The 72,089-nt window shown below is 39.8% G+C and overlaps 1 long non-coding RNA gene across 1 annotated transcript; it reads left to right on the forward strand.

Annotated features, from left to right (window-relative positions):
- The first annotated feature begins 34,275 nt into the window (after positions 1-34,275).
- LOC138110308 (uncharacterized) lies at positions 34,276-45,194 on the forward strand. Its single transcript, XR_011150875.1, has 2 exons — positions 34,276-34,423; positions 44,098-45,194. It is a non-coding gene; the product is annotated as an uncharacterized lncRNA (long non-coding RNA).
- Positions 45,195-72,089: the final 26,895 nt, after the last annotated feature.

The following is a 72,089-nucleotide window of genomic DNA, read 5'->3' on the forward strand; positions in this document are numbered from 1 at the left end:
ACAGAATTTACACTTTAATAGCATCTCCCTTCAACTAATACAAGCTTTTATATGGACTAAGTACAAAGCTTTCCTTAGTTCTCTTCCTTTGTCCCACTTCGACAGTAGGGATGGTTGTAGAATTGACTCTTCCAATGGAGAAATAAGAGAAAGACTGGGGTTCCTTTGATTTGAAGCCTTTTGCTGCCAAGCTAAATGTGCATGAAGCAGAGGGAAAAGAACAAAGCAGATGAGAGTAGTTTCTGTGTTAAATCCACTTCCCACACCCACTGCTGAGGTGGGAAAGATGGAACACATGGTCCTTTCAGGCTCACACAACGACCTCGTCTCAGGTAATTGTCTATAAGGCCGTTCTCGTCAGGAGTTCACAGAGGTCTTGTGAGAGCTGCTTTGCTGAGCCTCTAGAACTGAACTGAGAAGAGGGAGGAGTAGAAAATGATGGAAGAAAAATATGGTGTAAAGGGAAGAGACTGGAGGGAGACGGTGAGAAAACTGACACAAGGCATTTTTCATCAGTTGTTTAGAAAGACTGAGTAGGCTGCACTGCTGCTTGGGCATCTCTTTACCTCTGTGAAAGCATTTCTAAAAATCCCATGAGAAATACAGCAATAAATTCCAGACTCACAAAACGATCACGTGTTCTGTTAGCCCATTCCTTCCTCCCTTCCTGGATGGAACGCTGAGGAGGAGCAGCAGAATATCTTTATGTGTTTGTGACTCGCACATTTTGGGTCACTGAAATCCAGCTCCTCATTCCTTGTTTTTACAAGTTGCAATTTTAAGTCCTCTGATGGCCATGGCAGATGGATTTGTGTCTGTTATCTAGGACAAACTATCTAGGACAATTTAGAAAACAGACTTGCACTAAAAAACCCTGACTATTTCACTGGAAACAGATGTCATTAGTCTTTTACCCAGTCAATTAAAATTTCCCCTAAAATGATCACATTACATCGATGAACCCCTTCTATGGAAATCTAGATTTCTGAACATATTTCTGTGTTCCAAACCCTGTTTTACAGGTGTGTATGTGTCCATTAAAATTAAATTTTTAACATTGAAAATGCGTTAAGTAAAGCTAAACAAGATTTTGTCTCTGTGTGATATACATATATTTGTAGCAAAGGTGAAGAGGGTTATGGAAATGGATTGGCTGGATTAAATGTCAGTTTTTACGAAATCATTTACAAATATGATAGAAAAATCCCAAAGCAGAAGGAAAACAAACCAAACGTCCAGTTGTTAAATGCTGTCATGAACCAAAATTGTAAGAACCATCAGGGACAACAACGTTCATCCCCTTATCAGTATTCTGCAAACAGATTAGGAATTCTCACTTGGAAAAAGGAAAGTAAAGATGATTCCCAACTTGGAAATTTAAACTCCTGTTGGCAGTGGAGAATGTGCTGTGAGCAAGAACTTGAGGTCACTCACACACTGCAAAGTGCAGCTTCAGCTGAAATCCTGCAGAAATCCTGGAGAATCTCTGCAGTGCCGTGGAAACAACAGCAGAGCAGAGGGCAGAATGTGTATGATAAAAACTTCTTTGTTTAAAATTCTGCCATCACGAGGGATGAATGGGTTTTGGACTGGAGAAGCAAAGAGTCCAGTGATTTGTATCATCTTTGCAATGTGTACGGTGCAGCTTCGAACATTCCTAATGTGCCACAGATGGTCTGGTTGGGCAGCAGGACTGCCAAAAGTGAATGTATGAAATTAATCTCTTTTTCACTCTATCACACCATCTGTTGCCAGTTCACTGCGTCTGTTAATAATAACAAGTAATTAATAATAATTTCAATAATTTAATTAATAAGTTCCCGGTTGGTTTGAAACCACTTTTATTGTGTTTTACTGGTTTAGTCTCTTTTTTTTTCATCTATGCGGGTTACAAAAAGAAAGTTTGACCTGTTTTCTAAGTGACCAAACATATAAGTTAATTTTGTGTCTACTCCTAATGCTGATATATAAGCTTGAATGAAGTAGAAACTCACTTGTCACTGAGGTTGAGGAACAGATTTAGATCTTTGCTGGATTTGGATTGTTGAGAGTGCACTTATGTTAATATCAGATACAATCTGGCCTCAGGAAGGTGATGGTCTCTAGCTATTGTTATGCTATTCTTTCAGAGAACAAAAATTATATTTAGCTTGGAAAAGATAAAACTTTCCTTCAGTTTATTCTCTTTCCGAAGTATTTTTCTCCCACAAATATGTGTTTCTCATTGTATGTTTTGTATGTTTCTCATATATGTTTTATTGTATGCATTATGCCCTTTACAATGTTTTTTGATTATTGCTATATAACTTCACTTTCTGTTTGCAAGTCATTGCTCAAAAATTTCTGATACCATAATTTTGTATTGGTCCTACAGGCTTTTTAGGCATCTAAAATAATTTATTATGGGTGATAACTGCAGTTTTTTCATCTTCTCCTTATAAGTGTGCTTTCAAACTTAATTAAGCATAGCCATATTTATAATAGGATGAAAGGTTCCAAAAATAAGCAAAAACACAGTTACTCATGATTTGAATTCTTTATATATGTATGTTAATTCAATAATTTTCCCCAGGCAGATTGAGTTACTTATTTTATTTCCTTTTTCATCAGATTTTTATTTTTCCTCTATGATGTTTTATGTCTACCTGGTTTTCTAATATCAAAGTGTTCACAGTTTTGTCAAAGCCACAGGCTGGGGGAGCGAGGCAAAAAGAAGAGTAGTGCCCCAGCCCCCACTACACTCATACAAGGGAGTATATCAATTATTCCTGGTGTTTTGTTCCTTTCCAAAGGCATGCAGGAAAGGCCAGCACCAAACCTTTCCTTCATAGTTTATCATCTTTTACACATTCACCGTGCACTCCCCTGGTGTCAGCTTGTAATGTATGAGCACTGGTTACTTTGGGCATGTTTAAAAAAGTGCTTTGATTGATGTCACCTGAAACAGCCAAATTATTCTTTTTTGATGGCAGCATCTGCTGGGGTTTTTTTGTTTGTTTGGTTTGGGTTTTTTTGTTTGCTTGGGTTTTTTTAACAGCTATTTACATCCAGGAATCATAATCCCATAAACCCTATTTTTTTAGAGATCAGCTATTAATTCCATAGCACATTCAGTTCAGATAACTTTATCATTATCAAACTCATCTGTTTCAGATGAAGGAAATGCTGGAGTTATGTATCAGGTACTACATTTGAAGAGAAAATTCCCTTTCCTCTCCTCCCCACACTTGAATTTAGCTCATCACTTGGAAAGCAACATTCATGTTTACACCTGGGTGCAAGTTCTTGCATCAGGAAGCTCAGTAAGAGCTTCAGGTTTTGAATTTAGAAGTTCCCAAAGAAAACATTCCTGGAATTATTCTTTCTAACTTTCAGCATCACGCCTGCCTTCAGTGTAAATGTTTGCTTTTAAAATCCACTTACCATGTGGCCTAGAACACTGCAGCAGTGGATCCCACAAATTAATGAATAAAATGCACACACAAAAAGGTTGTGTGTGTTTTAGGTGGGGTTTGGATTGGTTTTTGCCTCTTTCTGCAGTAGTATATAAAGTTTTGATGAGGTTTCCAAGGAATGATACTTCAGAAAAATAAGATGGGAGAAGGGCACTGGCCAGAAGAAGGCTCAGGAATTCCTGATTTTCCTTTTTTAACCATGTGGTCTCATTAAATTTTGTGAATAGTCAATCTACCTACTGTCTTCAAAAAGGAATCTAGGAGACTATGGAGGTCTCACCACATGGGAACACAAAGAAATCTCTTTTTTTTTTTTTTTTTGCTCAGTAAGTGTTTCTACATCCCAAAAGCAGAGCACACGGGAAAAATGGCTTTTCTGTCTTTTTGCTTTTGGAAGCCTTAAAAGCAGATATGATGCAGTAATCTCATTCAGAATAATGTAAGGGCTATATTAAAAATGAAATGCGATATTAAAGAATCATATTCAAGTCTTGGGAAATAGGTTTCTGGTCTCATCATTTTCTTAGGTTTCATTAATATTGGTCACATACAATCCTTATTTTGTCTTCCAAGCCAACTGAATTTTTATCTGTACGTGTTCACAAGGACTGCAGAGAGGGGAATATCAGAGTTGAGGAGCAACATGAATTGGATGTCATTTTCTCTGCCACTTGTGTAATCTCTAATAACACAGGCATCTAATAACCTCCATTTCTTACTGACAGCTCACTGAGCTGGGAATGCAGCTTTCTGCTGCTCGCCAGGAGCTGTTTTATTGACTGAACTCTGGAGAAGTTGTCTCAGATTTAAGGGTGTGCTGAATTATAGCCAATTGCACTGAGCAGAAATCCTCAAAATCCGTTTTAAATATAGGTTTTACCAATACATGAATGCAGAGAGAAAATCCCACTCTCCATTTGCTCCCAGGAAGGAAATATAAGCAAGATTAAGGCACAGCTGATTCTTCCGACTCTGGGCTCTTTCTCGGGAGGCAGTGAGGGGATTCCAGAATTCCACAGCCTGCTCTGAAGGAGTGTGCCACTGTGCCAGCTCAGGAAAATGTGCCTTATTCACTCCATCATACTGGTTTAGTGGTTTTGGTTGTGTTTTCTGCTTTGAGCTTTAATAGAGGAAAGTTGGAATTTGATTCCAAAGCTTGCTGGCAAGACCAGACAGAAGAGCCATGGACTAAAGTCCCTCCTTGCACCTGTGCCTGTGTTTGGTAGGGTGGCATTGCATCCCGTCCAGGAAAGCCAATGGGAATGCTATTTAAGAGGGGTTTTTTTTTAACTTTGAGACTGAGAGAATATAATTCATAGAGATGTTTTCATGACAAAACATTTTTAATCAGGAAAAAATATCAAGCAATAGACTGTGACCTGTAAATATAAACACAGCTTAATGAAGCCACCAACAGACCTCCAGCACAGCACTCTTCTGGCAGCTTCAGCTTCTGTGGAGGCATCTGAAACCAGATTATTTTCTCTGAAACTGTGCGTGGTTTGTTGCACATATGAATTGATTCAGAGACAAAACTCATCATTTTGTCTGTTCCACTGACATGGATGAAGAGTTTGCTGCGTTCTGAGGCTGTGCTGCCTTGGTAAGGCCAAGTGCTGCCTGTCCCCTCTCTGCTCCTTCCAGCACGGGGGACTAAACCTTGTACAGCTCTGCCTGGCTGAACCCAGGGACCTGGTGATGGAGTCAGAGCTGTGACTGTACCATAACCACTGCCCCTGCACTCAATTTTTGCTTTTTCTCCACACAGTCTTATTTGTTGTTTAATAGCTGAGGTGTTTCCTATTTGTTTTTCCTCTGAAAAATGAGTAGCTGATTATTAGTGCACTTCTCACTTTTAACTGCACTATATTTTAATCTATTTTAGTCTTTCTACAAATATGAATCCTACCTCTGGCTTCCTAAAGCATGATATTTAATTTGTCATTCCCAGCTCCTACTGAGGCCATGTCCTGCACAGAACTATCCTTTCAAGGTTACAGCCAGCAGGATTGCAGGAGAGTAATACAAGTACTAATAGCATATATTCCACAATTTCTTGCTGGATAGGAAGTAGAATTGGCATCAAACTGAATAACTAAAATAACTGATTTATCATTCTAGAATAATAAAGCTGTTGAGTTTTAAATTGAATTTTAAATGAAAAATACAAGTTAATCTTGAGTTTAATCAGAAGATACATGTTAATTTTAGAATGATATTGGGGGTAACAGCTTTGGCTTTCATTTCAGCTGGGTTCTTAGCCCATCTCAAGGTGAGGTGTCTGTCTGAGTTAATCATCTGGACTTCCCCATGGCACCACATGAACTCCACCTGCCTCCTGGGGGGTTCATTTTACCTCAGACATTATTTCCAGGTGCTTTTTTCTCTCCTCAGATCAAGACTAACTCAGAGCAGATTCTTAACATCCAGATAGCTCCAGTCAGATGTCGGCACTCATAGCTGCTCTTCCCAGTGTTAATTCAGATTTATAGATGCATTTTGTGCTTATACATGTATGTAGGCATGTATGTATGTAAAGAGAGCTGTGGGAAATGGGAGCTCCTTGTCATCCTGCCCACAGGGGTTTTTCAGGTGGGGCTCAAACACTCTTTGAAGGGTTCTTGCCAGAGGCAAAGCTCTTCCCCTCCAAAGCGAGGCAACTCAGCACTAAAGCATGGTCAGCTGTCAAGGGGAAAGAGCTCTGTTTCTGGGATATGAAAGAGCAAACAGAAAGAATTAATCAATATTTCAGAAGTTTTCGATAGGAACAGAAGTGCTGATGAATTTGAATGGATATTGCTGTGCGTTTTTTCCTAGGAGTTTGCTCGTTGTTGGTTTTGGTGCTCAGTCCAGTGTTGTACTGATGTCCATTACCATTGAAATGCTCTTGAAATGTGTGAAAAAAAGGAATATTGACTCAGGCAGAATGCAGAAAAGGTTTTGTGCTTTTCCAGCTTCCTAGACATGTTTTATGTGGAAATAATCATCCTGTTACGAATTCATAACTTGGTTCTTTCTACAGCCCATGGAAATAATAGATAAATATTAGCCAGAAGTCAAATAGCTTTGTGTGGTGCAGAGATTTTTCCCTAGAGTTTCATTGTTCTTATTTTAAATGTTGTTTCTTTTGTAGCATTTTATCCTATTAAATATTTGCTGTCCTAAAATACCATTTTAAAAGGATTTGGCAACAAAAGGAATACAAGATCCACTGTGTTTAAATCCATGCTGAGGCGTGTATTGCTCTCATGTTAATGCAGGATTTAATTTCACATGCTTCACTTTATGCCAAGTCAGAGCAAATAAATATCTTGTTCCATTATAATCTGTCCTGGGATTTTTGTTTCTGATGCATCAAAACGCCTCATTCTAAGGCAAAAGAAAAAAAAAAAAGGCAAACAAAAAAACAAAGGTGTGAGGGGGGACACAAGTATTTGATTCAAACAATATGAGGACCTTGCACAGATATAATATAAAAAAAGGGGGGGAAAAAGAGAAAAACCTACATTTGAGAGAGACAAAAATGTCTGTAAATAGGCCATACTTGCTGAACCTTGGATACCAGAAAACTGACTCAAATCTTGCACTTCCACGCTTCTTTCACATAACATGAAAATGAACAAATTATTTTGCAGTTGTTGATTTAAGAGTTCTATTTCCTCCCCTCACTTTGATCCTAGTTTAGATGCTTGCTGAGAGGCTTTTTAAGTAAATATAACGGTTCCTTGTTAATAATTAACTGTTGTTCACAAATAACTTCTTAAATAGAAGGAAAACACAAAATTCTTTGAATTAGGACCTTTATGAAAGATATAGGGCAGCATAATTATTTTACCTATAAATTAATTTGCAGAGTGATTGCTCTCTGTTTGATAGGGTAAATAGGACTGTGGATCTGGAAACCCATATCTTATGATTTAGGTCAATATTTATTTTCAGTTAAAATGGCTATTCTTGGCACATTGAAAGTATGAAGTTAAAAATATTAATATGAAAATAAATGCTTTAATGGGCAAGTTCTCCGAAGAGCTTCACACCTAAAATCTTTATTTTCAGACCAGATTGAAATGTCACAAAAGAGGCAGTTCTGGTCTGCTCAGTTTCCACTTCCATATAAACCTTCATTACTTACAAGCTACAAAATTAATGAAAAGTTAGGGGTTTTTTCCAGTTTGACCTAAAGACATAGAAAAATAGCAAATCAGGAAGATATGAGGAAATATTTTTTTTCCATTTCAGGTGACACTCAAATTAGCAGCCATAATCTGTTCTTCAGGATTATTTCTCACAATAAAACTCTAACCTGTAACCTGCTGAATGATATTATGAAAATATTATTCCAAAATATAACTAATAATTACACTATTGTTACCTCTTTAATAATTTTAGACCCAGTGTGTAATGCCAAAACTCACAGTGGGACTGGATTTGTTTTGAATTCTTTATTTTGTACTCAGTATAAAAAGTGACAAGTTTCCAAGGTGCATTTTCAATATTCAAGGGAAAAATCCAAACAAACAGGGAAATAAAATTAGGTTGAATGTGCAAAGTAAGTTTGTTTTGACATGTAATATTGAAGCTCTTTGTTATTACTCTGAATGAGAATGGTAATTTGATCCCTTACTGAGGAAATTATAATTTTTAGATTTTGCAGAAAATATCTCACATATTTTACTAAGCCCATAATACTGTTTTCTGAGCATTTGTTGCATCTCCTCGAAATTACACTTTTGAAATGAGTTATTGTCTTGTTTTGATGAAAGTAGAACATTTGGTTTCCTTCCTCTCGAGGCATTCTTTGAATGCTCTGCCAGTTTTGCATAGTTACATTGAAATATTGTTGATATATTTAATGTTTGTTTCTGACATTTCAGAAAACACTCTGAATATTGTCATCGTGGAAGGTTTTTCCTGCCTATTTGAGCATTCTGCACCAACACCAAATTAAAATATCTGTGAGGTTTTGCAGATCGTCCTGCTCCTTCTTATTTGTACGTGAGGAAGCTTTGCCTTCTCGAGCATCTCTGCTTCCTGGAGACATCTGGGGGGATAATTTCCATGTGCAACCCCAGACTGATTAATATTTAGGCAGGGAGTATGGTTTATAACCTCTCTTGTACAAGAAGAAACAGTTTGTTTAGTACTTCATGACATAATGCAATTTCTGCTGTGGTATAAATTCCCTCAGTCTCTTACAGATACATCTGAAGAGGCCAAGGCTGAACCTTGTGTGCGGTGCTGAGTGTAACTTTCTCTCTTCACTTGAAGTTTCTCGGCTCTGAGTGATCCATGTGAGCAGGGTAAATGTTTGCAGATGCAAAATTTCAACAAAAGTAATTTCCATCTGTCCCAGTTTGAGACAAACTCGGAGGAATGTCCGAAATGAACTTCCTCTGATAGAAGGCAGATTTCAGCCATCCCTCCCCCACCAGGTTCGGAAAGAATTTTTCCTTGGAAGAAAGTGAAAAAGAAAAGTTATTTATTTAACAAGCAGAGTGCATGCAGGCACGGGGGAAAAAAAAAAAAAAAAAGAATAATGTTAAATAATAAAACCTCTTGCTGTGGAGGGAACCTGGTAAAATTCAAAGCCCTTGTGGACGTGGCTCTCTCCTCTCCAGAGCTGGGGTTCGGTGTGGGCCCCTCCAGGGGAAGGTGTAGGGCCTCCCAGTGATGTTCTGGTGGTGCTGAACAGTCCAGAAGAGAAGAAAAACAAGCCAAAGTCACAGGAAAAAAACTTTCTTGCCTCAGCTCATGGACTAGCTGAAAAGCAAAGGAGTTGAACTCTCCGTCTCTCTCCTGAGAAAAGGAACTGAGAGCTGGGAGAAGCAGGAAGGTGCTTTCCTCTGCTCTGCAGCAGCCAGGAACACAGGGCAGTGTGTGTGCCCTTGAGCACAAACCACTCAGCTTTGTTTTTCTCCCTTTCTCTCAGACCCAGCCTAACGACACAGAAAGGCACAGGATTCATATCTGGCACAGGGCAGATGATGGGGGGTACAGTATCCTACAGTCACCCCAGGACACCATTACACAGAACTGAAGCATTGAGTAAATTACAGGCAAAAACGTGACCCCAAAGGTACATCTGAATAGTCAATAGAAAATAAAAGCTTTTATTTGTCTTATATTTGCACTGCTGCCATTCCTGTATTTTAATTTAAGACACACTTTAGTGGCACAAACAATGTGTGGTGGATTGAAGGTGATGGAGAGGAGTGTTCTCTTTTCCATGAAGAGCTATGAATACCAGGATTTTCACCTGTTCTTAGAGCTAGTGAGAGCTTTCAGGTGGATGTCCACAAAGAATTGAGAATAACAGTGATGATCATTTTCTCCCATTTAACTTCTACTTACCTTAAGCTCTTTCTTTTTTCCAGTATCCTTCATTTGTCATCAACATAAGAACTGTCTCTTGAACAAGAGGCAACAGAATTATCTTTAAACTTATACTCATGCATTTGCTGATTCTCCTTTCATTTCAGTCTCTTCTGTAAGTCTTGATTTTAATTCTTTTCAACTTCATGAAACATTTATCTTGTAAAGGCAGCAATAAATAAGAACACCGAGGAAAGAAAGGGATCTGCTGTGTTTTAATCATCTAAGTCTGCAAACTGTAGCAGTATGAATTTTAACTTCCCCTTGGAGAAAAGAATCAGGAATTGTTTAAGAGTTATGTTTTAGTGATTATTTCAAGCCTTTATCTGTTTTCTATTTGGCTGTTGCCGTATCTGGATTTAACCATAATATTTATTAAAAATCCAAAGTATTTTCAACCTAAATAGGGCACCTCTCAAAAACTGACAAGGTCATTGAAGTCCACACTGGCTCTTAATTCTGCAGGGAAGGAATACCCTCATTTTAGATATGTGCTAATTGTATCTGGAGATACTCTAAATATTCTCTACTGAAACTTTAAAAAAAATTTAGTACTGAAAGGACCTTACAGTGTCTTTTTAGAGGAAATATTTCTGTTCACTAACACTAATATAGAGTCAGCTAAGGAGGACTCACAAAGGATGAAGCTATGGATTCTATGCAGAAGGGGATCACTAATGTTAGGACTAAGAGAACCTGATGCAAGTAAATATTATAAGAAGCCCTGTATTTTGTTAATTTCAACAAAGCAATCTCTTGGTGAATCGAGTATGAAGATTTAGAGCTGAAGAGTTCAATCTCACCTCACTTCAAGCACTTATAAATATGCAGTGTGCCACAAAGACTGGAACTGTAGTGAGGAGGTGATAAAATGTATTTTGCACTGTTTGGCCTCATGTTATTGCACCTTGCCCAGCAGATAATTATTATGCTGGCTCTTAATAAATAATTGATGGAGAACTGATAGCACAAAATTTACAGAATATGTGGAGTGTTTTATTAGAACATTGATATGCTACAGGTGTGTTTTATTGGTCAATTAACACACGCCTCGAGGTGTGGGGTGATGGATGAGGCTGCTGTGGGAGGTTTGGATGAGCAGGATGGTAAAACACATCCTGGAGGGTCTTAATGGTGCTGGAAAGTGAGGAAAGAATCCATCTATAGAAATTGCAGTGTGGTTTGGAGGTGCAGGCTAACTTTAAACAAGGAAGCAGGAGCTCTGGAAGTAGGCTAACAATAGCAGTTGGGGCTTTTATGTAAATTGATTTTCTCTGTTATTTGGGAGAAACTATCTTAGGGCTAAGGCGGTTTCCATTAATTTCCCAGCTTTCCCAGAAAAGTTGTAAAAGTTCGTTTATCTCCCTCATACTTTATTTACAAGGCCATGTACAACACAAGCCTGCTTGTTATCCTTAAGTGCTGCTCTTAATCAAGGAATGGTGGAAATACAGCCCAGACTTAGGCTGCTTTTAAAATCCTTCTTTAAGAAATAGGTTTCTTTATACCCAACAGATAAGCGTTTTGGGGAAAGGCTAGCTTGTTTTTTGGTTGGTTGGATGGAGGGTTTGTTCTTTTGTTCGTTTTATGGCTTCAGGTCTTTATTTTCTTTATTTATGTGATGCTTGTTGCTTTTTCTCTACCTTTGGAAAGGCTTACACAGTATCCCTCGACTATCATTAGATTCTCCTTTCTTCTCTCTTGTCTGATTTTCATTCCATGCACAACAGAAGATCAGTAGCTTTAGGGTCCCTCTTTGAGTAGAGTGGCTGCAAGGTGTTACAGCGGGGATACTGCAACACGCATATATCAAACCAGGAGTCCCGTGGAAAAGAAATATATACACGGACGGATTCTTGCTAGATGTTTCAGAGATGTTTATTTCCCCAGCCGCATGGCCGGGCTCTGCTGAGGGACTCTTACAGTCGGGGCCCGAGCTGCTTTGCCCGCGCAGGGGAACACAAACCAACCAATGGGGAACGAGGCTGAGCAGGGGCAGGGAAACCCCGTGCCTCCCTCAGGGCTACATGGCAGGGGAGGGACCCCAACATCTCACCCGTTTTATTTTAATAAAAGGAGAATGAAGACAATTGGATAAACATAACAAGAACAGTTTCAAAACAAAACAAGCCACCCTCCTGAGTCTTTAAATGTCCAAACAAATTCTGTGGAACATCTCAGGGCTGACAGAAGGGAGACAGAACTCTCTGGACATGCCTGTGGGGAAACTGAGGCAGGAGAGGGTTTAATTTCTTTCCTCCCCCTTTTCATCCCCCCATCGGCATCGGAAAGGGATTTTTGGGGAAACAATTGGCAAAGGCAGGGGTTTGTGAGGGAAACCATGGATGAAAAAACGGATTGGGAATAAACTGGGGATAGGGTAAACTTAGGAAAGGGTTCATATTGGGTATAGGGTAAAAGGGGAAATTAGGCTGTGGGTAGGGAAATTGCTGGAATGGATATTGTTTATAATTTTGTGCATAACGGCTGCCTTTGACGGGAATACCTCCAGGCCCAGTAACATTCGCTGCTTGTAAACCCTTCTTTCCTTGCACTATATCAAATTGAACAACTTCCCCACCTCCTACACTTTGCAGGTAATTTTTAGGGTTATTCCTTTTAATGGCAGTTCTATGGATGAATAAATCTTCCCCTGTATCATCTCGTGTTATAAATCCATAGTTGTTTTTCACATTGTACCATTTCACAGTTCCTGTGATTTTCGTTGCTAGAACGTCTCCTATCACGTGCTTGCGTGTTTGTCGTGGCTGCTGGTCCCGCGTGGCCGCCGCCTCGCCGACTCCGACGTCTCGGTCAGGCCCCCGCGCCGCGGCCGCTCTGCGCTCTCTGCACGGCCCCGCTCCAGCGCCTGTCTGGGCTCTGCACGGCTCCGCTCCGCAAACTCCACGCTGCTTCGAGAGCGGCCCCGTTCCGGCTCGGCGCTGCACTGCACAGCTTCTCGTGTCGCTGTGGAAACCGCCGCTTCTCCCTGCATAGGGCTCTCTGAGCCGTATGCACAGAGCGGGCTTCCACGCTGACCTCCGCTTCCTGGCTGCTCGTGGCCCACGGCACCCATGGCGCCTGCGGCATCGCTCCCTCACTCGCGGCCGCGTAGCCGGGGACCCCGAGACAGGGATGGGGTCCGCGGTAAGGCGCGCGCTCCCGAGGGGGCCGGGCGCATCCAGCGCAGGCACCTCCGCTGGCACAGCTGCAGTCATACACTCCTGGGGTGGCCGCCACGCGGTCTCGGCCACGGGAGAAGTATGATCTTCTGCTTTAGGGGTAATGGGATCATACAGATGCTCCTGAAGAGCGTCACTGATTATAAAGGATCCACGGAGAGCTTCTATCGCTAGTCCATCCCTTAGCTTATCACAGATCTCGTTCCAGAAACACTCCTGAGAATATCCAGGAGGTTTGATATCAAAAAGTAAGTCTCGAGAAATATAGGGGAACTCTTTGAAAAGCCAGATAAAAAAGTGTTCAAGATCTCCCGGTTCCAATACTTTTTTGTTTTGTTGTTCAAGGATCCCTTTTACTTCTAGATACATTTTTTTCTGTGGCTCAGAGAGCCCCATTTCCCACGATTCTTCCATAGTCCAGATATGCAATAGCAAAACAAAACCAAGAAGAGGAATCCAAAGTTTCCAGGGTTTACTCACACAAATCAGTCACGGGGATCGTTCTGCTCGCAATCTTCCACCATATGTTACAGCGGGGATACTGCAACACGCATATATCAAACCAGGAGTCCCGTGGAAAAGAAATATATACACGGACGGATTCTTGCTAGATGTTTCAGAGATGTTTATTTCCCCAGCCGCATGGCCGGGCTCTGCTGAGGGACTCTTACAGTCGGGGCCCGAGCTGCTTTGCCCGCGCAGGGGAACACAAACCAACCAATGGGGAACGAGGCTGAGCAGGGGCAGGGAAACCCCGTGCCTCCCTCAGGGCTACATGGCAGGGGAGGGACCCCAACAGCAAGGGAAGATGGAAAAGTGCTCCGTTCGACGTCTGTGTGTTCCAAGGTGAAACTCTTTTAACTGCATGCACAGGGCAGAGGGCTCTGAGACCAAAGGGCTGTCTGCAGCAGCTCAGTCCAAGAGTCCAGATGACCCTGGAGAAATCAACAGACACAACAGGCAGTAGCAAATGCTTGCAGAAAAAAGTGTTAGAGCAGAGCAAACATAGAGATATTTCTCTAGGTATGGCTCTTCATATTTCTGTCTGTGGTATTCTTCACCAGAATATTATATTCACACCATTTTGCTTAATAGCACTTGAGGGAGTTCTCTTCCATTTGTCTAAGAGGTTTTTAATCTCTCTGCATATTAACATCCAACCTGTCCTTTTGGAAGGTATTCCATCATTTTAATTCTGAATTTTGAAGGACAAGTTTGATTTACATCTTTGCTCTTTATGTTCAAGCTGCTGCCACATGCTCTCATCCCTATGGATCTTATGCTGCAAGGCATGGTGAATTATCAGTCTATAGTCAGTCATCCTATGTCCCCTCAACTCTGTTCTTACCCATGCTGAAGAAGTCTCAGCTGTTTTCTGCTTTAAGCAAATTTTGTCACCTTATTCTTCATTCTTTTCAAGTAGCTTATGAATTTATCAAATACCAGGGGCTCCTGTGGAATGTTACAGAGTTTCTCCGTCAATTTTTAATCCCCCTAATTGGTTTGTCCTTTCTTTTTACCAGTTTAGTGGCACACAAGGGAAGCTTCTCTTTTACCTCGTGCTAAACCTGTATTTATAGTCTAATATAAAGTAGTTATTTTGGGAATTCAGATGTTGTCATGTGCACAAACCTTATTTAAGGTTTTTGAAAAATTCTTTTAGGTTTTAAAGGCCCTCCGTCTGGCTGCAAAAATCCAGAATGATTTTTTTGCCTGTTTTGTTTAGGTTGCCTTTGCTGTGATACCAAGTGATTCCAAGTTGCCATGTTCAGCTGAAGATGAGAAAGGGCTGTACAGAGTCACCAAACGTTCTCAGTCTGCATTGGACATTGGTGCTTGCTGGAACAAAAGAATGGAAACATAAAGAAAGGTGGGGTTTTTAATCTGTTACTCAGGATGTAGCCCCCAAATTCCTCTCTGATCTATAACAGAACAGGTAGCAGAGGGGGAAGGTTTATTTTGAAATTAATCTCTCCCCTCAAGTCCCATTCAAACCAGTTGATCATCAAAATACAAGCCCTGCATTTGCACCTACCTGCTCAAACCTGTTTTTTCCTGTGTTGCAAAGGCAGATGGACTGCCTAGAAACATTATTTTTACTTCAGCAGGTGATTACCCAATTAAATGCTATACCTGATGAAATGATGGGAAAAGTATTTAAGATCATTAGTGGTAACAAGACAGGCAGAAGCACGGCAGCACGTAGAATAAAAAGAACCCCCTGCCCTCCCTCTCAGGCCTTCTGTGAAGAGACAGGTTGAAAATGAAGATTGTGAAAGGAGCTGGAGCAGTATGAAAACCAGTCTGACTTGCAGAATTGCAAACCAGTGGCATAAGCTGACAAACAAAGGGACTGTCAATGGGAGCTGATTTCCCTCTGTGCAGAGGTCCAGGACAGGAATGTTTTTGCTGTGACTGAAGTGCTCACTTGTTCTGTAGAACCAGACTCTCTACATGGTGATTTTCTGGTTTGTTTATTCCTGCTTTGCCTCGGGCTTGCTGAAATCAGTGGAATTATTTAGCAAAAAGCTTCTGAGTAGAAACCAGATGTCCAGGTCCTGGAAGGGAATACCACCCAGCAGCTCCAGTGAACGAAAAGCTGAGTCCTTCTGAAAAATAAGGTGGTTTGAGAGAAAAGAAATGCTTAGGGTTTGATTAAATGTGGTTGGTTGTGGACTTCAAGCCTGTGCTCACGTCCTGAGCACACTTGGAGCTGCTGCACTTCTCCTGCCAGCCCCAGTCTGACCCCAGGCATGAAGACAGTTTCTTTTATTTATTCCTGCATGCATTTCTTTAGTTTTGGCTATTGCTTGGTCTTTCCTGGGAGACAGTTTTGTTTGCCCCTCTTCTGTCAATGATCCACTCTGTGTGTCTGTGACCTCCAGTGGGGGAAGCTGTTCTTTCAAAACTTTGTGTGAGCTGCCCTCACCAGAAAAGGTTTCCTTGTTACTGTGTGGCTGGAATTAGCAGTCTCATATGAATCATCTGAGTTATTTAGTTCTTCAAGATCAAAGCTCCATTCAAATAAAGAATTGTGCTCAGATGATTATTTGAAATGTTTGATATTTAATGGGAGTGAGGATGTCTATGTGCCAAAATGAGGCACTGTATAAGGAAAAAACTTCTAGCAGAAAAAAGAATTTTCTGCTCAGTGTTCATGAAAATCATGTTGTGACTGACTCATTTTTAAGTGGGAAATATTGTTGGTAATTTATTGGCCAGGCAAGAATTATTTCTAGCCCTGCCTGAACGACAGAAGGGCGTGATGGGTAGGGGGCTTTGCAAGGGAAGGTGAAATCCAGACAAGAAATACCAGCACTGCTTTTGACTACAGATGAACCAAAGTTGTTTACAGCAAATACCTCTGAGCAAAAGGTTTTTTGAGAAAGACTGGAATTTTGGCTGTCAGATCTGCTTCAGGTCTAGTGATTATCAACATCTTAGCTGCTTCAATTCCCTGATGAGCTGCCTTGAAAACATGAGTTTTATAAATCACCTCACAACGCTGTAGTACAAAGCCTTGGTGATCAGCAATGCAGTGACCACATTTATGGGAAGAAAAGACATCATTTCAGGGAATAATATGAGAATGTATCAACTGCACACATCTTGATTGCAGACTCTGCAGGTAGCCAAGGTTTCTGTGGTTTGCTCCTTGACCTTCACCTTCGCTTTCACAGACTGCAAACTTCTCAGAGATGTGCATGGTGTGAACTGCATCTTAATGGCTGGAGTGCCTGATGGAGAGATTCCCTTCCACTCTTAATTGGGAGATAGCTGTAGCTATGTCATCCAGCTTCATAAAGATCTGCTGCTTCCTTCTTCAGTTGTGCAGCATCTCTGGGGAAAATATGACAATTTATGACAATGAAAGTTGGCTTTAGAGTGCATATTTCCATTAAGATCTATAAATATCCCCACACCTTTGAACAGATGTTAAGTTTTTCTATTTTTGCTTCGCTTTCTATTTTATCTCATATCTCCCTACTCTCTTTAACCTGCAATGATTCTTGCTACCTATTAATGATCAATAAGAAATTCGGTCCAGGTTGTCCCCACAGTGTGCTTCCCCAAGGACAGGGCACGGATGGGGTGACAGGTCCCGTGTGCCTCCAGCTGACAAACCTTCACGTGTGACTCTAAGTGGAAGTCCCTGCCTTGTGCCACCTGGATATCTCTCTGATGGCTGAAGGGTTCTGCCCTTTTGAGTCACCCCCCTTTGCTCTCACTCCCCCCTTTATGGGGAGAAGGAGAAAAGGCCTAATTAGACTAAGCAGAATCATCTTCAGATGATCCAGTCGAAATGACAAGAGATAAACAAAACCTTCTTAGCTCAGTCTAAAAATAGGAAGGGAGACAGGGACAGCATGGTTTCAGGGGTTAGGAGCTGTTCAGCTTTAGGTTGGCAGACCTGTTGAGCAGATGTGGGTTGTTATACAATCTGTTCATCCTAAAATCCATGGGATACAGTGAAATATGGGAAAATATTTGAGCAAACAAGCTTTACTCTCTTCTAAACTGATTGTTTACAACAGCTAAATATAATCTCAGCCCTTCAGTAGAAACAAAAGTGATATTTTTAAGGCAGAAAATAAAGGTAGGGCTAACGATATATGTGGAGAAAGAGGCCACAAACCATTAGAAATGAATGGTAGGGGTAGTAATGAAATGAGAAAGTGATTTCAGGGAAGCTGTGCTGCAGTAGAAGGCTGGAACATGCTTTACTAGGAGGTATGTTGGTAATTATGGTTCTGGAAATGGGAGAATAAGAGCGAGTAACCAGGCTTTCAACTCAGCACTACCACACTGAACACGTTAGACCAAGATTTATTTTCAAAAGGAGCAGAGATATTTCACCTCTTTCAGATTTTTGTACTATTACCAGAATCTGTAACTTTCTCAATAGCCAGGTTACAGGGTATTGGGTGGTTTATTTGTACACAATCAATCAGCTTCAGATCTTTTGGCTTAATTCTTCCAGCCTCTTCTTTGGCTCATCCTCCCTCAGAGGTACAGGGCCATATGTTAACCAGGCATCAGGCTAATGGACTTTGGCAATCTGCAAATTGCACCTCTAAATCTGCTTTGAACTGAACTAAAATACAAGGAATCTACTTTCTTTTCCAAAAGCTCTCTTAAAAGACAGCTAAGCTACTAAAATGGCTGTAAAGTATTTCAAATGTTATGTCTGTGGTGTTTTCTGCATGGTTTTCTATTTAGATAAACTACAGGCAACTCATTCATACCAAAAATAAAGTCAATTATCATTAGATGTCAGAACAGCAATTCCTATCATGTTCCCATAGAACTTGGTCCTGGTCCCATGATGAAAATTAAAGACAAAATTAGACAAGGTCATGAAATAATCCTAAGAAATAGTCTTTCCAGAACTTAACATTTCTTCATTTTTTTCTTTTTTAGCCTGAAATACATTTTCCTACTTTTCTACTAAGATAGAAAACTGGTATTTTTTTCTATTTAATATTAAGGTATATTTGTGTTTTGTTGTAGAATACCACCAGAATTGCTCCACAGGCTGCTTCAAAAGAGAAAGGAGCAGACCTGCCATACAACAAATCCCCTCACCTAAGAGGCTGGATTTCCTGTTCTTCTAACCAGTATTTCCAGCCTGGCCTGTAAAACCATATTTGTACCTAAATCTGAGGAACACTTGCAGATCTGAGGGAGTCTCTGAGCTCAGCTCCTGTTTCACAGAAATGTGATAACCATCAGTGTTCTCTCAGGCCAGGTGGAATTTTTTCTGGGTGGAAATTTGGGGGTTATGGTCAGAAATGATTAATTCCTTGCCCTTTGTGAGGGCCCTGGTATAGGACAGAAGGAGTCACTGGCAGCAAAGGGTGACAGAACCATGGTGAATTATTGAAGATATGAGAAAACTTCACTAAAAGTGTTTGTAGCTTGATCAAAACCACTTGTTTCTGAAGTGACCTGTGGCTCTCAGAAGGTTCTACTCCAAACCAGGGGGCACTGGGAACATCAAACACAGACCTCTGCCAGGTATTATCAGAGAACATCTTCTGTAGCCCAAATTTCCTGTTTGAAACCTTGTGTACCTCTCCTGGCACCTGCTGTGATCAGAGAAAATAGGATTCCATGTAATCCTAGCTCGTGTGGCACAGACAATGGGATTACACGGCTCCTGGAGCGATGCTTTCCTGCACTACCTCAAATTATAAAAGAGCCCAGGGGCTGATCAGTTATCAAACTCCTGTGAAAACCGAGGAAAGAGGAAAGATAAAATAACAAAAAGATTTGTGCTGCTGTCTGAGTGATAAGCATTAGTACAATAATACCTAAATTCTCCCCTAATAAAACAGAGTAGAACAGCTTTCACTGTGAATTTTTCCTGTTAAGAGCAACTGCAGCATCCCCATTAAAGGAAGAATCCATTTTCAGTGGAAAATTTCAACAGCCTCTCTTTTCCTGGGGAAAATCTGCTTTCTGGTTGTTTACTCCTCACGTTTAATTTGGAGTTCCAGAAAATATCTGTCAACCTGTGTATCAGATAACCAGCTACCTTAGTTCAATTATGGGTATCAGTCACACATGGCTGGGTGATATAAAGAGCACAGGAAAAGAACACAGAGACACATCAAACTGAAAAATCTGGAAATTTACTGGGTAGGTTTGGAGGAACTTGGTGCTGAAGACTGCAGGAGAGATGAGGCAGATGAGAAGTGAGTTCTTTTGAGATGCTGAGATCTCTTACAATGTGTTTAATGGGAGCTGAATATACAGAATTGGGCACAGAAAGATTTATTCACTGGGTTGTTTTCTAATGAGACAGAAGAAAAGATCACAGATGAGAAAAGTAAAATATTCAATAGTTTTGTGATTGCTTTCCAGAGGATGATCCTCACAGTTAATAAAACATGGTGATTGCTCCCAATTTTGGCTAGGCTAATTTTTTAGGCTCTTTCAGTCATTTAGCATGAAAAAGCAAAAATTAAACATTAAAAACATTTTTTTAATGAAAAAGTAAGATTAAAATTCAAGTTCATTAGGTTTTCTTATGGAGCAGAGAGGCTGTGAGACTTCTTTTAGTAGTCAATTTCTTATGTCTGTTCCATTAGACTCAGGTGTTAAAAAAAAACCCAAACCTTTTAAGGAGAAAAAATCTTAAAAGTAATCTTAATTTTTTCCCCCCTCCCTAAAATGTCATAAAACACAGTTTTGAGATAAATATATATTCTGCTGGGGTTATCTATGGGGTAATAGCAGCAAGATTAGCATCTTGCTGAACCCCTTTGTAGAGCTCTCAATAAAGGATGTTTGCACTTTTTGAGTACCCTTTGACACACTGCAGCCCCACTGCCAGCCCTAAGTGATCAGCAAAGAAAACTGACACTACCTCTGTCCTGATTTGGTTTCCTTTCCTTCCAAGAGGTCCTAATTTCAAAAGCCTTCCTAGAGGAGCACCTAGCACTAGAAAAACCAGATGGAAAAATGACAGAGGGCTTTGTGATAATCGGATTAACGAAAAAGGGCTGCGTGTTATTTCCTGGGTGTTTACTGACAGATGGGTATTGAAGATATTGAAATTTGTATCAGACATTGCACTGCACTCTCGTCCAAGTCTTTTTCTATATGCCCAATGTAACACTGACCCAGTCACATTACATTATAGAAGCTAAAGAGGCTTCCTCTGGTTCTTGCAATAGGCAATGGAGATTTGATCACAACCCTACTTAGAAAAATGATAGAAATGAGACTGGCTTTTACTAAAAGGTTCTTTTTTTCCCCAAAATTTGCAGCTGTGGGTGAAATGCATACACAGATGAAGAACTGAGGAGGAACAGCTGCACTGTTGTCCCAGTTAAATCATTGAACTTGTGCTTCAGAGAAGTTTTCTCTGACAGGAGTGAAGGCAGCAGCCCCTCAGGAACTCATGCAGAACTGGAGAAGGTGCTTTCTCTAGCAGTCACACATCAGCAGCAGAAACTGAAATTAGCTGTGTATGTGGAATAACAAGTTTTATGAGAACAAATCAGATACCATCAGAAATGCTGTTCTGTCTGCCTTGGTGCTGAAGATGTTAAGCTCCACTGGAGAAGTTCAATATCAAACATGCCAGAGCTGAATATGAGAAATTCAGGAAATGTTGGGCCAAAATACCTGACTAGAGTGTTTACTTTTCATTCATCACCCTGTTCTATCATTCTGAATTCCCTTTTTATATCAATAAGGTGAAGAACAAACCTATCAGTATCTTTGTGAGGATTTACAAGCTTCCTCAGAATCCCCTCAGTTTTTTGAAATGCCAACCTGGTATTTGCACTGTGCACTGCCAATCATCCATCTTCATTCTGTCACGGAGGCCACTTCCCATGGAAGGTGTGTGGTGGCTGGGGCAGAGAAAAGGAGGAAAATGTCTTTCCTGTCAATCTTGTTGCTGTCACTATGACAGCTTGTTCAGTCTTGCACAGCTCAATCCAGTCATGCTCACTAATCTAGGCTGGAATTCCTGAAGGCTTTTCATGCCTCATTTTCTGGAACAACTCTTCTGGATCCTTCCCTTCAAAAGAGCATTTACCAAGTCTTTCATCAGTATAAGGTGATTCTGTTCTGTGTTAGATGCATGTGAATAGTCTAGAGACACTGGGTCCATCCAAAATTTGGTGACAAATCGGTTATAACGAGGGGTGAAACCTTTGTGTCTGCTGACTTAAAGTTTCATTACAGTATAAGATTTGGCAGATGACAAAGTAACTGTGGAAAACCTGAAAGTGCACGAGCACAGGAGATGTGGGTTGTACATCGATCATTTCTGGTGCTGTTATTCCCTCATGTCTTCATTTCTGCTTTCCACAAGGGGTATTTAAACTGAGAACTCAGGACTGGGCTGATGATGGGGCTGACCATCAGCACATCCAGTTCCTTACACATCACATCAGTGATTCCTGCACTGCTTCTCTTTCCCAGCTCGTCCTGACAGCTGTCACCATCACAGCTTTACAGCACGTGCACATCAGGAGTGGAGTTTGCCCTTAGATGATATTGTTATCATCCTGATAAGAAAATTGTGCATCAAAATGTTTAAGCTAGTTGCCAAAAGGATAAAATGAAGTGTGTGTGACTGATGAGCTGCTGAACAGGTGAGAGCACAGAAATGGGGATATTGTGAAATGTGGACTTGTCTCAAAGGTGGTTTCTGTTAACAATGGGACAGATCTAATAAAGGCAGCACCTTATCAAGTTACTGTCAGCTTTGTGTGAAATTATTGACATCACAACCAAATTTTCAACTCGTGTGTGCCATTATGGAAGCCTCACAACTTCAGTGGATTCGATTTGCAGGGAACCAAAGCACATGAATTGTCCTGGAAGACAAATCATTGCTTCATGTGGGTGAGACCTGATTACTTCTGTTTTCTTAGCAAGCAACAACAAAAGATTGTACAGGCCTATAAGATTGAAATTAAAATGTAGATTTACCGAGAAAGAACTCGTAAGAAGGAGTGACAGCTGACTGATGCTGTGCTCTCCTAGAGAAGTAATTATTCCTGCTTTCAAGTGTTCAGATTTTCTCTATTAACCTTCTCATAATTTGTTGCATACCTGGTTTTGTTTGCTTAATATTTCTCCGAGAGGTTTCTGAGCCATCAGTTCGGAGATTGTGAGCAAGATGAAGTTTTGTGTCTGACCAGCCAGGAGGGTGTTCAGGCTTTGCTGGGCATGGTTTCCTGTGCATCCACTCACTCTCATCTTCCCTTGATGGCTTCTTGGGAAAAGAACCATTTCCCAGAAAAACAGGGATTTTCTGCCTTGTGATACAGTGAGATACTGGTGATTACTGCCTTACAGACAGCAAATTCACAAGCAGGTAAGTTGGTAAACAGTACTGAAAAATAAAAAAAAAATAAGAGCACACTTTAAAAATCATTTTTGCTGCCTCAGAAAACATCTCGTGCACATTGTGTCTTTGCAGCTGCCGTGTCTGGCACCAATTTTTTTTCAGGTGGGCATTGTTTGAATGCAAATATATCACTAAATTAAGCTTAAAGACATTTAAAGTGACCAGAAAATCCCATTTAATTTGAAATGTTTGCCAAGTCTTCACAATGTCATTGAAGAAAAGGAGGATGCCCTTGGAATAAACCTGGTAGAAGATCACACAGATTCCACAGTTCCTTGTCTTTTCTGTACAGTGTGCAGGCCCATTTTGGGTTTTTCTTGTTTTCAGCCACACATGTTGCCTGTAAACCCTCAAACTGTCTGCTTGAATAATTCCTTGATACTATTTCATACAATAAATAATTTTAAATCCTAAAAGTTTTAATTGTTATATTTTCTTAGGCTCATGGTCTTTTGTAGGATAACTTCTGATTATTCTGATCATCAAATTATAGGAAGTATTTCACTCTCTGCCCTCATCCCAGCTCCTTCACTTAGCTGGATTTGCAGGAGATGCATTTAGCTAATAGAACATGAAATTAAAAGTGTATGAATAATTGTTTTTAAATGCTATTTAAAGTCCTATATATAGCACGAGTTTCCTGGAAATCTTTCCACATACTGTTTGGTAGGAAATAGTTTCCAAGCAGGTTACAATGTTAATTTGATAGCTAAACCTTTCCCAGTAGTCATGTTCTTGATTTGCTTATAAAAGAAATCCCATTTTAGGCTGAGTGATTGCAATCAATTTGCTGTTACCAAGTTATCAGAGAGAGGAGCTGTACCACATAACTCGAAAAAAAATCCCAAACAATTAAAATTAGCAAAAGCATTCTTAAAATTCCATCCTGAAATGTGTGATTTAGGCCAGTTTTTATCCCAATTGCTCAGTAGAAATGCAAAGAGAGGTTAATATGATAAAATATGGGACTACTTAGCTGTTAATTTTCTAGCCAAGTTTAGATGAATATCATGGACTGGGATGCTAAAAGCCATCAAACATAAATGTTTAATGAACAAATAAAGCTCTCAAAGGCAAATGTGCACTGCACATTATGGATGTATTTGCTTTGGGTAGATCATGCAATCAGAATCATTGCCTGATCTAGGCCTAAAGTCTGTTTTCCCACAATTTTAGTATTTTTTAATAGTCTGCTCACAGGCTGATTTTGTGGGGTTGTGTGGCTTGTTTTCCAGGCCAGAATTATAGGACCAGTTGTATAATTCTTCAGCCTTTCCAGACTTGCAAATATTTTTATTGACGACCAAACTTCAGCTCCGAGCCTTCTAAAAACCCCCAGAAACAAGCACAAAATTCTCCTTTTGCATCTAAACACAGGACCTCAGTGCTGAAACTTCTGAAACTTCCCAGCCTGAAATATTTTAATGGATTTAGCAGAAAGTAGCAAATTCCCTTGTGGAAAAAAATATTGTTTCTGCCTCAGACTCTTCTAACACAATCCACAGAACTTCACCACCACTGCAAAGATCCACATTCTCTATTTATTTAATAATAAACCTTGAAGGGATTTCTACAATAAGTTTTTACGACTCCCTAGAACCCGTGTTTTCATTTCCATTTGGATATGTTTCATATAAGGCACTATTGATTTTCCAGCCAACATGGATCTTTGGGAAAAAAAATAATGATTTAACCTTTCACTATGGATTCTTCTCATTTAAAGGCCCGTAGAATGTTTTTGGAATGCTGACTCACTGAGGTTTTTTGCTTTTTTATTTATTTCTAGGGAGGTCTAATCCCTACCAAAACCCTACTGTGAAGGGAATTTCTTAAAAAAAATTAAAATTGTGTGCTGAGTGGAAAAATCTTTTCTAAGCTCTGGTGAAAGTGATTATATGCATTTTCTTCAACACATTAGCAGAAACCACAGTAATTTCAGCAATTCCTTGTGTGTAAAAGGGCATCACTTTTGTTGCAGCCCTCCTACAAATGTTTTAATCAAAAGAGTTACCTTCGAACCCAAGGACTTCATTTTACTAAGCCTTGGAAAGAAAATGAACATTTCTTTGGATAAGAAAAGATAATGTGACATTAAAGTCGGAAAAGTTGATGCTCGACAGTGTAGAAATAAATGGCCCAAACCTGGCAAACAGCATGTTCTACAAGAAAATAAATTAGAGTGGCATAACTATAGTGACTGCTGTATTTGTACTAATCATTTGTAAATGAAATCCTCTTTTCATTAGCATTTCCATGCTCGCATGCATAATTTACAACAAAGGTTTGCAGGCACTAACACAGTTTTCATAAATTAGTCGTAATTTTGTTGTTGCTGAAACCTTGGAAACTTTTTAACGTGGCTGGATTTTTACATGGGAAGAAAAGCATAACCTTGATTTTCTAAAAGTCAGATTTAGTGTTTAAAATGTATGCAACGGGCCTGATTTCCATCCTGCATTTCTTTTTGTAGCAGCCTGAATGCAAAATAAGTATAAAAAATGACCACAGGTACCAGAACAAAATAGCAGGTTTAGGCCCTGTTTCCTGTCAAATGCTGGAATTGTTTTCTAGGTGGGCACAGGCTGTTGAACAGGGATTTAATACAGCTTTACCTAATAGGAGTAGGAAATTATACTGAGTCCCTGGGATTTTAAATTATCTGGTGTTGAGAATGCTGATCATTTTCTATTATTCCTGTTGCAATTCTGATGGGAGAAGTTTTTTTAGGGAGTCTGGCTACCTTCATATTTTGAGAAAATTTAACTGTGGTTCTAGTCCAGAAGTGCCCAATTATGCTTCCAGAAATAGGTTGAAAACCATCTCTCTAAATACTCATTTGGCCACATTTTGCAAATTAACTGCATATTTTGTTTTCAGTGTTCGTGGCTCCTTTGCTCTTGCTTTCACTTGTACAAATGTCCTTGAAACAATGAGGAAGCTTCTGGGAGCTGGGACACAGAACATGGGCAGGGTGGATGGGTTCTTCATCTCTTTCCTCCTCAGCTCTCCCTGATCCCAGCACTTGTGCAAGGAAAGGAACAGAAAATCCATTTCTGTGTTCCCATCTTCCATCAAAAGCCCTGCAGCAGACTAGAACTGGCTGGGACCAAGTGGCTGAAGAGAATAGGATGAGGTGGAATTGTGTCCAAACCCTCCACAGAAGAGCTGGCTGCTGCCCTGCTTTATGTGATCAGAGCCCTGCTCTGTGGGCTGCTGGGCAGAGAGGGCATTATGTGTTATTTTTATGAAGCAAAGTCCATTCAGAATTTATGGGATGTCTGTGTCATTGGTTTCAATGGATTCTTGCTTAGTGGGAAAAGCAAAATATCTCAGTGATTGTTGGTGTCCCACAGCTCTGTAATGGCACTGGGGCTGCTCCTGCACCTCGGGAGATGGGAATGGCACTGAGCCCTTAGGAGGTTGTGTGACCATTAAGCACAAGGAAATTAAAACCTGCAGAGCCTTTAAAATAACATTATTTTTTGGTTCATGAAAGTGAAGATACTTTGGATTGTGGAAACAGCATCTTTGGACAAAATGTGCTTAGAGGGGTGTGCAGTGGATGTTGTAGGTTGAGGATGTGCGTGGCATGAGATATGATACCCTGCACAGTGGGATTTGATGAGAACAGCGTGAGATCCTTCTCTGCATGTTTGACTTTTATTTCTTGGAGGTTTTGGTGTAGGCAGGACATTAATGCAACCAAAAAATGAATATATTTATCCCACGAAGATTAGAATCCTAATTTCATGGGGAAAGCCAGAACAAACCTTTCTACAGCTCTGATTGGCAGTGGGGTGAGGGACAATTTTAATGCCCCTTTTCTATAAGCATCATCCTTTAGCCACTGACTGGGAACCGAATCCCCCTGCAAGGGATGCCCTGCGGGGGTGGTGTAAGGCAGGGTGAGGGTTCCCCTGGTGGTTTGCTGGGTCCTGCCAGCTGACTGGAGATGCTGAGCTGATCCTCTGCTGCTTGTGGATGTAAATTGAGTTGTGACAAATACACAGAGAACTGCATTGCCTGGAGACTGAAATCAATGCTTGCATGTGCTCAAACAAAATTATTTTTCACTTGCACATCTTTTAAGTGAAGTCATTTTAAAGGCACTGAGTATTTCGTGGTTTACATGCATTGCTTTTCCCTTCTTGAAGAGAACTATCAGAACAATAAATCATGACTAGAGGAAATTTTGCCATGTTTAGTGGTTTCATGAGAGATATTTTTCTACCTATATAATATGCAAATATTTCTCTGGCATATAGGAAACAGAAATTGGCTCATTTTTACCCGGAAGATGTGAGTGTAAAAAGTCTATGTGTTTGGGTTTTTTTCTGTCTGGGCTAACTTTACACACCAAATTGGTTAACAGGAATGTGTGTATCAAATTTTTTATAAGGTTCAGAACTTAAATTTACAGCCCTCATTACATCCAGTGAAAGATCTGCCTGTGTGTTTTGAGCACCAAATTCCAAAGTGTTTTTTTGGGCAGTTTTAGTGTAGAGTTATAAGGAAGAATTTTAGTGTCGTAGTAAAATCCTACATCTGCTTTATGAGAGAGACAAATGTGGGTTTCTTAAGCAGAATATTATCATGTAGAATGCTTGTAAGATTTGTTAGAAGATCAAACTTAAAAGGCTGTCATTTTCTTTTGAGAGACACTTTAGATCACAACATTACAAAAAACCAAATCTTGTAACTCTAGTTAAAATTAGTAGAAAGAACTCCCTCTAAAGCACTTTAAACCTACTCCTTTTCAAATTCATTACTTAAGTGGAGATAAAACTAAGCTAAAATATCTGCATTCAGACATTAAAAAGTTTGAGAAATTAAAATAACCACTGACTCATTTTTCTTTTTTCCCTTGAAAGGTGACCAAAGCCCAGCTTCCAAAAGTGTAGAAAAAGTTTAATTGGCCCCTTGGTGTTTTAAAGCTCGAAATGTCTGTATAAATGTGATCCAAGGTTATTTTATCAATGACAATACAACACCCAGTGAAGCTGTTATGGGGACAGACCAGTTTGGCTCACTGGTATTTCCCATGGAGGAGCCCTGGAGAATTAAACCTAAGATCAGAGTAACAATTTTGTAATGCTACATGTGTAATTCAAAAGAAGAATGAAATGGAGGAAAATATTTTCCTCAGATTTTTTCTCTGTTCACCCACTTTTTAGAAGCATTTTTGTTTTCTGCTTGGAATTGACACAGAATCTTCTGTTTTCATGGAAGCAGAATTGTCTCAACATGTATGATGGCATTTCTGGATTCACTGAACCGTAAATTCTTGAAGAGTTTGCCCAAACCAACCAAATTCCACTGAAATGGTAGAATTGCTGTTTAATATCTGAGGTCAGCTGAGTGCGCTGAATCAATCTGTCCCCAAGGCACGAGGAGAGGAAGTGGGTTCAGCAGAGGAGCTGTAACTACATGTCCTGGCCACAGATAAGATAAAGGGCATAGAAAAGCAGAAGTGATCAGTTAAAATGAACAAGCAATTCCACAGTAGTAGTAATAATAATAATATTAATAATAATAAGAATAATAATGATAATAATGATATTAAAATACCACTGAATTTGGGTACCCAATTTTAGACTCCTTTAGAAGATCTGCATTTCAGTAGAAAGTACAATTCCTTCAAAAACCAAACCTTTTGGGGAGATCTCAAGTTGTCCACATTCATTCAAACTTGTTTTTATGGTTCAGAACCTCTTAAACGAAAAGTGGACTTCAAAATGACTCTTTTTTTCTCATTGCTGACCTTGTGTTTAAGTAAGAAGAGTTCCATGAAATTTATTGGCATCTTTTACAACTGTTTTGAAACCACTCTGTCTTCTCACTTTGTAATTGAATGAGTTGGCAAAGCTTTCCAAAAGAGCCAAGAAGGTCATTGGAAAATAGCTGGCCTCAGCCTTACTTAAAACAACATCTGTTAACTTATGTTGCATTTACTCTTAAAAACAAATTAACAATTTAAACAGTGGTACATTGATTGGCCAATTATAGGGGAATTTCTGTGAAGTCTATAGAGCATTACTTCCCATTAACAACACATTAGTTCTTCATCATTGCATCATTGCAGTGGGCAGCAGAAGGATTAATAATAGCTGGTCACAGTGAGGGTCACCAAAAATCATTCCTGGCCTGTGGAATTGTTTGGCCCGTGGCCACCCCATGCATACATTTTGTTTCAATGATCCAGTGTGCTCCCAATAACATGAGACAGCAAAATATAGAATGCTGCAGTCACACACCTTTTGAGGCATCAGCTGCCATTGTATCCAAGGAAAACCAACGTGAATCCATGAAACTGAAATCTCTGGGCCTCTTTGCTCTGCTTTAACTGAGGTCCAGCAGAGCTCTGAGATCAGAGTTTAAAGTGCTCTAGGAAGAGTTTGGCCTGCCTGTCTCTGGCAGGGTGTTTTCATTGTTCCATGAAAAATTGTAGGGCTTGGACAGCTATTGAAATCAATTCAGTGCATTAAAAAAAAAACAAACAGAACCAGCAATTGCTGTCAGTTCCTGTATAAAATAGTAATTCACATAAATACCAAACCAGGTGAAATCTCATTTGCAGAATTAGAAAGGTGAGTGAGTAAAACAATATTGTGTTTGGAAATAATAAAATTATAATATGCTTTGTATTTAAAAAAATCAAAGCACTTCTTTGTGACAAGATGAAATATTTTAACCTTTTTGGAGTCATTTTGTCTGTTTTCCTTACAGGAACATTTTAGCCAACTATTTTAATCACCGTGTCTGCATTCTTGACTGCAAGTTTCTGCTCAGAAACCTCATTCCACTCATCATAAATCTCCATCTCCCTTCATCCAGCTGATGGATTGGTAGGCTGTGCAGGGTCTTTGCTGATGATGTGGAACTTTTAGGATACAACTTAATCCAGCAGCGGGTGGCACAGTTAATACAGACGGTAAAGTTGAGAGTGCTGAATGGGTTCCTTGGAATCTGTAAAGTCAAATTTGCTGCATCCTGGACTGGAAGATGCACACTTTGATTCCTTGGTACCCCTCCTTGTATCCGTGGGTGCATCCCCCGCAGAGCTGGGACACGAAGGAAGGGAAATGAGTCCCTGACTTGGGTGTGACTGAAACACTGGGGGCTGCAAACAGGCAGAGAGAAAGGAGGACAAAGAGCAGAGAGGAGAGGAAGTGGGCCATGGACTTGCAGCATGAGGGCAGGGATGATGTGCCAGCTCTGTGACAGCCTGAGCACGCTTGGCACGGGGAGCTGCCCTCGGAGAGGGAGCAGCGCTGGCCTGGCAGGCGGCAGGGACAGAGGGCACAGGACCTGCAGATGCAGCAGGCTCTGGGGGAAAGCAGTGCCCAGCTGCCTGCCAAAGCACCCTGCCCAGGGGAACTACCCCAGGTGATCTGTCTGCTCCAGTGTCTGGCATCATTTGTATTTTTATTCATTCCAGGGGATGGAGTTTGTGGAGTTCATATGGGAAGGAGAGCTCAGGACTTTGCTCTCCATGATGCTGCCTAGAGAAGCTTCTTCATGAAAAAGAAACTGTGTTCTAAAACACAGTGAAAACTCTAAAATGACTTTATTTTGCTCCCAGCTTTCCCTTCCAGCAAATAACCTCTTTGGATTTTTGGTGTCTACCTTCTCTATCACAGCAGTAAAGCTGCAGCCTTATCAAATGCATGGAATAAAATGTAAAGTGCACAAACACATCCTCTTACCCAAGGAAGCAACCCAGAGATGGAGGGTTTCTGCTTAAAAAACAAAACACAGAGAAACAAACCCGAGCCAATGAATTGTTAATCCAAAGCAAAATACTCTTGGTTGTCAGATGTGTTCTCTAAAATGTTGCAAACAGACTTTGAAAGAGTTATAATTCATTAAGGCATACCTGACACAAATACTTTAAGTTTGGGGTTTTGTTTTTAGTAACTAAGCATACTCTGGGTTCCTTCAGACCTTGATTCATCTCAGTTTTGCTATAAATAATTTGAACTTGTTCATAAATAACAAAAGTGTCAGAACTGATGCATTAGTTGAAAAGAAAACCTTCTATGTTTTCCAGTGGTAATGAGACTTTATTGTTATTATTTTCCATTTTTTCAGAACATATAGCAATGATATACAAGAATATACTAACACCCAACATTTGGTGTGAGTAGTATAGTGAAGCAATCCTAATGGAAATGATGTCTTTCTTGCTTAAAGATTCCCAGGAGAAGAATTAGAAAGAAAATATTCACCCTGGAATGGAACAAGTCAGACTAACTCCGGGCTAGATAGAACAATTTTGAGTGGTGTATGATACATAAGCCTAATTAGGTTTTGGGAAAGACAAACTGCAACAGCATCCCAAAATAATAATAAAAGTATAATTTATTGTCAATTTATCCCTAGGAAACCTAGTGACAGAAACACTTCTAATATAATACTGCTATTTGTATATGCCATGATTACAAGCTTTAAAGTTTTCATGCTGCTGCAACCTTTTTGTTTGTTACCTGAAATACACAGAGGAATTCAGGAATTACTCAGCTATCTGAGAGATTGATACAGAGTTTTCAGATGAGTTTCTTAACTGAGGAGGGAGAATTTGCTAAATCTTGTTAAAATTGAGCACAGCCATGAACGTCCTGAAATGCCAACAGTTTGCAATATTTCTGTTTTCAAACCTCTCCAGAGGAAAACGTAGTTGCAACTTTTAATGTCTTAGAGAATCCTTATTTCCATATGCCTGATTTCTCTGGAGCTGGGGGTCTTATGCAATGGGATAACTGGGATTGCTTCGGACTAGATCAACATTGCCAGTGGAAATGAGTAGAATTTACTCAGATGGAGGGCAGTACAAGGCCGTAAAAGGTGGAAACTATGGGGAGCACCTTGAGAAATAATCACAGAATTATAAAAACACAGAGATGGAATTACAGAGTGGTTGAGTTGGAAGGGACCTTAAAGACCATTTCATCCCCTGCCATGGGCAGGGACACCTTCCACTATCCCAGGCTTCCCCAGGCCCCATCCAACCTGGCCTTGGACTCTTCCAGGCATCCAGGGACAGCCACAGCTGCTCTGGGCACCCTCGGCCTCCTCACCCTGTCAGGGAAGAATTTCTTCCTCATATCTGGTTTAAACCTACTCTCTTTCAGTCTAAAGCCATTTGACTGGTATAAAATGAGAAAATGATGTAAAAAAAGGGTGATTTAAGATCAGATTTATGTCCAATCTTAGTTTTGAGGCACAGTAAGCAGTTTCAAATAACAGCAAACTTACTCTAATGGTTAGATATAATTACAGACCCCAAAAACCTTGCAGAAACAAGGGTTGCTCATTCAGTTCTTCCCTTTAGCCTATAGGAGAAGTAGAGAATAAATAGATAAATCCCTTAAAAGCAAGGAAGAATTTAATGTATGCATGGAAAAGTGTTGGGAAACAATCCTCTAAGTTCATTTGGCTGGTGCCTGTAAAACACCACTCAGATATTGTTAGTAGCAAATGATTCAAATTAGTACAAAGTCCTAAGCAAATTTGTGCTGCCTGGAATTATTTCTTTGGGTTTTTTGGGGGGGAAATAAGGTATTATGATCTCTAATGATGTCTTGCATCAATAAACTTAGTGTCAGGCCACTTTTAGGCTCATAAATCATCTGTGGGGTTAAAAATGTACCAAGGCACACCTGTGCCTAGCTGTACATATGTATATAAGTGTACATTTTCTTGAGGAGATTTGAGACATGATTATAGCAACATTGCAATGTAAAACTTCCAGGGTTTACTTCTTCCAAAGCTGGTCAGACTCATCAGAGCTCCACTGGCAAGTTGGGCAGAGAGCTGCAGCCTTCTTGGCTGGTCCTGTCAGCAGAGCAAGAACACATGGAGCAGATGTAGCTGCAAAACCACTCCAAGTGTCTCTGCCAAAGTGCTTCTTGATCACAAGGTCTTGGTTCTAGGATGGCCAGGAAGGAGAACTTCTTCCTTTCCTTTCACTGGAGTGGTTTAAGGGATTTGTAAACCGGAGGAGTACAAATTTTTCAGACAGTACCAGGTGCAGTAGGCTTCGGGGAGAGTCAGCAGCAAATGGGAATGAGGGTAAAGAAGCTGGCAGACAAATCTTATTGATTTTAGCCTGCCAGAATGTATTTTGGATGAGGCTGGAGACCTGCTGACTCTGTCCTCTCCTAAAGACTGCTGAAACATTCAGACAAGGAGATCTGCAAAGCAGCAAAGTCAGAAAGCCAAGATTCTTCTCCACAAAGCAATTCTAATTTTAATTCACATTCACATATGCAGAGATTTTCATTTCTTAGAACCTAATAAGGGCCTAAGGTATTGTTGTTCATTTTGGATGCAGATTATTCTTGAAGCCACAATTAAAATTATATTTTCTTTCCAATATACTGCCTGGGACTACAATTTTTACTTTTATGTGACCATATATGTTCCATTAATTCAAATGGGAAAAGGACACATGTTTTCCATAGGGAATAGACTTCATTACTCTTGGTAGATTGCTGTTCCCTGCTGTCAAGGAACAAGGTGAGTATTCTGGTCCAGATCTTTTTACTCTAGTCAACCAAAACACAACATTCTACTTTCTCAGGATTAATATTTTTCCATGACTGAAGAGATTCTGGATCATGAAATTTATAATTTTGTCTTGATTTCAGATTTATTGCAAATCTGGTCCCTGTATCTGAGAACACACAGAAAATTGCTCCCAAACTGGAGATTTTTCGGAGCAATTACACAAATGGGAACTTTTAATTATCCCATTTCTTTCATTCTGAGATATCCCAGTTTGTTATCCAGTTTAATTTTAGAAATTATTGTATTACACTAAAATTGTAAAACAATATGTGCTTCTTTAGCATTTCTTGAAGTTCTATCTACTAGGGCTGGAGTGACAATGTGAAAGCTATCTAGGTTTTATTAGGTATCATTGTCTTCTGAATAAGTAAACTATTAGATTCCTGTTTATTCATCAGTTTAATATATAAGGAATAACCAAGTGAACGACTTAGAACCATTGTTTAATTCAAATAATGAGGGAAATTTTTTTCAGGAAGGTCCTGAACTGTGAAATTTTAAACATAATTCAGTCCCAAATATTGCTACAGAAGTTGATACAGCACTAACATTGACCTCCATAGGAGCAGGGTGCCTGTGATTAATGGGATTAATAGGATTAATTCCTGCCTACTCTAGGGGTCTTCATTTTTTCTTACTTTTGTCCTAAATAATATGCACATTTCCTCTTCCACACTGTATTTTTATCAGCCTTTGTAACATAACCTTAAATCATCAGTCGTGTATGCTCCCATTCTGTTGGCAATTTCCCTCAGGTCAGGTGATGAAACATGCGTTTCCTTTTAAGAATAAAAGCTCTTTTGCCAGTTTAGGTGTTGCAGGTGAGAATTCTTTAAGCAGTTTCTGTCTGGGTGCTTCAGGGCAGTAGAGGAAGAGGAAGCCTGAGCTGGATGTTTGTATCTGTTTTACACCATCAAGAACTGCTGGGTGATAAAAGGAACCTGCATGATATTCTGAAGGTGTCACAGGTATGATTGCAGATGTGATTCTTTCTTAATAACTGTGGATTTAGACTCAGTTTTAAACTCAGAAAGTGAGTTGTTTCTCACTAGATTTAAAATTAAGTGCCAACAGTGTTCTCTTTGTAAAAGCTCTGTTTGTTTTTAAAGCTTTCAGCAGTTTGTCATCTGAGTAAAATAGCTCAGCTTTCATGCTGATGTACCGAGGTGGTCTCTTGTCAGAAAACATTTTGTGTTGCCAAATGCAGCCACTTGTTCTTCAGAACTCACCTCCTCATAGCAGACTCTGAAGAGGCAACCAGGGCAGAAATGTTTCTCTTTAAGTCCTGAGTTTATTGCCCTACCTCCAAGGAATACAGAGTTGCCCCCACAATTAATAATTGCAGCATCTTCTTCTAAGAAAGGCCTCTCCTTCTCTGAGATGAAATTGTGCTGCAAATTGCAGTTGCATTATATCTGAACCAGAAGCTGGTCCTGTTCCACTGCTTTAGTTTCAGTGGTATGTCTTAATCAAACCTCAGCTGCTGAAGCATAAATTAGTTCTAAATTGCATAGTATAAGTTTTGTTATCCTTTAATGAATAAGACATTATGTACATCTGGGAATTTCAAAGCATATTGCACTTTTCAATTTAGGTATCAATCACATGCAAATTTTATTTCTATTGCTGGACCTTTGTTGATGGCTGGGGTGTTTTTCCTAAGTATTGGGAGTGTTGTAATGAAACAAGTATTTCATCCTATGTTCCAGTGTGAACAGCTGTCTCTTCTCCTCTAACTCCCCTAAATAATTCCAAATTATCTGACTGCAGTTAAATCATCTTTCAAACTCACATTTCTCCTTGGAGGTGCCTGTCTAGTGTTTTGTGTCCTACATGGTAAATGGTAGCATTACTACATTGGATGCACACTAGTACCCAACTCAGGGTATTCTATGATCTGAAAAAAATCATGGGTTTATTCTTTTTCTCTATAAAAGTTATTGCAGAGAATATTTCTGGGGTACACAGAAGCCTGTACCTGCCTGAGGGGGAAAAAAAAAAATCTGAATAGAAGATAACAAAAAAATTGAGTATTTAATAACATCAAAATTGAATGGACAGGAGTTAAAAACAGTTTTGCAAAGTCAGAGTGACTGCACTCTGTGATGGTGTGTCAGGTTCTGAAAACCACCTCAGACCGAGATTTGATGAGAATTGATTGTAGCCTTATCACTGTGAGTTTGTTATCAGATAGGAGCTAACTCGTGGCAGGTGTTTGTTTATCTGGGTTAGATAATGCTGCAGAGCCTCTGTCACCTGGCTGCAGAAATGAGAAGATTCCTTCATGGCCAGGAGTGTCAGGGGGGCAGGGGATGTGGCACAGCTTGTTATAAGAGAAGTTAAAGTTGAATTTTGATGCATTTTGAGGAGGGGGGAAAAAAAAAGTTGTTTGGAGCACCCCCATTGTTGGGTTTGGGTTTTTCATGTTGATGCTTTCAACTTAAATAAGCTTAGTCCCAGTTTGCACATAGTGTGCATCCAATATAGCAATGCTGTTATATATTTCTGTGAAGGACTAGGAACTGAACTTGTGGAAGGGATTAATATTTGTGCATTAATGTTATGCTGACAGTGGTAAAAACTCATTAATAGAGTCAGAAAAATGGAAAGAGTTGAGGAAAAAGAGGATAATTAAAATGATAATTTTCCTGTGTATTTTTCTAACTTCTGTCTTAAAGGCTTTCATTCTTGTCTCCTTTTTGTCACTGTGATCTAATGAGGAGAGGAGTGGGAGATTATGAAACATTTTCAGCAGGGTGATGGAAGCCAACTTTCAAATCCAGTTTCTGGCACTGTAGATTGTTAGATTATAGCTGGAATTTGGTGCCCAAATGGCACAAAACCAGCGATTCTCACATGGGTAGTGTTATCTACCAGAATTTAAACAACTTTCTCTCAATAGGTAAAACCTAATTTTGGTAAGAGCTGTTCCTTAACTCCTTACTGATCACCACATTGCCTCAGAAGTCAAAATACAGTTTTATTTCAGGGAAAAATGTTATTTTCCCTTAAACAGTAACACATTAAAAGCTGAACCCATAAAAACCCAAAGATCTATTTAGATTATAAAGCTTCCATTACTTTGTGTTTTAAGAGCATAAATGAAGCCGTAGAGAGCTGTACTTTGTTCTGTGTGAATTGTAATGCTCACAGTGGTTCATTTAATAATCCCAGCCACTAGCCAGGGATGTCTTTAAAAAAAATAAAATCTGAGTATTTTAAAGTATCCCAAGTGCTCTGTAAATGTAATTAAAGATAAAAAATTGTAAATTAGTTCTCTAAGCAGGTTTATATGTATTTTTTTTTTTTTTTTTTGCCTATGTTTATGACGTATAGAGGAGTAGATTTGGTTAAATTTTATTTACAAATATATAAAAATACAGTGATATGATTTCTGTAAATGTTTATATTTTCATAAAACACTTCATGAAGCAGCTTAGCCTCTACTTTATTAATAATTGAGGCTAGAAGACTGATTCCCATCAGCCTACTCATTATTTTTCTGAGAAAACACCTTTTATAAAATTTAGCGATACTTGAACACACATTATTTGTAGAAGCACTGCCTACTCCTTCCTGCTTGCTCCTTCCCCTTCTTTCTCACACACATACAGAAAAAGTACTTTATTAATTAAACTACCACAACACATTTGTCTTCCTGTGTCAATCTCCTTTTCCAATCTCATTATATTCAGGTGCTGTATGATACCAGCTACAAACTCCTAACATTTCATTTTGTGTCCAGCCACCACCCATGGAGAGCAAAGGACTGCTTCTCCTGATCAATATCCCCCAAAAATAAAGCAGAAGCAGATTTGGTTAACCATATGTTACCCATAGGTGTTCTCAGGCAGTGTGTAAAGATAAGGTGTCAAGGGATGTGGGTTTGTTATCCTCTGAGAGCAACTGTACACAAATCTGCTGTAAGTGAGCCCATGGAATAAAGTGCTGGGATTCCTACAGAGTATCTGTGCCCTCTAGGAATACATCAGGAGAGTGTCTCAAACTGCAGTGACTTAGCAGAGCTCCTAGGAAATAAAAGCAATGGGGATATTGGGCTGCAGGTTATGTTGGGAGCACCAGCTGAGGGCTCAGCACTGGTGGCCTCTGGAGTGTGCAGCTGATGCAAGAGCTGAACTGGAGAAACCAGACTCCCCTGTGCTGAAACTGCCATAACCTGGATGGGTAAAACAGCACCCAGGTGGGTGGTGGGATTTTAAAGCAGTGGGGGGATGTCCCAAAGCTCTGTCCAGAGGCTGCAGAGCTGAGAACACAGTGACAGAAGAGCTCTGCTTTGTTCACTGGAGTGTTTTCTGGTTTTGTCAGCCACAGTCTTTGTGAGCAAGTCAGGAATTGGCAGAAGCTTTGGGTGGCAATGGTGCTGCCTCACTGAGCTGGATTATCTTGACAAGTCCTTCCAGCCTTGCTGTGGTGCTTTAACATAAAAACAAAATCAAAAACCCAGTTGTGCCTCCTCTCTTTGACAGCCCAGCTCCAGCCACCTCCCTCCTGAGAGCAGAGGGACACCTCGTGCTTGCTTATTTTTCCCTGGTGATTTGCATTTCAGGATGCCCTGGCTTGGTGAGCCAGGGCTTTGTTTGTTGAGCAGAGATGAATGCTGTGGATGCTTTGTTTAGGGAGTTGAATTATTAATTCATCGTACACAGAGTTATATCCCAAACAAAGCCTGGAGCTCAAAGCTCCCTAGTTTTGAGGAGCTTTATAAACAGGTTCTGCTAATCTGAAAAGATTAGCTGCCTTGTTATTAGAGGTAAATAAATACTCAACTTCAGAATTATTCTTTCTCCTTTCTAATCCAGAGGAAGGTTATAATGACCTTTCTGACAAAGTTTTCTTCTGAGTACCTCCTCTATATCTCTCTCCTGCCAGAGCTCCAGAAGTGTTTGCACAATGCTCTCAGGCACGTGGTGGGACTCTTGGGTTGTCCTGTGCAGGGCCAGGAGCTGGATTTTGAGGATCCCAGTGGGTCCCTCCCAATTCAGGATGTTCTCTGTGTTGTCCATTCACTTCCCATCAAGTTTGCTTTGTGTGCTTTCCTAGGCAGACTAAGAAAGTCAGGGCCCCAGTAAAGTCTGGATTTCCAGCAGCTGTAACTTGAGGCCTCGGAGAAACTTTTGAATAGCTCAAGCATCAGCAGGAAAAATCTCCCCTCATATCATCCAGAGAGTGAAACATGAAAGTGTTTGCAAAGACTGAATTAGGAAATTTGCCTCTTTCTACAGTCAGCAGGGACTGAGAGTTTCACAGAGACAAAATCTCACCCCCAGTCACCCCAAAGGAGTTGATTCTGTGATAGCAGCAGGATGTCCCTTGAATTCATTGTGCTATTTTTTTCCTCAGGTTTTCTATAACTAATGAATGTTATTCATTAAAGGAAACTTCCTCTGAGAACAGTAATAAAAGATAAACTGTGCTGGAAAACACAAAGATTTGTTTAGTCCCCAGGATCCTGTTCCATCCGTGGTGACCAAGGAGGAGTGAGAACTTCTGGTGCATGGCTCACAACTTCTGGTTTTGTGCTTTCATGGTGATTCAGAGAACTCCAATCCGTGTCCTGTCCTGCAAGGTTGCAGGCCTCCGAGTTTGAATCCAGTAGGGGATTAATTTCCCTGTTTATCCATCATGGAAATCCATGCTGCTGCACTTGGATGGCTTTAAAAATCACAACAGTTGCATGGGATCTCACCATACTGAGATATTTTCCCTGCTGAGTTTATTGTTTAGTTACTGATTCAAGATTTTGTGTATTTTTAGATCATTAAATCTGAGTAAGGCTTAAATGCAAAACCTAATGGCTGCCTAAATTGGCTGTAGGGTATTTGTGTCAATAAGGAACAAAATTATATCACAGAACAGTATAAGTAGACTAAGACAGCTCAAATTGTCAATATGATGAAAATTATTCAAAGAAAGCAATTAAAACTCTGATCCATGCCTAAATTGCTATTGGTTGTAAGTCCAGTGAATCCATTTACACATTCTGTTGTAGGATACTACATGATCAGGGTACAGCAGCAGAATGCCTCGTCAATAGAGAATTATAAAAACAAATATATCATCATGTTGAAATAAAATGCAAATCCCAATCAGCATTCTTCCAAGCTGTTAAAAGGCCAGAAGAGATGGGAAGAAAGCTGACATCTTTTGATTTCAGATGAACTGATCTTCTAACCTGCAAGTTTGTACACATTCCCGTGATGAAGACTAAAGATATAAATTTATATACTGTAGGTATTGGTTACACCCTGCTGCAAATAGAAGCAAGAAAAAAAACCCAAAAGAGAATATTTGTGAGGAAATCTTGCCAAGATTAAAATTAGCTTAATATGTACTTAGCATTTGAGTTCTAGAGCCTTGCAGCAGGATGCTTATATTGTTTTGTATAACTGCAATACTGATATACCTTTATTCATGTCATGAGGTCAAAAAATAATAGACTGAAATTACCATTTCTTACCTGATTTTTTTTTTTTTTTTTTTAGTGGATTTTGGCCCTGAGAGGCCCCATAGAGCAGAACTCTCTGACTGAGCCCCTGATCACCTCTGAATTTATTTATTTATTTTTCCTAATGAAAGTTTAGTAGTGTTCATGTTTTGATCACATCTATTAAAACACAGAGTATGAAAGGCTTGTACCTGCAGGAATTTCAAGCAGCATCCAAATAAATGATCTATGAATTATGCATATCCCAATAAACCTTGTATTAATATTTCTTTAAATTGGGGTGTTATAAGACACTGGAATATCCAGGACACGGGCTCTGTGTGTAAGAACATGCACTTCTCACCAACTCCTAAGCTGTTTGGAAACTGTGTACATCACTTTGGGTCTTATTATGTCAAGTTTAGAGTGGAGGAGAAAAATCCCAGCCCTGTGAAAATCGAGAGGGTGTTTTCAAACCAGAGACCAAAACGTGGGAATCTGTGTACCCTGAGCCTCTGGGGAAGGAGCTGCTGCTGATAAATTAGCAAAGCATATTTAGGAAACACAGATGCCTAATATTTTTGTTTGAACAGTAATGTGTTTTCTGAATCATTGCATTAATTTTAGAGTCTTGATTAAGATACTTCTACAGTAATGGAACAGATTATTTTCATTTTATGCCAAATAACTGATTATGCTTCCTTGTAATTTATGTGTTGTGAGGTAAAAACTCTTTTGGTATCTGAGAGCAGTCTAGATTATTTAGCCTGACTTGTTTGATTGTTTTTAGGTTGCATGGATCTGGAAATATGAGTAGAACTTTAAGCAATATTAAGGAGCAGGAGCAGCAAAAAACCTCAATCATGCCATTTGTCCACTGCATCAAGGAATTTTTGCTCTATTCTTCCTGCACTTCTGCATATCACTGGCAGAAAAATATAGAAAATTTACCCAGTCATGAAAAAAGAGAATTTTCTCTATGAAAGTAACAATAACAAAAAGTTGGACTTCGCTGGTTATTCTATTAAGAGAGAAAATATAATCCTTCAAAACAGGGGTGACTGTGAAAATTCGATATTTTTGAGTGGTTAATGCTTTCAGTTAATGGTGTTAACTTGAACTCTGACCTTTGTTAGAATATTGTGTTTTAGCTTTCCTTCAAAAAATTGATTCCCCCTCTGTTCTGGTTGCTCCTGCACTGTGACCAGTCTACCTCGGGCTGCAAGAGCAGTTTCTGTTCAGAGTCACTGGGTTTAAATAAGGAATAATTCTGTACCTCTTAATTTGTTGTTTTTTTATTATGTATGGGGAATATACTGGCCATGGGGATTTATATTTATATTTGTTTGCCCAGCTGGTCATTCCAGAAATCAGGATTTCTCTCTTGCCTAGGTAGTGCCTGGATGGCATTGGAGCAGTTTTGCAGGAGAGGGTTAAAACATTCCAGCCTGTCTGCTAGGAAAAAGAAGGAAGATATTTGGAATATTCCACTGAGTTGCATTTGGAATAATAATTGGGTGTATATTCCCTTATTTGTTTGAGATGCAATAGTTTTGCATTCGAGTAGAATTATAGGAGAAAGCTAATTAACCTTTATAAACATAATTCATTAGGCTTGCAAGGCACAACAAACACTTAAGAAAAAACAAGCCTCTGGTAGCATGCAAAGGCTGGCACCTTCCTTTTTGTGATCTGCAGAAGAGGACCAGCTTTAAAAGATGTCCTTACAGCTGTGGCAACAGAATGAGCCCAAGCTTTATTTTGATTATGTCTGCCCATTTTTTATTATTTCTGTATAGGCTTTTTGAATCTTGATTTTTGGCTCTGAATTTGATTTTCCTCCAGTATGGGAAAGTTGATTTATTTTAGAACAAATTTATTTTCTGTTCACCTGGTTTGCACAATGAAATCTAGGCAAATTGGATTTCACTCATAGATCAGTCACAGGAACAGAATGATGTGCACCTCTCTTCATAATGGTCATGACATCTATTTCCTCTACGCCTTTTTTATGGTTTTCTCCTCATTACCTTGATTTCCTCAGTGAAGTCCAAAAAATAATATCAGTAGGTTTTATATTGTGCCATATTCCAGGTTAAAATTGAACTCCACAGATGTGGATGACATAAGCAGGAATGTGGAACAGCATTTTGACTTCTGTGAATGAGCCTCATTTTGGAGAACAGTTCCTTCTGTGTCTTTCTGATCCTGGTTCCTTCCCTGCTCATTCTTCTGACTCATAAAATAATGGAGGCAAGGGTCCAGAGGATGCAGATGTTTTACCCATTATATGAATTTTGAGAGGAGCTAATGCAGACTGAATCATCTGCATAACTGAAATGCCAATTTTCTATTTCTTTAATGTGTTATTTCTCCTGGAATAATTTTTCTTGGCATTTAACTTTGCATCTGATGTTGCTGGAATTGAGTTTTTCTTTGTTTGCATCCCCTAACATGAATGTAAATATGTCATCCTGCAGGTTTGCACAAAATGAGTGCATGTTTTCTGGGCATTTAGTGCTATTGGAGCTTTGTGTGTCAGGTGAGAAGCCTTTTTAAAAGCATTGAGAGCAATAAAAATAAAGAAAGGCTTTTTCAGAGTATTTATTTTACTTATTAATGAAAATAACAAGTCTCTTCTGTAGCTTTGTGTTTTAGCCTTTAACTTTTCATTAATTTCCTCTGTGAAACAAGCTTGTTCAAAGAATTAGTTCAAAACAGCCTCAAATTGCATTCAAAATTAATATCTTTTTATGTTTGATGTTTAATGTACCACTGCTATCAAAACCTTGACCTGTGCCAGGGGCGTTATCAGCCTGGCAGCTGTGTGATAATGAGGGGGGGTTTGGTGGGTGTACAAATAGTTTGGAGAGACAGTAACAAGATTACATTGCTGCTCTCTGGAGCCCTCCAGCCCAGTAAATATTTATCTGGCAGTAGATGGCAAACTGAAGATTAAGAGAATTTGCTGCCCTAAATCTCCTGGTGAGTGCAGCCCCACAGTTCTGGGGGTGATCGGGAGCTGACCCAGCCAGAAAGAGGAGGAGTTGTCATTGTTTGTCTGCCCAGTGATCTGTCTGGGGCTCAGATGAAAAATAATCCCAGCCTGTCCAAAATGCCTTTTTGCCTGTTACTGAGCATGCACAACCACATTTAGGGGTTTACTCTTGCCAGCTGATTTTTATCATACAAGAGACTGCAGTGGCTGCTTGCCCTAAGAGGGCTTCCCTCAGAAGAGAGGCTTTGCTAAGCCCAATCAGCCAGGTTTGCATTCTCTCCTCTGCCTGCCACACACAAAAACTTGTGTGACTGCATCACTTTGCCTCCCCTCGTGAATTTTTTTTATGAACTTCACTCCTCTGCTCCCACTTGAGAAATTTTACTTTTTCTTAAGTCAGAGGAAGATATGCAGGCATGTGTGGCTCATACCCAGGATCCTTTCCAGTAGCACTGGGCTGGATTCCAAGGGGCACCAGGGGGACTGTGGAAGGAGCTATAACTCCTTATAACTGAGGTTTGTGAGTGCTGTGTAGGGTTTGATACCCAAACCAGCATCTGCCATCCCCTGCAGCAGGGTGTGGGGTCCCAAAGGTACCAAGTGTAAGAAAATGTGTGTCTGGCCACCATTCTGTGCCTGAGCTCTGCCTTCCCCCTTTTAGTTAATATGAGATAAGCAAAAACTCTTCCTTGGGCTCTACATGATGACTTCTATGTTTCATCTCTAAGATATAAGGAAATAATCTAATTTCATAGATTAAAAATCACAGACAACCTGTGCAGCTGTACTGGTTCCCCAGTGGTCAAAGCAGAAGGACAGTCCTCCTTTATGGCCATAAATAATTCAGCCTGGATATAGTCTGGCCCATGCAATGTGTGATGGATTGGAGGGCACTTCCCTCCTATGCACCCTACAATCTGTTTTACGTTGCAATAACTTTAAAAATTATGTTTGTTTTAATTTTGTACTGGTATAGGCTGTATTCTGGTTCAGCTTCTTAGAAATTGAGTACAGCCTCTTCCATTTCAGAGGGTATGGGGAGTTCTCAAAGCACTAAGCTGGTCTGATGTTGCACATTAGATTTTGGGGGGAGGGTGAGTGGGTAGATTGAAAAAAAAAAAAAAAGTTATCTTCTTTCTTTTTCTTTTTTTTTCTATTTTTTTTTTGTTATTTTTCCATGTCACACTCTTTACTTCTAGATGCCCATGAAAAAATAAAAGGAATTAAATCAAAGGCACGAGATGCCAAATTCATTTTAATCAGAGTTCACTGAAAGCCCGAAGGTGACAAACTTCAGGAAGTGTTAGGGAATATGTGCAAGCAAAAGGAAACTTGTGACTTCAGTAAAGAAATCTCAGCCATATACCCTCTGAGGAATCTATAACAGCTTCTCCAAAGATTTATGCCATCACATTTTTCCAGCAGGGCCGTGCCATGCCCATGGAAGAGTATTTCTGCTTGTGCCCTGCCTGTGACCAGAGCGTGCAGTGTGCTGGGATCACAAGCAGCCCTCAAAGCAGATTTTTCCAGAGTGACCACTGTGAGGTTGTTGTGCTGGCACTGCAGCTGGTTCCAGCTGGGCATGGAGCAAGTGGAAATCCCATCCTGTAGCTCTGCTGGTGTTGGATTGCATGGAAAGAGAGGGATTTGGCACGTGCAGCTGTCAGCTCACCACATGGGCAACTTTCATGCCCCGGTGCACATTGGATGAAGGTTAACAGCAGAACTCTGAGCTGAATAGCAAAGTGTAGGTCTGGTGGAAAACCTATGGGCTTGCTGGTGTTTGATAAGGCTGATGTGGATGGAACAATGCTGAAAGACTGCACTGGGGTGAGGGCTGAGGGTCATGGATGGTCCCTGTGAACAGCAGAGCCAGCCTGTGCCTGTCCCCATGTGCCACCTGATAGAGGCAATCACTGAAATCACCCAGAAACACTTAGAGGAAAAGAGCTGCCAACGAGAAATTGAGCACTCTTGTCTAAGGAGTTTGTCTGTTACTAGGCATTCATCATAAAATGTATCTTATATTTTAAAAGGCTTGTTTGGTAAGCAGGAACATCAGGGCTACTCACAGATGACGTGTAATAATGGGGTTATACTCAGCCCCAAATGCTTTTATCTACTTCAGACCCAGCTCTGACTAAATGAAAGGCTTCACTTGCCTACTTTGCCTTCCATTCGAAAAACAGAATGTATCTATAATAATAAAAAAAAAGTCTCTATAACCTCTTATATCTAACCAAGGCTTTCAACAGATCAAATGTATTTCCCAAAATAAAGATAAAACAGAATGTTAGTTTGTGAATCATTCTGTATTTCAACCACTTAATGTACTTCAAACACACATACACAATCAGGACAAGAAAGCTGGCTCAGAAATTATAAGCAAATTGCAGCTCTTCAAGACATCCTATAAATTTTTTTCCCCAGCTGCATTTAAATAATAAGAGCTCTTCCTTGTTTTGGACATCCTTGTTTTCATATCTGTTTTGAAACCATTTATGCTAAATAAGGAATTGAATAGACAGATAATTAGCAGATTGCAAAGCAGTGTCTTAACTTTCCTGGTACTCCTTAGCTGCAGAAGAGTCTTTGCAAAGATCTTTTCTGCATAAAACCAGTTCACCAAGTTGGGCATGTGCCATCTAGTGATCCACACAGGAACTGGAACTTAAAATTAGATGTACACTCATGATATCCACCGAGTGAGTACTTCTGAAATAAGACATTTGGGCCATTAACATATATGTGCAACTTGAAACTGGAGATTATGAGTTGTGAAATGAAATTTCTGTTAATTCTTCCTTCGTTAATTATGAGCTGTGCAAAGACTTTTCAGGCAAATATAATTTTTGGTGATTTATGTGCCTTCTGTAATGTAAGGGTCATGGAAAATTCTTAAAAGCTCAGTGGTCATTGTCTGTACTTGCACAAAATTTAGCCTGTTCCTCTTAAAGTGCTAATTGTGTTCTTTCGAAGGCAGTTCAAATTTTATGAATAAAAGCAATAAAACAAGTAGTTTATGAAAAAAAAGAGAGTAGGTTTTGACTGATGAAAACTCCTTAAACTCATTGAACCCCAATTATAAATCTGTGTTTCTTCTCTCAGACAACTTTTGAAAGTAGGCTTTGGTAGTTTTGGTGTCAGGCAGTGTGGGTCAATGTGCTCTGAGGTGCCAGAAATGGACATTACACAGCCAAGAAGGAAGGTGAGCCTGCTTTGGCTTTGCACCTTTTACTCCTGTGGCTTTTGGATCTCCTGGGTTCTTCTCCGCTGTCCTGCAAAATTACTGTTCCTGTAATTAAGTTTGTTCTCAGCACTCCCTAAGGCCATTGTGGCAGTAGGAGAAACCTTTTCACTTTGAGTTTCTCTCCACTGTCCATTGCCAGCAACTCCTGCAACAACTTTTCACAGTGAAAAGATTTGTCTTGAAGGAGATTTCCAGGGGCTGGATCAGTTCAAGGCTTTCCTTGGGCATTAGGTGGCACACCTGTAGCAACAGTACCTGTGCTCAGGAAAGATCATTTTAACTTGGCCAATACTTGGCATTGAGAAGTTATTTTTTATTTTTATTTTAAAATATCTGAACATATATATTTGAAATATATACTCAGGTAGGACTATTCAGCTCGGAGACTTTCTGTAGCCTTGTGGTATAAAAGTAATTTACATGGAGAAGCTGTACAGCCTTTTTCTTCTGTACACTGTGAAATATTTAACTATACAACTGTGAATTCAGTGTGAGAAGTGTGAAAGGAGAGAATCATTACTTACTGCAGGAGGGTTTTATTAGGCAGGCTGCAGTTTTGCTGCTGGACAAAGTGCAGTAGGTCCCTATTAACTATTTAACAGCTATCTACAACAGCAGACACCTTATAAATTAATAGATAGGCTCAAAACACAAAGTGGCTGTAGAGGAAAAGCTCAGCAAAGGGTGTAGATGAGCATCCAATTCAGTGGCTACAGTTTAATGTTGGATATCACAGTTGTGGGTTTTTATAAGCAGCACAGAACCACGTTTCTGTGGGAAATGCTGGGGATGATGTGCTTCTAAGGTCTGTTTAGCAGCTCATTTTACTAAATGATGAGTTTCTATTACAAAACTCAGACGTAAATTATTCAAATGAAGACTCCATCGCTATTCTGCAGGGAAAGGTGCTGCTGCAGTGTGAGTGGATGGTGTAAGTGGCTGATGGATTTGGGGTGACCTGATTGAAAACACCTGTGCTGCAGCTGGCAGTGCTAAAGAAGAGATGACAGCCAGTAATTCCTGCCTGTTATTTAAGGTTAAAAGTGGAGACATTAAATTGTCAATAATTAATTACAGCTTTATTGAGGAGTTAATTATGATAGCCTTTCTGGGTTCAGGAGGCTGCATGAATCTTCCATACTGAGGTTTAGTAATTGAGATGCAGTTTAGCATTCCTGTCCTGACACAAAGCAGAGTGGAAGAAACTGCTTTATAAACAGATATGCTGATACCTTCCTGCATTAGAATAAATATCCTGCTCCCTTCCAGTGACTATTTCCTCAGGGAAAAGGAAAGGAGTACTTTCATCAGGAAAAGTTGAAGTAGAGCAAAATACATTTCTGTCAGCACTAGCTAGAGTGCTTCTCAGTGCAAGAAAAAGATTAAAAGAATATGAATATTTGAGAAAACTGAGGAAATACTGAAATGTGGGCATTTTGTATGGGTGACATCTCCAAAATATACCTGATCCCTTGTGAGAAAAGGACTGTCTGAGGGGAAAGGGGACCCAAGACACCCTGCATTCTGAGAATTATTCTTCTACAATCCAAAGACTCAATCACTTCTGCGAGGATGCTGCAGCATTAGGACGGTCATGATTTAAAACACTAAAGCAAATTGGTGATTGTATATCTCCCATTTGAAATAGAAAATGGTGCAAAGATGCTACAGGGCCATGTGCTGGCTTGCCTGGAAGGGTTTAATTTGCATTTCTGTTCTTGAGCCACCAGAACCCACAGAGGTGATGGCACAGCCTGGCATCACTCATTGCCTAGCATGAGTTGTACAGATTTCCAGTGTGGGGTTTCTCCCTAACTTTGTTATCAAGCTGGCATATCTATGACCTTATCACTCCACCAGCCCATCAATCACAACATTACCTGAGTTTCAAAAATCACATAAATTAAAATCCCCTGCAGACTGCTGGAAAGGGTAAATATGCAAAGGCAAGAAAAGTGAATTTGGAAGTTTTTCCTTTGGCTTAGTTTCACTGATTTTTCATACATTTTGATAAGGTACTTGACTATTTCTGAATTTAGAAGCTGTTCTTAATATTTTGATTTCATGGGAATGATTGTGAGTGGTTAAGTTGTAGAGATTGCTACTTTAGACTCCCACTTGAGCTCACTTATGTCCATAGAAAGACCTCTAATGACTCTATCATTCTGCCTAGGGTTTTCTTTTCCCTTTTCAGTTCAACTCTCAATCTAGAATGTTCCAGCTATGACTCTTTTTAAAGCAGAATTTATTTATATAAAATTTTAACTTGAAAGCAAATGTGCCCTTTTTAAGGATGTCACCATCATCCTGCCTTAGGAGACTGAATACCTGAGCCCTGAAAAAAGAAGGCATTGGACATAATTCATCAGCTGTTGGAATTTATTCTACAAAATAGAACAATCCTGGAAAATTTGTTCCTTTCTGAATGACAAAAGGAAGCCCAAATAGACATTTGTCCATTCCAGTAGAATTCCAACAGAAACCTTGATAAGTTAAATTTTGAACAGCTCTGTTTTGGAAGGAAAGCTAAAGTTCTGTTATAGTCAGTTTTCCTAAGGGAAAATCTGTCCTCTAAACACACTGAAGCACCTGCACTTGTTTGGAGACTAAAGCTGGTTTAGAGGTGCTAGACTAATTTAGCAGGGAAATGTAGCTAATTTTGTTTGTAGTGAAGCGTAAAATTAGATGAGACTAAGTACAAGCAAAGCCTGTTTGTTCCCTGTATCTTTTTGCCTTGATACTTCTTCCAACCTCTGAATAAAAGCACTTGGCTTTAGTAAAACCCATGAGCTTTATGACCACAGGTTTCCAAACAGGACAAAAATTCCCCTGGGATTGGCAAGGGAAAGCAGCAGGTTTCAATGCTGACCTAAAAATACAGTGATTTTGCTGATGTGCCCCCAAAACAAGGACTTGGGAGAAAGAAGTCACCAGACATTGGTCACGGGTGGACAGGAGGCAGGCGAGCCAAGAGCTCTGAAATAGCTCTGGGGCTGTTGTGAGGAGCACTCTGAGAAATGTTTGCTGGCAGAAAGTTTGGGTGTGGAGTTTTAGTGAATGTGTCACTTGCAGGTGGAGGTCGTGCTGTCTAGACAGGAGGAAAATTCCAGCTGTCTATTCCTCTGCTCCTTATTATTTGAGTTTGATGTTTTAAGCTGATCATGAGATGCACGAAAGACGGAGTTTAGTCTGGCCAGATAGACACGGGGCAAAATCAGAGAATTAGATCAGCAGATCATAATTGTTGAGATTAAAGTTGAAATTATATTTATGAAGAAGATCATTGGAGACAAGATTTAGAGCAAAGGAATCAGGGAGCTGAGCCTGGAGCCAGCAGAGCCCCAACAAATGCAGTCATTCTGAGGGCCCTGAGGGTTCAATTAACCTTGACAGCCTGGAGTCTCTTAAAAGGAGCAGAGCTTACGAATGAAATGCAATGAAAAATTACTACTTTTAAACTATTGGCAGTTTAAAACCTTGTCTCGACAGCACAACCTCCTCGACAGACACCTCTAAAATGCTGTGTGCTAAATGTGCTGTAAATTTATTCTTGTGGCAGGTTTATTTCTTCATTAAATATTAATGTTAGATGGGGTTTAGCATATGCATGACGTTGCTGTAAATTGAGTTAGAAATTTATCAGGTTAAGTCATGTTTGAGTCTTAAGGTCTCATTCTTGAATGTTCAGTCATGCAGCAAAGAGGAGGGGACCTACAAATAACAGTCCTCAAAGACAAATGTAATAAATTTGAAGAGGCTGCTCTATTTTTCAGACAAATCGTGTAGGTATCTCTTTGGGGATATTATTTTTTAATATGTTTTTTTCCTTCTTCCCAGTTCCTATATGTTGTGCCTGATTGGGTAAAATTTTCTCACCATTTTATGTGAGATGATTTGTAAAAATTCTTAAAGCTGTGTGATTTAGTACACAAAAAGAGAATCTAAATTTTAGGACTGTCTCTCCTCTGGTTGGTGGTGAGGAAGGAGCTCTTAGCAAGTTGTCCACAAATAACTGTTTTCTTTTATGTTAAATGGAGAATTTTCCAGCATCTTGACAAATTAACTCTTTGGCTTTCTATGATATATAGAGAGAATTACCAAATATTGACCAGATAAGTGGTTCTCTGCCACTGAGAAGAGGTTTCCTTACCATTGGATCTATTTCTGTGCCATACAGCTGCCATGAAATTGATGGCCCTGCACTGCTAATATTTAATGACTGGAGAGAGAAATGGATCAAGGTCTGGGATAAGAAACAGGAGAAATAGTGCAGGGCCAATTTTCAGACAGAGATCCCAGTAAACCTTTGGAATATACAAAAATCTCCTCTATGGATATGGATATTTGCCAGTAACAAGTGCCATGACCTCATGAGCCACAGCACAATTTATGTTTTTATTTGGGAAGGGGAGGGGGACATTCCCAAATCTGTGATTTGCTACTTGACCAGCTCTGGCTGACATGCTACTGAACAGACTTTGCAGCTGGGAAATGCCCTAAGGGATGTTTGCAGAGGGAAAGGATTTTGTAACATCTTCTAGAAATCCCATCTGTGTCTCTGATAATGTTCTGGAACAACTTCAGTGGCGATCTTGAGATCCATATGGATCTTATTAAAGTCCTCTTGCTTGCTGTGGGACACTCTGGGACCCGAAGTGAGTTGTAAAAGATCATTAGCTAAACTCAATGTGATTAATTAAACCTTCAGGTTTCTAGGTTTGTGTTTTAATGTATCTTTTTAATTAAAAGGGAAAAAAAAGGTAACTTGAATTCTCATAACTTTTTAAAGAAATGTGATCTTCATAAGTGGCAACTTTTTTTTCACTTTTTCCTGATATCTGGAGAAGAGACAACTAGAACAGAATAATAAGGCATTTGTGTGTATTAATTTTGTTTTACATTTGCTTTAACAGAGCTTCTGCCTCTTATTTTCATTAAATATGGGGGTTGTTACTTATCAAATATAATGGCTGGCATTGCAGGAAGAAAAGGTCTGCCAGGGTTAGGTTTTTACCAAGGTGATTTCTACCTGCCTAGGATTTAGAAAATCAGTAATGTTAAGGATGAACCAAAGGACAAATGGGAGGAAATGGCTGTAGAGATAAAGGTTTTGTTTGAAATTATTATTTGTTGAAAGCTGTACACTTTGACTGCCTTAATTAAAGTTGTTAGAATATAATTATTTGTATATAGAATATAATTGAATGCAGTAGCTCGCATTCTACTGCCATGCAAAATGTTCCTGTTATCTTCTGATCTCCCTGACTCAACCTCTTCCCTGTTAGATCCCCACAGTCTGTCAGAGTCCTGTGTCACAGGAGAAGGAATGCAGGAATTATTATTGTGATGCTCACTGCGGCGATTCCTTTTCTGAAACCTCCAAACTCATTTTCTGATGAGTATCTTGATTTGTGGCATTTACAGTTACATGGAGGCTGAAAAGCTGAATGTGTGTCTTGACTTGTCTGTCTTGGGTTTTTTGTGTCATGGGAGATGTCAGAGCATTTATCAGCCAGCAGCTTTTAAGGGAAAAGGGACAAATATTGTCGAGACATTGGGCAATTTAAATGCATTGCTCCTTTTCTGGGTGTGCAGTTACCCCGATACAATGTGATTTCCACCCAAACACAGCCTTAATCTGCAGGTAGGAGGTGAAAAAGGGAGCAGCAATTACAGCCCCCATTTGCCAGAGTTTCTGGTGGAAATGGCACAGAGGATACCTCTTCCCACAGTTTAATAAAGCTTCTGTGCCTGTTTAGTCTACATTTAAATTTATACTGTTTAGCAGCTAAAAAATTCACCATTTGTTGCTGAACCAGAGTATGTCCACTGGAAAGACTTTTAATTTTTAATTCCAACAATTTATGGGATAAAGGCTCTGAGTCTGGATGTGTTACACCAGTAAGAGCAGGAGGATGGCCCCAGTATTCTGCCTCTGACAGTGACAGGGTAAAAAGAGTATCTATGATACATCCCACAGAACCTCCACAGCTTAAACCTATCTGAAGTTAGGCAATTCCTAAATCAAATGGGAATATTTTTGTATGTATGAACCCCAGGGGTTTTGTGTGATCTCCTCAGGCACTGTTCACCTCCTTGGTATTTAGATGTCTTAGCCCCTGTGTGAATCATGATAAATAACAGGTTCTGCTTTTGATGTTGGAAGGTTTTCAGTCCTCAATTATTGAAAATCTTAATACTTTATCATCTGAAAAATGCTGCATTGCTCTTCCTTTTGTTATATAAAGCCAAGAAAAGCTTATTTGATTCTTGAGAAGATTAGGAGGGTAGACAAAATCACAGATAGCAACAATTTTCCCAGACATAGAGCAGGGAGGAGGCACTTTGATGAGTCTTTTTTTTTTTTTTTTTTCCAGAATGTTTGAAAAAGAGGAAGCAAGACTATGAGAAGAGTGAAATAATCACTGTTTTCATAACCTCTGTTGTAATTACACTCTGTATGTGGCTTATGTAGTGTAAGAGTCCAAGGACCACCTGCATTTACGCCTCATGTCTGCGTGCATCGCTCGCTCCACACCCTGTTTTTCACAAGTAGCCAGAGAACAATGGATATTGGAGCAATATAACAGGCCAGAAATGTTGAATTTGAAGAAAAGGAAGTAAAAAAACAGATTACTACTACTAAAAAAAAAAAATATATCTTTCAGGTACTTAACATTTTGATAGTCTCCTCACAATGAGCCTTCCAATTCTGTGAAGCAATCGTTTTCCAACTCATCTGAATGACAAGTGCTAACAATGGAAAATAAACATAATGATGATCTAATACGTGCACCCGAGGAGGCCTTGCATGCCTTATTTGCTCCTAATGCCTGTTGAGAAGATACTTATTATTAGGATATCATGTCAATCATGTTTCTCCATTTACTCTAAACTGTTAGCATTAAATTGGCCCCATGCAGGAGGTGGGTGAGTGTGACACAAACCAAACCCACAGTCCTGGCTGGCATGAAAGCAAAGACAAAGATTTGTCTATGTGAATTCCTCCAAATAGACCCAACATTTAAAAACCTCTGTCATTTCTCATGAGTGCTTTCCTTACAGCACCACTGACAAGAAGGGACGCCTGGTGTCTTTCTGACAAGCTGATACTGAAGTCATGGCATTTATGATCTGCACATGCTCTGATTTCAGTGACTTTCTGCTTCTGGTGCCAGCAATGAGAGAGGGAAACTGGGCATAGTCCTACAAAGGAAACTCATATAAATGTGGGTCTGTTTTTTCCCATTTAAGTAGGAGTTTGAACACATTGCAGAGAATCTGGGCCAGACACTGCGATTCCATAAACCATTGTTTAAATTTGCATCAGTAGAACACACTTGATTTTCCTGGTTTGCACTTAGAGGAAATGACTGATAGGAAGACCTAGCTTGATATGTGTACTAAATTCTTGGTGGCATAAGAAGGAATGTCCTGGTAGGCAGGGTGTCTTTGAGGGGGAGGGCACCAGAGGCTGATACTCTGTTTTGTACCAGTGATTTGCCATTCATTTAAGCTGTGACTACTTGATTTATCTCTATCTATTGCTGTGTTGCCATCTCATTTTTTTTGTGTCTTGCCTATCAAGCACAGCCTTTCAGCAGAAGTGTTGTTATTGGTACGTACCTGTTGGGAGGGAGCAGGTGACAAATGGAGCTCTGAGCTCTCTTTCCCTCGCTGTTATTGTGCAGCCAAAACCATTACAAGAGGAAGGCACTGGATGAATGTTAGAGAATAGCATTTGCCACACACAATAGCTGTTATTCATCTCTTTCTCTCCTCAGTCTCTTCCTCCTGATGGAGGCACAGTGAATAAGTGTTTTCTGATTGAGTTTTTCCTCATCATGGTTATCTTTGCCATCCCTATGAAGTCGATTCACTTTCAGGAAGTCCTCTGCACCTCTCAGTGTCTGTCTGAGCAGCGTTGCTCCATTTGAAGACTATACTTAGAACTAGTTCATTGTATGAAACAGTCATGATAGTAATTCGTTCGGGGGAAATTGCTTTTCCAAAGGTGGAGAAGTTAATTAAGTGTGTAACAGGAGGAAGCTAAACCTTACTAATTAGCGAGAAGGGTAACGATTATGGGAGAGAACAGATGACACTTGGCTGAAGATGAACTCAAGAAATTGCTTTAGCCAAAAGCAAGTTAGAAGAGTGAATAGAAGATGAGCTTCAAGAAAGCAAAGACTGTCACTGTGTCCTGATAAATTGTACCTCATTTATAGTGTGTCTGCCAGGTATTAATCAATAATTTGTCGGGGTGATCCTTCACTGGGAGGCACAGACCCTGCTTTGTGTGATGGAGAATTTCATCAAATGCTTTAGGTGCTCCTCAGGAGGATGTGCTGAATAAAAGGGTGGCAGCTCTTACAGACAACTGCAAGGCTGTTTATGGGGAATGTGGAGAGGAAACTGCAGCTCCACTGCTCTGCTCTCCACTCCTGGCCTGGTTCTCCGGGGTGTTGTCCATCACTCTCTCCTTGTTTATTCACACCAGTCAGGAAATTGTTTGAAATGTTGGGTTTTGGTTTGGTCCAAAGTAAATTTTTTCTTGGTGTGTGTGTGTAAAGAACCAGTCATCACTCACACATCACTTTGAATAGGGTTGTTCTAGTTAGTGTTTTTTGCTTATTGTAGCAGTAATGTAAATATTGGATGGGAAAATACTTTATTCAGTTGCCATATTTCCAGTGAAGTGATGTGCTCTACCTACAGCAAAATCAAACCAATCTCCAAGATTTTAATATGTTCCAATAACAACTATTTTATAAAAATAATGTTTGTTTTACTTCAGTATGATAAACATTTTTCAGCATTTTCTTTCTGTCCTTTGCCCAAAGGAGCTCTATTGCAAAGCTCTGTCGCAAGGTCTGCATCCATCCTGCATCCCAGTGCCAGTTTGTATAACCAGATGAGACAATTATAATGTTGACCTACATTGTTATAATGATAAATCAAATTCAGGCTGCTCACAAATAATATTTTATCTTGTCAGTGTGTAGCACCGAGGCTGTGCTGCAAGAAACTTGTGGCTTGATATTTTTAGCCATGTGTCTTCTCTAAGGCCAGAGCTCAAAATCCGGTGTACTGTAGGCAAATACCATCACATGTTTATGACCTTTTCTGGTTTCCTTCTGTAGCCAAGGACAAATAAGTGCAGTTCACCTTTGGTTTCAATATTTTTTGTTTCCTTTGAAACAATAGGTCTGGCCTTTCATCAATCTAGTTACTGGTACCTGCATACTGCAGCCAGTTCTTTGGTCTTTTATTTGGAATTAATTGATTGTCAGTGTTCTGGAATGAAACAAAATGGAGGGGAATGAGTCAAAATAGAAAGGAGAAAAGCTTGTTTTCTTTACTCAGTGTTTAGATTCTGATGGGAGACAGTAATATTACAGCACAAAAAAAGCAGATAAAATGTTTCAAACCATTAAATTTCAATCTTCTTTGTTCAGCAAGGGTTTTTAGCAAGTGCTCCTTTAAGGCATTGTCTGGTCTGGATTTAGTAAATTCTTCATCTCTTCTAGATAAATAGTTTTCTAAGAGAGTTATTAATAAATGCTGAAGATGGCTCAGCCTTGCATAAGAGAAAGAACACCCTTAGAGTCCTCAGCATTTCAATTGCATCGCTGAGGTGAAAAAACTTTTAGGGCAAAGTGTACAATTTAAATCTAAACCAGGTTTGTTTTTTTTTCTTTTTATTAGGAGAATTCCTAATGGAAGGTGTTGTTAAAAAAATGGAAAAAGTAATCAGAGTATATTAATCATTTAAACTTCTTTGGAGTCTGGGGCACTATAACTTTAATTAGTGATGCCAAATAATATAAAATAGGTCTTCTGTTGGGTAGGCATAAAGGATGAGGAAACTTCTGCATTCTGCCAAACATTACATATTGCCCACGTGATGCTTACTATGCCAAAGCAAGGAAACTCAACGTGGCATATTTGGTGCCAACAAATATGTTATTATAAAAAATGAGAATTGAAAGAGATTTTTAAGCAGAGCAGGTTATGTAAGTTTTTATTTTTCACTGAGTGTTCATGACAATTTGCATTTATTCAGTTAGCTTGTGTGGGCTGCTATTTATTTGCACTTCTGTAGTGTCTAAGAGTTCTCTTACTATACAGACCATTTATTTTGTGCTAGATGGTTTATAAATGATGATTGTATATAGAGGCAAGGACTGAGTGTATATAAGTGTGCATATACACATTTATCTGGGACATATCTGCTGTTAGTGAAGACTGTGGATCTGGATTAGGTGGGTAATGGGATCATTTGTGTTACTCCAGTCCTGCACTTTGCTTTAGAAAGTTCCTCAGACAGTTTTGCCTGAAGTGTTAAACAATAAACATGTTTGATAAAAGGGTTTGGTGAGATAAAAAGTGCTTTAGATACAAAACACCGTTGGTAAAAGTCCATGGGAGACCACCTCTAATTAGCCTTATCAGATTTAGGAAAGGAGCCCATGGCAAGAGGTGCAAATATAGAAAGGATCCTAGAAAGAGTCACCTGGAAAAATGGACAGAGGTGTCTTTTGTCTTAAAGAAAACTTGAGATTGATTGAGGTTCATCTGTGTTCCAGATGGAGGGGAAACAGAAGCTAAATTCCAGATATGCTTGAAATGAAAGTAGAAAATATATTCCTTCTGATTTGCCACAAGCCTTTAAAAGCCTTGTCACAAAGCCTATTGTAGGATAAGAGTTTAAAATATAAAACTGATACCTGTTCCTCTATGCATACATGGAATTAATACTTAGAGAGTTGCACACTATTTTAAAATCCTTTGCATTCATGTCCATCAAGAAAATAAGATCTACAATGTTTCTACTGCATGATGCAATAAGGAACAGTAAAACTGATTATTTTAGAATTTATTTAGGGGGAAAAAAGGCAGAGGTAGGAATGAGATTAACAAAATAGCCTAAATTCATCTGCAGATAATAGGATTGCACCAGGGATAAGTTTGTCCCCATTTGTTTCCCAAGCTTTTTATATCTGAAGCTTGAGGTCAGATCAATAGAGAAAGATACAAGATGCCCATAAGTGAGTTATAGGAGTTTGCAATGCTGAATGAACTATATTTAGATTTTTTAAAATTTTGGGATGGTGTTATAATGTGAAACATCCTCTCAGATTATTTCATGTCTCTCCTTCCACTCTTGTGCCTTATCACAAAACATTTTGAAACTTGCAGTGCTCTATTCAGAATTTGTGTTTTCAAGAGAATTCTTTCAGGGCAGGACCAATGGTTCATGTCTGGCCAGTTCCTGGAACAGTGACCTGGAAGGGTGAGTGAAAAGGCCATAAACACCCTTGGCTGCTCTGTCCCGTTTCCTGCCTGCTGGAACATCCCCAGAGGAGGCAATGCAGCTTCTCGTGAGCTGAAGGGAGTCAGTCACAGCTCTGACTGATCTTAAATTGTGCCTGTGAGTGTTACACACCCCTCTCATTCTCTGCCTTTGTCCTCAGGTCCTCCACGAGGCAGAGGAGGAAGTATTGAGATGACAGAATATAAAATGAACACATTTTTCTTTTGAACTATTCAAAATTTCTCAGTGAGTTTTGGTCTTGGTAATGTTAACTCTCCTGCCTTTTAATTCTGTTCAAACAAGTTCTTCCATCCAGCAATGATGAGGCAGAGTTTCACCCTTCATTCATTTAAAAAACCCCAACCAAACAAGCTGGTAAATGTCTAACACTTTGTTTCATGTTTACAACATTTGCTTTTTTCTCTGGTTGCATTTATGCAAAAAGTAATTTGCCAACATTGCTAAAAGTAGTCCCTAATACTCTGTGGACTTTCTTGATCTCAGGAGGTTTTCTGCTTGCAACTTGAAGGCTTCAGAGTCACCTTTGAAGTGAAACTGGGTATTTGGTTGTTTTGTTTAGGATGGGGTTATTTCATTTCATCAAGTGTTGCAATCTACAACTATTTGTCTGCAGAGAAAAGAATTTTGTTTATTTTTCTTTTTCTTCCCCCTCTCCTAAACATATTCAGGAACTTTATTCTGGGCTAATGGAACATCTTTGTCTAATGTGTCAGGGCATGGATCTTTAGCTGTGCTGGAGGAACCTGAGTTAATGGAAGGGATGGATTTGTTCTCATGGCACCTTTTCCTTTCAAACTCTGATATCCTCAGAGTGGTTGGAGCTGTTTGGCAGAGCCTCTCAGAGGATTCCTTCCAGCAGCTCCCTGATTAAACACACTCCTGCCACCCCCAGAAATGGGGTGGAGTAGTTATGAAGAGCCCAACAAAGGGGCAGGTACTTTTCCTGGAAAACAGGTACAAATATCCTCAAACAGAAGATTTCCTCCATCATTCACGTGGTTTTTCCAGCTGCCTTCTGAGACCTTTAGGACAGGTAATCACAGCAGCTCTTTCAACTATTTTGAAAGTATCTGGCCATTTTTTTTTACATGAGAATATGACTGAACAAATATTTTGCCTCCCAAATGCTTGCCAACCTTTCTATGAGAAGTAGGCAGCTTTCAGGTGGGAAGTTCATTAATTAGACAGAGTGATGTGGGTAAACTTAGCCCAGTCCTGGCTTCTGCTCATGAGACCACGAGGTTCAGAAGTTCAAAGCTGTGTCTTGCTTGGAGCTTCTTCTGTTCCATAAGCCTGTACATCTCATTTATGGGTGTTATGTTTGCCTACTGAAAAGAAAGCAATGGTAAATAAGAGAGAAAAATGGAAAAAGAATGACCTTTTCAAGGTGGAGATGTAAAAGACATGCTCAGAGCTTTTGAAGGTTATAGACATTGCTTTCAGTAAAGCTGTAGGACATAATGGAAGCTTTCTTCACTGCATCACACAAGTTCTCTATGCTGGCCAGATAAATCCCTCTTTACTTGAGGCATTAGAGACATGCTGCTGTAACTACAAAACTCAGAAGTTTGAATTAAAAGGTATGTCCTATAACTGTAGCTGTTTTCATGTTGGTTTTTTAAAATACCATTTATCAGCAGAGAACTTGACAGCCTGTCATTTTTATTTGAAAAAGTATTTTTACATTTAAATAATCAGTACAGTCACTGATGTTGTAATGACTTAAAAGCAGCCATATTTCCTTAGGAAATTTGTCTAGAAAATAAAGCATTGATGCTTTAGACACAGAGAAACAGATTAAATAACATGTCTGGGTTCTTCAGTTGTTGGTATTTATATCCTCGGGGAGAAATCTGGAGTCCTTTGACAACTGGCCAGTGAAAAGTCATGCTACAGAATGATAGTCAAAACATCCAGTGCAGGGAAAGGTATTTGAAGACACCTGTGTCCACTTAGTATCTGGAGATCAGAACTTTTTCCTGAGAAAATGCAGTAATATAATTTCTGTGAAATGATTCAGTGAGGTTTAGTGCTGTCCTCTGAGCTGCAACCACAAAGGACAGTGAAAAAGGTGTCACTGCCACTGTTCTTTAGTGACCAGGATCTGCAAACCCCGTGATAATCCTCACTCTGCCTGCAGGGGCTGGCATTTTCTACTGGCAGCTTCTAAAATCATCCCACAAAAACTGTGTTCAAGGACTCACTGCACAGGAGAGTTAAAAATCCCAGGCCAGTTTTGCTGCTTCCTGCTCTGTCCTGCAGCCTGAAGGCAAAGACACTCCCTTAATAGGAGTCCTGGCTCCTCCCTTCAGACTTTGGTTTAGCTGGATTATGTAGATTGCAGAAAAATACCCCAGAGCTTGGTAGGTGAGGAGTTGGATATTATATCTTATTGCACACTTTATGCTTTCAAATATACTTCTTCCAAAATGGTTGAGTGGTTTGGAAGAATTTTACCTCCCATAGCTAATCCTCAGACTCCAAACACATTTGATTCCTTCGACTCTTTTAAAATCCATTGTGATGCTCCCATTGTCTTCTTGCAGCTCAGACTGAGGTCCTGGTTGAGCTGATGTGATGCTGTGTCTGAAAGGGCATAAAGAAACAGGCAAAGAACAACTCTTCAGCTTACTTTGATGATCCTGTGTCATGTTTAATCAGGGAAGATTGAACCAGTCACCTTGAGATTCTGAGAGCATTGTTCAATACCATTTAAAACATTGATTTTCTGTAACTATGAATCCTCTCAACTAGTCATTAGACAGGAAGAAAGTTACCTGGGGGGTTTTTAATACCGAAAATCTTAGGAAGAGAGAAATCTAGCCTGGAGGAGGCAAGCTGCAAGCTGAGGAGCAGTTTGTCAGAGCTGAAGCAAAGGTATCTCCCAGGACTGGCAGGGCTGATGGTGCTCAACTGATCCTCAGAAAGAGCTACAACAACTTTCTGACCTTACCTCACCTGACAGCAATACTTTTTAGGTGACAAGAAATGGAAAGAGTGGTTAAAGAAAAATAAAAATTTTGGTAGATATGAAGAAGATTTGGTTCCATGGATCTCTTTTTGAGAGCTGGCGTTTGTTGTGGATGTTTACTGCCAACAGATGTTTCAGCGTTAAGGCAAATACCTGAAAACATTGCCCAAGACTATGTGAACTTTTACTTCAGCAAAAAGTTATTTTCCCTAATCTCTCTTGGTGCCTGGAATTGCTGAGCTCAAAAAGAATGGTTGTTACAGGTGTTTACTGTCTTTACCTATCCTGTGGGTAAGAATGATACAGAGCACAGGCAACAGAGCTCTCAGATGGTTTTTAAATTTAAACAGAAACCCAGAAAAGCAGCCATTCATGCAAAAATATCAGCAGCAATGAAAAAGAACCCCATGTCTATTTCTCTTTGCTAATGTAACTTGTATTAGCTGTCTGCCCCTGACAAGCACTATTTGCCTAAATTGCAGCAGCACCAGAACTTGCTGGAACCCTGCTAATCTGAGAAAAGCCTCTAAATGAAATGGTCTGCTGCTAGAATGAGAAATAATTTATAGGGCTATCCACATACATAGAGCTAAGGTATTGGGATTTTATATTGATCTCATCCCTGTGGTGTGAGTGTGGTCTGAATTTGTTGTTCTGAAGTACAGAGTCATTGACAGGAGCTACCACGGGCTGGCAGGTTGTGCTGTGCCATGGAAAAAATGATGGTAGTTACTAAAATACTACAGTGCTGCACAATGAAAGGCTGGGTTTGAAGGCTGTGTTTGGATGTGCTTGAACTTTGTCTTTCACACCAAAGATGACCAGGTCTGAAACTTGTTTTACCATTGTTTTAGAGATCAAAAAAAAAAGTGAACAGTTTGAGAAACAGCAGTTCAGCTTCCATTTGTCCTGTCTGGCTGTGGAAATATGATGCTGTATGGACCTTTCTGTGAGACCGGGCTGGAAGAACAGTTCTGGTGAATAACCTCACACAACCATGGACTCCTAGGATGCTTTGGGTTGGAAGGGACCTTAAAAACCACCTTGTTCCAATGCCTGCCATGGGCAGGGACATCTCCCACCAGCCCACGCTGCTCAAAGCTCCTTCCAGCCTGGCCTTGAACCTGTGGGTATTTTGTGGGTGTCTCAGCAGGGATTTCCTCAGCAGAATTAGCATAAACTGTGTACTAATGGATTTGAACATTTCTGTCTCTGCAGCCAATGCTAAAATATTTCATATTACTGCACTATAGAAATGTAGCAAACAGAACCAGTTTATCAGTGTTTCTTATGTAACACTTGTTTTTTTTTCTCTTTTTTTTCTTTCCTGCTTACTCCCCTGTAAAATCTACAGACCTTAGTAAAGATTGCACATCATAATTGATTTCTGGATCATTGCAAATGGCATAAATTAACCTCAAGCAATTAATTTGTTAAAGTTTCCAAATAATTATTTCACTTATCCAACATGGTTCTGGTGGCTTTACATTTGTCTTTGAGAAGATGCTTTTCTGCTGTGTTTTATGTTTTAGTGTGGCAGAACATATTTGGCAAAAAAAAAGGATTGAAAAGTAATTTTAATTACTTTAGTTAATTTAGACAGCTTTGGCAATACAAACAGGTTTTTGAGGTATACTGAGATATGACAGTGGACAAGCAAGTGTGGATATTGTCTAATTGCCTCTCTCTGATTAAGAAGCTTGAAAAGGAACTTTATAAAAGCTATTGGTGGTGCAGGGTCTTTGCTTGTTGTGTGCACTGATTCCTCTGGCATGGGTGGGAGATGTTTATTTCAACATGACTTTATCTGACAATAACCCTCCCTACGTACCTGCTTGAGAACATGCTAGAAAACTCTCTGCAGCAACTATAACTGACCTCAGCAGTGACTAATTGCTTCATTAGGAAAAAAAAATGGAGTACAAAAAATAAGTGTGAAAGAGGGCTGCAATTAAAATTGACAGCCTTTAAAAAAAAATTCTGTTGCAGTCTGATGGGAACTTTGGCATTGGAAAAAAGGGGCAAGTTGAAAAATGGAAATAGTCTATTTAGAAAATATTAGAATGAAAGGCACTGCATGTTCTTTCCATCAAAATGAACAGCTTGGTGACAGTTGCATGATTTCATATAAACATTTCAGTTTTGTCATAGCCTTAGCTTAAACAGACATATTACAAGAAAATTGTACTCCACTATAAGATGTCAATCTGATTTATTTTTCCCCTTGTCACAGTAGGCCTTTGATTTTTATTTACTTTGGACAGGGATCAATTTTTTTTTTTCCTCCCTTGTCTTTTTTACCTACTTTGATATATCTCACCTTGGTTGCTGTTTGAAAGTTGCTTTGCTGGAACAGCAACTCAATAGCTCATTTTGAGCAGCTGGGAATGAAGGGCCACTCATTTTTCACCTGTAAATGTATCTTAGAGAGCACATGATTAATTTATCATTAACTTTGATCAGCTGCTCACAGAGGTACGGATATGCAGAAACCCAGAAGAGGCTCCACAAATCTCTCCATGAAGCACAAGTTTATTTGTCTTTTCTTCTGGAATGCTTTTGAGGTAACCATAAAGCATGTCTTCTTATTTTGAATAATGTTCATGGCACACTGCTGAAGTTTAGGTGATGAAATCCACATGTCTGCCATCTGGCTCAGTGCTTATTTTCTTGTGGTTTGCCCCCCTGTATCCATGAATAATATCAACATATCTCTTGTTCTCTACCAAATAAACCTTAATCTAATCTATAAAAAAGGTATTTACCATGTATGATTCAAAAGTTGCTTGTATCTTAACAAAAATCAGAAATCCATCAGTTGCTAATACTTTGAAATATTTATTGTGAAATGAAATATTCATTGGAACTTAGAAGTATGCACACAGAGTGAGCTTTCCATTTCTCCTGTGTTATTCCTGGTTATTTTTTTCAAATGACCCACATGGAATGCCTGTGGCTGCTCAATTCATGCATTGTTTTTGTGCCCTGACACCTCATTGGGTGATTCTGGTCTAATCATCAGGGTAGCCTGTAGTGAATCAGGGTGTCCAGACTCCGTTGCTGGATGGAAGGTGGGTGTGGGGAGAATGTGTGGATCAGGTAACACTTCAACCCTTCTTTCCCAATACACCTCTACTTTTTGTTTGTTTCATAAAGCTGGCTAAAGGTTCCATAATCATATCAAATAACTCCTGTGGTTCAGGGCTGCTACAGAAATAAGCTGATTCTCAGAGGAAACTTATTTATGTTAGGGAGAGGTGGCAAAATCTGTCCTAGATAGGATGTAAGACTGGTACTCCTTGAAGATACAAATAGTTGTGTCCCAAATATTAATTGGAGGTAAAATTGTATATTATAATAAAATAGAATGTGCACGTTGTTCTGTGAAAGCACAGAAGTTTTAGCCATATCATGCACATATTGCTATGTCATCAGCTGTTCAACTGTTTCAAGCATAAAGGTAATTAATAAACTTAAAGACAGCTAATTCTACCCGAGATTGTTTTTTAAAAATGTGCATTTAGCACTCAGCTGTAGCTGTGGCAGACACTATAGGCGAGTCCCAGAGCTATTCAACTACTTAATAATTTTTATCTGCCAATTGTTTAATTTTTTCATTATTATTTGAATCCATAGCAAACGACACTACTGAGTTGCTGTGCTGTATCTGCCACACTGTGAGTCACTGGAAAAGCAAAGAGAATCAGTTTGGTTCTGCTTCATTTCCTGCAGGGTTTGTAAGTCCATTTCCAAGCACAAAATGTTGTGTGACATTAACTGGCTCCCAGCTTCCAAGCTGTGCTAAAGACAGAGCATGGATTCCAAATGATGGACATTGATGCCCAGGCTTAGCATACCCAAATTGAGGGTGCACCCTTCAGTTCACCCTCAAATGTGGACAAGGCTGGGGGGAAAGTAGTCCCAGGACTCTGACCTGGAAGAGGAGGCTACTGGCACAGGAAGAAGCTGTGGTTACAGACTAGAGAAGCTGTGGCTGCCCCTGGCAGTGTCCAAGGCCAGACTGGACAGGGCTTGGAGCAGCCTGGGATGGTGGAAGGTGTCCCTGCCCATGGCAGGGATGGCACTGGATGGGCATTAAGGGCCTTCCAACCCAAACCATTCTGTGATTCCCTAGTTTTGCTGGTGATACGAAAGGACTATAAACCAGCCCATTCCTTTAATGCCTGTGTTTGGCCATCTTTGGAGCCAGGTGTGCATTCTGAGCAGTCCTTGGTGCAGCTGTGCCCTGTGCTGGCAGGGTGCTCTGCTGTGGCAGGGCTGACACAGCTCCAACCACGCTCACATAAGGGTGGCTCCCCGGGCACTGCTCAGTCCCTGCCCACGGGGCACAGGAGCAGCAGGAGCACCGTGCTTCCTCTGTGCCTGTCTACCCAAAGAGCACCGGCACTTTGGTCACAAACCACACTTCATTACACAGCTCTGCCAGGGCTTTTTAGTGTAGAACTTGCCTGGGGCACAAAGTCTCCCAAAGCTATTTCTGGGCTGCTGCAGTTTACACAGAGTCTTTTGTTCAAGGCTGCACCTAAAACCACAGTGCAGCCCTTGCTTCTAAACAAGCCAACACCTCCTTTCTTTTTTTTAACATTTCCACTTTCAGCTCTGACATTAGTACATTTTGTGGCTTCTCGGAATTAATATTTAAGTTTTAATGTTGTTAATAGCTCAGCCTTTAATTTACCTGTGTTGCTAGAAGCAATTAATAATACCTTACTGATTCTCCATGAATAGCATAAAATATTGATGTAAGAGCAGAAGGACTATTTATACTCCTGGAATTATATCCTCTCATTTCACTTGTCTATAACAGACAACTTTAATAAGGCTGTAGGAGGAGAATTATGTTGGCTTCTCATATACTCTCAGCCATCTCTACTAGAGTATTTGGTTTTATTCTGGAGTGTTTTATCTTTAGCTATTTGATATGTTTTAGTCACAGAAGATACACTGGGTTTACAAGGAACAAATGGGTAATATTTTTTTTACCCATGTTCTATAGCAGGTGACATGAGATGATCCTAACATCTCTTGTCCTTAACATCCACAGGCAGACAGTGAAGCAGGACAACTGCCTGACTTTCAGTTTGGTGGCCAAGATGAAATTTCTGTAGGAGAAATGGTTCTAAGTGGTGTTTGAACAGAATTTTGAGGGGGGAATTGTCAAACGCTGTAAATCTGGAGATTAAATACAACGTTTTTCCATAGGATAAAGTTCATTTCTGTCAGAGCTTTGCAGGTAAAGACTAATTGAGAATGAGAAGAGGTGGGGCACCCATTCTGCCAGCACTGCTGCTGAATAATAAATGCCCATTTGACAAGCAGTGCTCACAGATCATCCTGCAGAACAGAATGTGACTGTGGTATGAATATTACTCGGGAAGGGAGAAGACAGATCACCCCATCATGCTGAATAAGTTATCAGAGAGGGCAAGGGGAAAGGATTACATTCTGAAAGTTTGTCCCTACTGTTCCATGGCAATGAGAAAACTTGTTTGTGTAATTCTGAGTTTGAAAAGCCCTAAGAGCCTGTACTTCTGCTCCACAAGTATTTGTCACTGATTCTGATTTCTTCAAATCTCCTTGGTGAATATATTTGCTACTAATACCTTTCCTATGTATGTGTACATTCATTTCCCCCATTGCTGTCTAAATTACAACTGGAGTCAAACCCAGTGTTAGTCTGTACTACGAATATTTTAGATGTGAATCTGGAGCTCAGCTACAACTGGGGAGCTGAGAAGACACATTTAAGTCCTAAAGAGGAAACAAGGCCCTATTGCAATGTCTGCTTGCTAAAATACTGAGGCACAATTACATCTCCCAAACACCAGTGGACAAGTGAGAGCTGTTCAAACACTTTATTATAGTCCTCAAAATACTGCTATACTGTGAAATTAATTCAAATAAAAATATCCAAAGGAATAAGAAATAGGACTATGGAACAGTCCTAATTCATATTCTTTCATGCCAGTCTTGCATAAGAACTCTGAAAAGCCAACAGTACATTTTGAAGTATATTTCAAATTTTCATAATCTCAGTGGCAGGTCTGTGAGAAAGGGTGGTCAGCAGGGGTGGAACCAACCTGGGGCTCGTGCTTGCCTCTTCTGCACCTTCTCTCGGAAACCATTTTGGGTGTGAAATTGGAAAGTGAATTTTCTCCACGTCCCTCAGCCTTCTGTGTGGGAATGGGGTTAAGAGAGTTTTTGTGTCTCACAGAGAAGTTAAATTATAAATGACTTTATAAGGTGCTGAGATTCTCCAGTAAATGTGTGTGAAGTGTGAAATACGCCCAGGCAGGGAGAGTTAATGTTATTTTAATAATATCAAATCAGGAACCTTCCCTATCAGAGCAGGCTGAAGGTGCATATAATAATGGTACTGATGTGTCATTGATTGCTACTGCTGTAATTATCTAGTGCTTACATTGCCAACACTCTTAAAAGAGTTTGATTTTGCCAGAAAAACAGTTCTATTGAATTATGGCAGGCTGGGTTGCTCATGATTTTTGTAAACATTAAACATTTTGTAACATTAGAAGTTTCTTTGCTCTTTGAGCTTAAGGACAATGGAAAAGAGCACCATTTTTATATGAATATATATATATATATATACACACACATATAAAATATTGTGACATTTGAAGCAATAGAGAAAGGTTGCTCAATAAAGCCTTTCTAAGGAGCTCCAGGGATCCAGGAATTACATGTTATCCTATTGAATGGTGCAGGTCTTACATACATTGTTCAAAATGGAATTTCCTTCCTCTACCTCCCTCAGGAGCAGATGGCTTCAGTGTTTTCTTTGTTTTCTTGTGGATTTATGATTATTTCACTCACTTGCCAAGACTTGTGTGAAGATTGGACCTTGACCTTTTATTTTAATCAGGCTTTCTTTCATTGTTTAAAAGGCAGGAATGTACCAAACTAAACGTGATCTCGGAAAAACACTCATTTTTTAACAGAGAATTGCGGAGTTTATTCTCCTATGAATTCTACAAACCAAAAATTGCGTGCTACAGTGCCCAGCTCCCAGCATGCATGGGCTAAAATCAGGAAGCCAGGCAGAAGTGGGAGGGGGGCACACAGAAGAAACTGTGAAAGTGTAAATGGCAGAGAGAAGCACAATTCCCTTGGCAAGTGATTTCCATATCTCACCCGATATCTTCCATTCTTCAGTCCCCTGTTTCAGGGAGTTCATAGGACAGAGCCCTGTGAATAACAGAACTCCAGTGGGAGAGGCGGGTGGCACATCCCAAGGATGTGGGAGTTGGATCCCTTGCTTTAGTTGTATCAAAGCTTTAGTTTTTGCTCTCAGGGTGGCAAATCTGTTCCCTCTGCAGTGGTGTTTCAGCAGTGTCTGAGGAGGGTGGAGGGCTGGGGATGATCCCTCCTGAAGGCACCTTGGGTGGCTTTGACATCTGAAGAGTTGGGATCCCCTTCTCCTTACAAATTCATCAGAGGAAAACTCAGTGCAACGACATTTGGAGGCCACCACAAACATTTGTGTGAAAAACAAGGCCTGATGTTAGAAAAATTGCTGCCCTCTGACATCCTTTTGGTCTTTTCCTTCTCACACACGTGGCAACCTCGTACCACTCTAAAATTCCCTACAAAATGTTATATATGATACTTGAGTCAAGTACCAGGGGACACTTGGTGGTTCCAAAGCCCAGTAAATTAATTCACCTTGTCATGCCTTTTGGGCAGAAATGCAGGAAGTGATATTTAAGTAGGTTTGAAAATAGCAGCAGTATTTTTCTTCCTATTGTTGCCTAACACTGTGTGTCAGACGTGATAAAGAGAGGAACATGTTGTCTGTTTGGGAGTGTGGCAATATCTTTGAACAAATCCAGATAACTTCCGAGCTGACAAATAAAATAGACAAGTGTCAAACCTTAATACACATTAGACCAGCAGGCAAATGTCATCTTCTGCTCATTTCCACATCACAGGTTTTGCTCTGTGCTTAGTTATTAGGAAAAACACAGGTATATTTTGGGGGTTTTGACAGAAAAGTTTAGAACAGATGGATGGATTAAATTTGTCAAGGGAAATACTCCCATTTTAATTTGCTGCTATTCAGCCTCGGAGAAGGGCAAGGTGAATTTATTTTGATTTTTCTATGAGGGAGAAAAGGAAAGGCTAAGACAAAGGTTATTTATTAGCTGCATAACTCTTAGCAGTAAAACAAATGCTAAACAAGATAACACCAAGAAGGTGCTATGTCTTGAGAATAACCCAAAGGAAAAATCCACATTTTTTAAGGTTTGAAAATATATAACAACATCTATTGAAAGTATTGTGGCTACTTTATAGCCTAGTTAGAAAGGCAACACCATAATATTTATAAAACAAATAAAAATGCTTATAAAAGTAGTGTATTTATAGTCACAAAGCAGTGTAGATTTCAACCCAGGAATATTCTTAATTGTGTTTAGTCTTTGATTTTTCTGGATCAGCCAGAGGCTCTGTCAGGTCACCTCTTCCCAAACCTCTATGACAGTTTCCAATTTTCAGCTGCCTTCAGTTCATATTCATGTATATCCAAAGCAAAAAAAATAATTAGTTCTTGAAATCCAGAGAATAGCTTTGTAACAAAATTCTGGAGTTCTCTTTTAGGTTTATGAGACAGCTTTGTAATGGAACATGCAAATCACACAAATGTATTCTGCTTTTTTTATAAAAAATACTTCTCTTGTCCTGGAAAAACAGACTAAGCTTTCAGTCAAAAATATGAGTGTTTTCTATCAAATTCAGTTTCTCCTTGAGAGGGGGATAGATTTTCACACTGATGTGATCACAACTGCACGCTTAAGTTCCAAGCAGATGTTTTCCTGAATTCGTGAATTTTGAAGTAGTCAATTGTTTTCTGTGATTGTTTAAAGCAATTTGTTAAAGTCACACCAGAACAGGATGGTAACACTTCATCGACCTATTTGCCAACAGAATATGCTTTGCATTTTGCAGCATTGCACACGTGAAGCTTTCAAAAGACTCTGGCTTAGTTTTGATTGTGAAATGGCTTTTTTTCATTAGTACCCACTTATGTAACCTGTGTAATGTAAAATGGATTTCACAAGCAAAATGAAATAAATTAAAGGGAGCAGCTCAGAGTTTTATTAGTTCATATACAGTTTGAACAGCATTTGCTTGATAAATCCTCAGCTGCAGATTGAATGTTTGTTTCTTTATGGATTACCATTTAGTTTGAAAGCCCTATAATTTAAATTAAATTTCATGACCCAGTCATCTGTATTCACAAGGAAGGTCTGCAAGCCAGACTAAGAATACCAGGCCAGAGTATTTTGTGCTAGGACTGACAAAGAAACCACTTAACAGAGCCACTCTTGCAAAGCACATCCAGAGTGTGCTCAGAGATTTCCCCAAGGTTATCCCTGTTTGCAGGCATCGGAAAACAACGCAGCCCTTAAAAAAATACACCTATGATTACTTTTATTGCAAAATTAAAGATGATGGATTGGAAAGAGAAGAATTAGGTGTGTTATAGATTACAAGAGACCCCCTCATTTCCCTTGAGTCATTAGGGGGGTGCAGAGAAGCATTCAGTTAAATTAAAGCCTAATAAAAGTCGTAAAATACTGAACTTTTCATGACTTATTGGAAACCTTTCATTGAGGAAACCCCATAACTGCATATGTAAAATAGATCTCAGAAAGCAAATTAGGTGATTACTTGTGAAACAAAAGCCTGTGTGAAGCTCTCTTATCCATTTTTTTCCTATGGATTTGAATTTACTTTCCATCGTGTCCTGTGTTCTTCTCTAATCTCCCTTTGCCACTCCTTGTGCTGTCACTGTGCTCCTGATGGATGCACCTGCACCCTGTACAAGATCTGGAAATGCCCTTGGATTTCAGGAACAGCTGAAGGGCAGAAAGACAAACTGGGCCAGTTTGGGATGACATTGGACATGGCTCTGCTCATGAACAAGGCTTGCCAGAATATTCTCACAAGTGCTGAAGTGCATGAACAGGAGAATTTGAAGGCTTTGAGGAATTCCTGCTGCCATGAGCATGTCTGGATTAAGGCTGCTCTGTGCTCTTACCCACCCAAATTTGTTGCTGCACATCTCAATGAGCTGTAAGTGCAGGGGGAACAACCAGCCAGAGACTGGTTTGGGCTGATCAGGGCTAAGGGGAAAAATGTGTGGGGAAAATGACTGGAGTTGTTTTTCTTGTGGAAATGTGTCTGCTTGAGGGAGCTCTGGCCAGTAGCACATTTGTGATCAGAGTGGGACATGGATGGAGTCCCTGTGGCCCCAGAGGAGGAGGCCAATGCTCAGACTGTGGCCACATCAGAGCAGCAGGGTCAGGGTTTAGGAGGCCACCGAGGTGTCCCCAAGAGCCACTTCAGCTTCCAACTGTGTGAGAGAGACCAACTCTGTGAGTGAAGGCAAAGTCTGGGGGACAAGACAACTTGTAGTGCTCACTTCAAACAGGCAGAGCAGAGATTTAAGTGCACACACTGCAGGTGAATACTCTCACTGCTGAGCCCTGGGGCTGCTTCTAATGAGCTCCCCTCTTTCTGCAACAACAATCTAAGGTTCATTCTGACCACATCTAAAAACTTTCTTTTTGGTCTTATGATGGAATTTTTGTTTTGCAGCCCAAATACTTTTAGTTTAATAGGATTATCTGAATTTGAAAGCAAAGGTGAGACTTTGAACTCATCTCTGATACAGTTCCATGGATACCAGAGGACTAACATTTGAAGGGAGCTGGAGCAATGTTTATATTTTCAGTCCAAGAAGAAATCTATATCAGCTTCTCTCTGGGATTTTCATTGCTTGTTTTTTTGCACTGGAGGGAATAAGCACATTGCTCATCCCTGCAGAGAAATACCCAGTTTGAAATGAGACTGGAGTGTGCTCACTAGGATGTGCAGTAACTGTTAATGGACCTCAAAACCACATCACAATTAATTGGAATAAATTAACTCCAGCATGTATTATTGAGGCATTTCAACACTTGTTGCATCACAGTACAGATATATCCTGAACTGACTACATTCCTGCCCCCTGTAGTGGAAGAGCATTTTGAAGTCCTGGGAAGGATATAGACAGTTACAATGATGATTTGTTACATAAGAATGTGGTTCTGAGAACAGAAATCACCCTCCAAAATTTGAAATATGAAATTTTACCTGGAAAAGGTCAATGTTCTTTGTGACCCACTGCAGTACACTGCAATCCTTGTAAGATTGTATAATGGCACATGCTCCAAGTGCAATGGGTAAATAAAAATGTTGTGTGTTTGTTAAGGATGTGGTGAATCCACTTGTGCCTGGGCTTTCAGACTTAAACGTCAGTAGGAAGAGAGACATTCTTTGATGTCAGACCATCAGCAGTGGATGGGTTCATGCAGAGCACCTCTAATATTAAATATTTCTCCTTTTCTGCTGTGTTATTATGGGATTTTCCTTCGGTTACACCATGAGGAAGAATTTTTGAGGCACCTCAGAAGGTTTCCCAGTCTGAATAGAAAATTGCTGCCCAGTGTATCTGGCACTGGTAGATTTGAGAGGAGGTAAAAGGTTTCAAAGGAATGACAGCAGATTGCCTGGCCTGGGTGCTGGAGACACAGCAAAAAGGTGCAAA

This window comes from Aphelocoma coerulescens, chromosome 4A, assembly GCF_041296385.1.
Source record: "Aphelocoma coerulescens isolate FSJ_1873_10779 chromosome 4A, UR_Acoe_1.0, whole genome shotgun sequence".
Classification (NCBI taxonomy): Eukaryota; Metazoa; Chordata; class Aves; order Passeriformes; family Corvidae; genus Aphelocoma; species Aphelocoma coerulescens.